This window comes from Poecile atricapillus, chromosome 1 (assembly GCF_030490865.1).
Source record: "Poecile atricapillus isolate bPoeAtr1 chromosome 1, bPoeAtr1.hap1, whole genome shotgun sequence".
In the NCBI taxonomy this organism is placed as follows: Eukaryota; Metazoa; Chordata; class Aves; order Passeriformes; family Paridae; genus Poecile; species Poecile atricapillus.
Genome location: NC_081249.1, coordinates 23,199,728 through 23,271,816, shown reverse-complemented (window position 1 = coordinate 23,271,816; position 72,089 = coordinate 23,199,728).

The following is a 72,089-nucleotide window of genomic DNA, read 5'->3' as shown; positions in this document are numbered from 1 at the left end:
TGACATGTGTTTGTATGTGCACGTGATTTACACAAAATGTGATGCAACATAGAAAAGTAAAAGAACCCCTCATGAGGAGCAACCAGCCCAACAGAAAGGGTTGGTGTGACTTTACAAGAAATACACCTAGTGCAAAATTATATGTTTCAACAGTGAGAACATTTCAAAACCTTTGGCTGTGGTTTGGCATACTTGCTAATGAGATCCAAAAAGTAAACTCTGTGTTTCTATTTTTTGTTTTTTGTGGGTTTTTTTTTTTCCCCAACCCCTAACACTGATCTTAACAGTTGGAAAAGTGATATTGGATATGCAAGATTTTTATGTGAAAAGGTTTAATGTTTTTAAAAAGAAAATGAATAGCTTTTGTTACCCAAGAATAACATCATTTTAAGCAGGTGACTTTTGCCTGGATTCCCTGCAAGGGAAGGAGGTGTAATGATGTAGTGACAAAATTATTTCTGCGTGGGGTGTGCTGTGGAAACATAATGGGCAATGAGCAGTGAGGTGAGAACAGAGCTGCTGCAGGTGTGCAGCTTTGCAAGGTGCTAATTAAAAAGCAGGTGAACACAAGTAAGGAACAGAGCTGGTACTTATGGAGGTGGTGGGGAATGAAGTTACAGTGCAAACTCCATGTCTCATCATGCACAATGATAAAAGGGTCCTGATTCTTCTGTTTTGCCTGATGTAGCCACAGCTGAACAAATCTAGTCCAGAGTAAATATTCAATTATATATCTTAGAAACAACAATCCTACTCTGTTATAAAATGCTGACAAGAAACAGAGAAGACTTCTCTTATTAACTCACACATGTTAAATTTTAAAATCTGTTGTGGGAAAGGGAACATTGACAAAGGGAGACATGTTTTCCCAAAATTTGTGCAATAGGCTGCTGAATTTAAATTGCCATTTGAATGCCAGCTGTCAAATAAATCAAACTTGATATTTCCTGGTGAAAAAAACTATATCAGTTTTAACTGTTATTAGGAAGGGAAAGTAGGAAGAAAATCTCTCCCATACTTCAAGTCTAAAATAAATGTTTCCACCAAGACAATAAATCAAATTTCTAAGCATTTCATGATCCAGTAATCAAACAGAAAATTGTAATTGACCAATAAAATATTTCATTTGATTGTTTGAGAGTCCTGAATTCCAATTCTTCTAGATATTTACATTTTTCCATAAAAATTAAAATTGAAATGTAAAAATCATAGTCTGAATCAGAAAAAGGATGTTTTTACTGAAGATATGAAATATGAATTATAAAGTTCAAAATATGTGGAAACCTGAGGTTATGTCTTCTTTTAAACTTCATGTTTGTCAGCATCTGTAACACCTTTTCCAGAGTCTAATTTTGAAAGAATGTCATTGCTGTGCATTGTGCTGTGCATTGATGAGTAGACAGAATATATTTGTTTTGTGGGTATCCTTTGAAAATAGTATTCTCACATTCAATTTCTGTAACAGGAATTTGTGAAGACAATAAAATAAAGCTGAATCAAATGAATTATTTAGTCCTTATTTTTCCCTTATAAAAATTCTATGGAGTAATACATTCTATTTTATTTTGAAAAAAATTGTATTTGTTGCTATCAACAGAATTTGATTTATTAAAAAAACTCTATTTCGCTTGATTTTAATGTTTCAGATAATTACTTTGTGTGAACCATTTTTAAATTTCCTGAATTTTAGTGCTTAGTATTGATTAGTAATTCACATAAGCTCTTCAAATGTGAAGTACATTGATTTCAGCACCTAAACTTGATTAATAGAAGTTTCTCAGATGGAAATTCTTCAAACTTTGTTCTTCCAACAATTCAGTTAAATTCATCCCATTTTCTAAGTGAATAAATAAAGCATGGAAGATTTTAATTCTGATAAACAGAAATGAGGATTTAAGAATACATTAGTAGTAGAATAATGTTTTGTATGAAAAGAGCTCTGTATTAAAGCAGATCAAGCTGGTGGCAATACCAAGGACACATTTGTAAGCAATGCTATAGATATAAATGGTCTTTTTAAGTGGGATAGGGAATATTCTGAGATATCAAACATTCTTTGTTATTTTCGTAGGCTTATTTTTAGTTCTTTGATTTAGGTGACGAACTGAGATTAAACAAGATTTTAGCGGCAGAGAATAAAATATCTGTCAGAATCTGGGTGTATATGATTCATACACAGTCACAGAGGAGATACCTGGAAAAGCTGGGAGCTGAGCTGCAGTCCCGAGGCCCCATTGAACAGCCTTTCCTCCTTCAGGTAAATTAACAGAACTGGTTGTGTTCCTAATTCTTTGCCTTGTGATTGTGTAACTGTACATTTCATCTTCAATGTCTTGTATATAAAAATGAAATAAAACCCTGCAAACTGTTTTCTATTAAATCTATCTACAGTTAGAGTCTCATTCGGATATACATTGTGACGGATCTCAAAAGATTGTGGTTGAGTGAAACTTGTATTTAAGGGACAATTATTTTGCAATTCATCATGCTGGATAACAGTACATTATGCTAATGTACAGGACCTTGCAGATTTAATAACAGAGTTTAATAGCTTGCAGAGTTTAATAACTGAGAAAATCAAGGCAGAGTTTGGTACTCAGCCTTTAAAATCAGTAAAACTGTTGGAGTCTGGAATACAGAGTGTGTGCCCTTGTTTCTGATACTTAGTTATAAAATCCAGAAAAACACTGACTTTCATATAATATGAAATTCATGAGCATGTTTTCATGGTGATACATGAAAACAAATGTTAAAGTTAGATGAAAAAAAGCTAAAAGTGTGTGTAGATTAGAAAGTTTTTTTAAATCACTGGGTGAAAAAGTTAGTTTAGAGAACAGGAGACAAGATGGAGGATTTAGGATGTTGTCCCTTGTCCTTCTTTCTTCTTCATTTTCTTCTCCTAGCGGTTTTTGGGTAGTAGTAAGTGATTGGACAGAAAATGCCGCAGTGCATCACAGAGGTGATGGGTCATTGGGTCATTAAGAAAAATAATATACGTGTCTATTGTTAATTGGGAAAAAATAGGTATAAAGACAAAAGAACTGCGCATTTCGGGGCCATTTTGTGTATCAGACACGAAGTGTGCCACAAGGCCTTGTTTGTACCATCAGAAGAAAGAAATGTACCAGATTGCAAAGATTAACTTTGTGTAGCCAGCCTGGAGAAACCTGTTAAGTTTTGTGATCATCTGTTAATAAACATGAGAAACAAGATTCTAACGAGCTTGGGAGTTTTCTTCGAATCATAAGAACTGAGATAAGCAGGGCTCCCCATGAGGGAGGATCCCAAAAGAATTCAGTCCAAAGGAGGCTGAGAAATCCAAGAATAAAAAGAAAAATACAGAAGAGATGCAGCAGAAACAGAGAAACAGAAAAAGGATTTTTTAGAGAAAAGTTACAAAAACCACATGTAAGGGGGAACATGAACGAGGCCCACAGAGCAGGAAGCTCTGCTTGAACAGTTATTGCATCTAATGGAAAGACCACTGAAAAATCCCAAGTCCTTCAGTGTATTCCCAGGGAAATTAGTTTGGGGTCATGAAAAACTGATATTGCCTTCCAGCATTGGCTGAATGATAAGGACAATAGTTTGGGGGTGTTTTTGATGTTATTTTTCCTCAGAAGAGTTAGCATAATCACATAGGTAAGCAAGGCAGAGCTTCCCCGAACTGAGACAATGTTCCTGAAGTCAGGCTCCATTGTATGTGTTTCATCAGAGAGGATTCACAATTCTCCCAAGCCAATAAAAAGAAAATTAAAAGATGAGATTTTGAATCAAGACCTATTTTCTAAAACTGGATTATTTATCTCTTTTGAGCACAGATATATTTTTCTTACGTTAGGGATTTAAAACAGAATGATTTTGGCATAAATGTATCAATATATGTGTATCCATAAAGGCTATGAAAATTGGTCATTAAAAGATGACATTTCATCCTGCAGTGATTTAAAGGGAATTAAAATGCAAGAAATAAATAAAAAAAACCAAAAAAACAAAAACAAAGGTAGGACACACAAACCAACAGAACTGCTCTTCTTTTGCTTTTGAAATTTCAGTACTTTTGAGATAATACTTTTGCACAGAAAAATCAAGCCAACCCCACTAATATGTAAGTTTTTTCTATAAAATACATGATAAATGAATCAAACATACAAATGTGTTTTTCCTGCTAAGGTAAATTTCTCATGCTGACACTCATTGGATACTTTAATTTAGTGGAGCCTCAGTTCTGCTTTGTCTGATGACACAGTAGGGATCAATAAAGTTTATTCCACTGCCATTAGTTAAACATATGTTAGCTACCATTTATTTGTAAAACTTGTGAATCTTCAAAAAAGTCACAAGTTTTTAATTCCTATCCATGTAGCCAGTCTAATGTGTTACTTTTTCATCATTGATGGCTAAGAATTCTCTTGAATTTTACTCTAATTTCATGTATGTGTGTTTGCATGTGTCTTTAAGAAGGTCAGAAGGTAAGACTGTAGGGTGTTTCATTTTAATAGATTAACAGTTGCAGAGAAATAAAGGACCACAGTGCCGAGATTTATCTAGGTGGTCCACCAGGTGAATGTAAATTTTATATATTGTGAAGTAAGGATGAATTTACGTGCTGCTCCTAGAGGAGGGTCAGAATTGTGTAGCATTCCTCCTGGCAGTAATGGGAATACATACCTCTATTCTAAATTAATATTTAATTCTCAAAAGTAATGTACCATGTGGTAGTGGAGCCTTTGCTTAGTGTGGTAATAAAAAGAAGCTAAAATGGAAATTCGTTTGAGAACTTGCATGTACTGTACATTATTAGCCTGGGGTAGGTCATTCTCACCTCCATTAGTTTTCTGACTGATAGAACATATACACATTCTCCAATCTCTGTAAATAGAAAATATGGGTTCCCCCCCGCTATTTTCCTCAATAGCCTCCCAATATTTTCTTGCTCCAGTAAAACAGGATGTAACAATTTGGTATGTGCTGCTTAAAGCTACTTCCATTGTCTTTGGACAGGTTGGCTGCCAGTTCAAATGGATTTGTTGAAACAGCCTGCTTTTACCAGGCTACACTAGCTCATTCTCTTAGCAACAAGAGGTTCTGACGTTAGCAAGCTTATTTTGGAAAGCTCTGCTCTGCTTAGTGTGGGATCAGAGCACCCCAAGGGCTTGAAGTCAAACTTTGTAACTTGTAGTTTAATCAACAAGCTGAAGGAACATCTTAGAGACAAAGCCAAAAAAAATATTTGCTTTAAAAAATAAATAAATCTGGCAATATGGTAAATAATTGCTTAGGGTAACAATGAAGATGCCATAACAGCTCAAATATCCAGTTTGCTATTGATTTACATTGACACATTAAAATCAAAATAGTATTAAATCAGCTAATGACATTGAGAAGCCCACAGCTGAAATGAATTAGTTTATATTAAAAAATCAGTCGGGTATTCAGGTAAAAATAGAATATAGCAGTTGTAGAAAATTAATTGATTAAAAAACATAAGGAAAACCTAAAGAAAAAGGTGGAAAACCTTATTTTACCACTTTACTGACCCCCTTTTTCCTCTTGAAAATAAAGTAAACAATGTTTTATTTGTAAAAATGTTAGCAGGACAGATAAGGTTAGAAATGCAGATGAATATTCCTGAGAATTCTCAGCCTGGGAGAGCTCCCAAGGGCTTTCCGAGTTTATTCTGTTGGTCTCAGGCAAGTGGAGGAGAATTTAGCTATGAAATATAGAGGAGAGAATAAACCTTAATAGTACAGTAATACTACCCATTTCAGTGTTGAGTGTGAATATTCACACACCTTACTTTAGGTGCTTGTCTCAAGAGTTTTGCTGAGCTAGAGGCTGAGGACAGCCTTGAGGAGCTGCCAGCTGGCAGAGTGTGTGTGAAGGAAAACACTCCTGTGTCTGAAAGTGTGTGTTGTCTGCACCTCCACATTTCATAGAGATTCCTCCTGTCTCAGTGTTAGCAATGACTCTGACCATCAGGATAGGTGTCCCTCAGGCCAAGCTTTGATCACTCAGAAGAAAAGTGCACTTCAGTTCCCACTGACCCCAGCAGGGCTGGAGAACACGGAGCCTTTTAAAGGTGTCAACCCATGTAGTACTTGTGTAAGAGGTGCTTCCCAAGAATTGGAAAAAAGTCATTTTTCTTTGGGAAAAGGAGTTCAACACAATGAAATGTTGCCTCTGGTGTGCCATCAGATGCATTTCCCTTTCACCTCCTGAGTGTGAATGCGTTTGCATCAGCACTAGAGGGAGAGCAGTCTTGATAAACCCTTGAGGGCTCTGTGCTCAGAGGACTATATTGCTATGGAGGAGGGCAGTCACTGACTGCAAACAAAGCAACCCCTCTGAGACAACCTTTTTAAAGTAATCCTTTCAAGATTTAGTGTTACTTCTGTATTACTCAACTTCTTTTATTAAACATGTAAGGTCATAATTTCAAGAAAGTTGTTTTATAATAAAATACACAGGTATCTCCAGGGCTTTTAATGTATGAACTACTGCACAAACCTATAGCTCCAGCTGCTGGCAGATTTTCCTGGTTTTCCTCAGCCATAAGAGGTAAAAGAGCCTAAGAAAAACCTCTTTTTCCACATAGAAAAAATAATATATAAATAATATTACTAATAATATCGTTATATTATTATAATATCATATCATATCATATCATATCATATCATATCATATAACTAATAATAAATATTCATAATTTTTCTTAAACCCACACATGTTTAGAGACCTCCCAATCTCTTTTTCAAGGCCATTCTTGCATTGTGGAACAAATAGATATTCACGATACATTATTAACATATAATGCTGATATGTATATGTATATGTATATGTATATGTATATGTATATGTATATGTATATGTATATGTATATGTATATGTATATGTATATGTATATGTATATGTATATATGTATGTATATGTGTATGTGTATGTATGTAGAGATGTTATTGTAGGTTTCAAACTAAAAGATAAAATAAATCTTCTAATTTAGATAGAACTCATTGCTTTTATTGTCTCTTGACAAAATGAAAATACAAAGAAATCCTTGTGTATGGGAAGACAACACTCAAGCCATGTGTATAAACGATAAACCAAACCCACAATTAAATTATGGAACTTATTAAAGATAACAAAGGAAGCAACAAGGAGTAAAATGCCTTTCTTGAGGAATAAATTAGCATATAGTGGAGCAGGAACTTGCAATTGTCTTGTTTTTAGGCCAGGGTCTGGAGTATACTACTGAGTACGCAGTGATTACCTAGTGGATCTGATAATATGAAAGATAAGAATTTTTCTCTCTTTTCTAAAGGGATTAGTAGAACTCTTTTTATGAAACTTTACTATAAACATGTAGCAAAGTCATAGGAGAAATGTTGGAAGCAACTCAAAATTTATCTTATCAGCAGAGGTGTAAGTTCAACGTCAAGGGTCATATTTGAGAGACTGAGTAAATCAATGCCTTTCTCTTCAAACTGAACTTATCTGAGCCTCTAATGCTACAAAATCCCCATGAAACCTGCTGATGAAACAGTGTCTCTAGAAACTCACCTACCAAAAAAATCTCAACACACCCACCCCCCCCAAAAAACCAAACAACCGAAACACCCATCCTGCCCCGCACCCCAGATAATGCTACTGCTTCAGGTTGTGGTGTCATATTACCTATCTGCTGTGAGTGCTCACTGATCCAGAAAAGAAACTGCAGCTGTTTTCCTCTCTGATTTCTTTTTAGCTAGCAGCAGATGGGTCTAAACCTCTGGAGAAGCACAGCCTGGGGCAGCCAGGTATTGTAAGACTCTTCTGTGAGGTCAAAGAACTCACACCCTTGTCATGACTCACATTAAAGTCAGAATAATGAGATCTAATGAAATTTCCTTTTTTCTGATTTTGTGGAGTATTAATCCTACAATTTTCAAACATTAGCTGCATTAAAATAGGTAATTAAGGACCATAAACTTAGCTTGAAAGATTAGGAAATATCAGTATTACCCCTGCTTGAGTAAGGCTCTTTTAACCCTATCAGGTACTTGTGGTATGACTTAGTTTTTAATTACATGATCACATGCTATTTTTCAACAGTAACTCTACCTCATTTAGTTAATAGGTCGTCTCTGTTCCAAGAATGGTCCCAGCTTGTGTAGTTAAAGATGCTCATAGCTTACACGTGGAACCACAGTTCCTCATACCTTAGTCCTCCACATGTAAATTAGGTATAATAATAGCATGCTGTCTCACTGGAATGTTGTGAAAATAATTTAATTGGTGTTTGTGCATCTCTTGGTGACTACAGCAGGCTACAGGAAAGCCCAGGAGGAAAATAATAATTTTGTATCTAGAGAAAACCTTGAGTCACATGCATTATACAGGGTGTGGGGCACATTTTGTACAATGACTAACAAACAAGATGTGGAAGCAGAACAGATCAGCAGTGGAATTGGATATCACATGTTGGCTGCACTTGATTTTAGCAGGTTAAGTGCATCCTGGATCATCTGCTTGAAAGGTAAAGGAGGGGAAGGAGCAGGAGTACAAGAACAAACACAGTTCAGTCTGCACACTGAAGAAGATATTTACTGGTGAGAAAAGAAAAGAGTATGTGGCCAGGGAAATAGAAACTGCAGTGTAATCCAAGGGTTGCACAGGATGCATTACCTCGCCATTCTCCAGCTTTTGAGTGCTAGAGTTTATAGTCTAGCCACACTCCTCTGGATACATATGGCTATCTTTTTATGTATCTACTTAGATTCCATCTACTCAAAGAAATATTCTAACTGCTCTAGATTCTTCTCTGGCAGTCCTCAAACAAACAATCATGAAATACAAACCTCATTCCAGAGAAACCACTGATAACCAAAAGCATTCAAGATCTGTATCATGATCCATCCCTGCTAACGGAAACCTATCTGGTCTTGCAGCAGTCCTGGTAGTTTCTCAGCTAAGTCTTTAGTCAATCACGCTGATGAGATGGCTGATGAAAGAAAGCCTCTGCAAAAATGAAAAGCCCTACAAAAGTTTAGGCTGTCAAACTGAGACATCTTCGCGATCATAACTGGCAGGATGGTTTCAGATGAGTTTCATTTTCAAGGAGTTCAGGACTGTAGAAGACAAAACAAATCCCTAAATATACACTTTTTTTTTTTTTTTTCCCAGAAAGTCAGAGGCAAAGCCAAGTTCTGTATCAAAAATAATACCCTACAATTCTCAAAATATGATGAGGAAAGCAGTTAAATTTTTCACCACTTTTAGGTATCAGTTTACGTATCAGTTGGAGAGAAAACCTAGCCCAACAGTCCAAACGCAGTTCTACAGAAAAAAAAATAAAAAAAAAAAATCACAGTTCTCAATCCAGAAATGTAAAGTATATCTAAAATTATACTGGTAAATTCTGTATTGTAAGGAAACTAGCCAAACCTTATTGGTATTTTGGTTAAGCGAACATACTTCTGCATCTGCTATATAATTTGATAGTAGTTGTAACCAGAACAAAGAAAAATCACTGCAAATACCAATAACTTCATAGAAAAAGATACTGTCATTGGCTCAGAACAAACTGAAAGAGAGAGGATAAAGCTTCAATATGTTTAAAAGCATTATCAATTTAATCTTGGTTCTCTCTGTTTTTTTTATGTAACCTTTATTTAACTACATTTAATTCTATTAAAATGCCTAAGATGACTATGTAAAAGGTAGAAACCTTACTTCATCCCTTCACTGTATCCTTATCCAAATTTATAGGGAGTTCCATAGTCTGCATATTTCTTACACAGAATCACAGCTAAAAAATATACTTAGAAATGGAAGTTTTAGATGACCTTTGCTGCCTGCTATTAAAGGTGCTTTGATAATTATTTGTAGCAATTCTCTCATGTCACGAACATCAGATGTGATGCTGCAAGAGGCTGGAGTAGATTTGGTGTACAGTATTTTCTTGCAATCAGTACAACTCCATCAAGCTTCATTGTTGTCAAAGGAGCAAATTCCATATTTCACAACTCTATGTCTGCAAGAATGATCAATTCCCCCTTGACTCTGAACTTGTGCAGGATCTGCTGCTCCAGCTGTATCTCTACAAATCTATAGGGTCTGATGGGATTCATCCAAAAATCCTCAAAGAGCTGGCTGATGTCATCAGAAAATATCTCCTGAAGGTTTTTGAACTGTCTTGGGAATCCAGAGAGGTCTCAGCTACTGGAATGTGGTTGTGCTGATTCGCAAGAAGGATGACCCTGGAAACTACAGGCCTGGCAGTGTCTTTTTAGTGCCTGGTAAAAGCATGGAAAAGATTACTCTGAGAAATATTGAAAAACACAACCATCAGTCACAACCAACATGTATTCATGAGGGGAAACCTGCTTGTCAAACCTGATTTCCTTCTACAACAGGGTAACCCACCTGGCTGATCAAGGGAAGCCAGTAGATGTAACCCTTTTGAACTTCAGCAAAGCTTTGAGAACTCTCTCACAGCCTCCTTCTGGACTCAATGATCCTGGTGGGTCCCTTCCAAGTCAGCATTTTCTATGATTCTATGAACCTGTATGAAAGGAACGACTTAGCAGTAACTGGAAAGCTCACCCAAAGCAGGGAGGTTGGATTGGCTTTCCACGTGGCTGGTTTTGAAGCAGCCTTGACTCGTTATTTCTTCTGGGTATATCAAATGTGTTTCTGTATCTTTCTTGACAATTTGTGAGTGTTTCTTTTTCTCAACAGTAAAAAGCTTAATAGAAGCGAGCATTTGTAATATGATACAGTGATCTTTTACCTCTGATAATGTTTTGCTCCCTGTTGCCAAAAGGACTGTTCTGAAAGTAAACTTTTGCAGTGAATAGAAGTGACATTCTCCAAAAGCACCAGATGCAAAAAATGCTTTTTAAAAATATAATGGGAAAAATATTAAGAAAACAATAAACCCCACATTTAGCAATATAGGCAAAACATTATAATTTTTTTAAGTATGTTTATAGTCTCATAAAATATTTTAAGAAAGTATTCTAGTGAAGATTGCACAGAAGCGAAACATTTAATTGAAAACTATGGAAATGTTTTGCAGATGTATTCATAAAGTTTCTATTTCCACCTGAGTGAAAAAATCATAGGGTTTGTTTGTTTAAAAATAAATTTTCTCATGCAACAATTAACTAATATCATTCATCCATTTCTATCAAAAAGTTAATGAAAGTAATGGGATGGAGTGTTGACACGGAGCTAAGAAACACTGTTTAAAGCCCTACAACCTACTATGAGTCAAACAAACAACACAAAGCTGATGGAACACTGTTTGTTGAAAGAGCAAAACAAAATAAAAAAAAAAATATTTTCAATGAGCCCAGATTTTATTTTTTCCTGAATTATTTAAAAAAAAATAAAACAAATGAAATAACAAAAATAAAATGCAGAAACTACAAATGAAATGCTTCAGTTTCTCACAGTTCCCCACTACTTCTGCTGTATTCCCTAGTCTGTGAATAATCATTTCAATCCATTCAAATCCATCCTTCTGGGTTTTTTTTTTGGGGGGTTTGTTTTTTTCTTTTTTTCCCCTTAATAAATTAAATTAAATATTTGTAACAAGGCACAGACTTTCAAACAGTGCTCCCATGTACAGATGAGTGGTAAATTCTTCCCCAGTTGTGTGGCCAGTGAGGAATCAGGCTGTCCATGTTGGCCCCCTGCACTGATGGCTCCAAAGTAAATGAAGCAGCAAGTCTCTGCTCCAAAATTGTGTTGACAGCACGTGCTGAAAGAGGATCTGTTTTGGTGTGTGAGATCTGAGTGGTTCAAAAGGCCAAACAGCAGTCAGACATGCAGGAAGAGGAAGAAGAGGACCCAGTAAAAAACCTGGTATCAGATGAAAATCACCATAATATATTTTTCAGGGGAATTTTAATCTGCTGACTATGGGAGGGTTTTTTGCTACAGTGGTTTCTCATTTTGAGGAACTTGTCCCACAGGAATGGGGAAATGGCATTGCACTGGCTGCTCAGTACAATAGCAAGGACCCTGCTCCTGTGTAGCTGTGGTAGGATCTGCCGAGCTGGAGAACACTGGGTAACAGTCTGTAAGGATAATGGAGAGCACAGATGGACCCTGTGACCCCATTGCAGCTTACCATTGCTTGCACCAGGGCACTTACCAGCCAGCACACCCCTTTTGCAGAGCCAAGACTGAACTTACTATGCTCTTTCAGCTGGCATGGGCACACTTCCTTGGAAAAATTTAAGCCAATGAATACCAAGTGTATCATCTGGCTGAATATTTCATTATCGCCCCACCCAAATTACACAACTCCGAACATAACCTTTTGTTTTGTAAGGAGAACTACCACCAACTGAATTGCCTGGAGTTTCACAACAAGGACTTTGCATTTGCATAGTTTTCTCCATAATCCATCCTGCATAATCAGGAACTCTAGTCTTGTCACAGTAAATATGGCAATGCTTTTGTCCCATCAAACCCTGTTACAGGATAAACAAATCAATACATGTTTTTTAATAATTTTGGACAGCATGGAAATTTTGACTTGACTTTATGGTCTTGAGATCAATATAACACATATATAGCTGTTTCTTAAAATCATGTTTATTTCTTTTGCAGTCTAATTTCAGGTTTGTCCTGCATCAACTGGAATTTGTGAATGAAAAACCGACTTTTTTCTTCCTTTTGGAGAACCATTGCTACTGTCTCCAGATGAAAATGAGTTTCTCCAGAGAATTAATCATCAAAATAATCTTCAATATCCTTCCTTGATTCACTTGTACTGCACAGCTGTTACAGAGAAGTACCTGCTGATGCGAGTGTATGGTTCAATTGTTTATTCAGCCAAGAGTTTGAGGCAATTCTGAAGTATAGATGATGTCTTTATTTTGGTAACAAAGTACAATAGTGCTTTGTCTGCAAATACAGAAGTAGGAAAAGTGAGGGAGGAGTTTTGGGTGGTGGGTAGTATGGTGGGGGTGATAGGCACTGAAAGGAATAACACCATAAAGGATTGAGACTGGGAAAGTCCTCTGAACTACATGGCATAATGTAAAAATTGTGTAATGGTAGAAAAATACTAAAATATTAATCAAGAGTGTCTGAAAGCCACCAACCTTTTCATGTTAACTGCTTTTTTGGGCATAGTTACTGCTTTTGTTTTGATACCACAATGTAAGTCAAAGAGGTTGCAGAGAGTGACTAATTGAGGCTACAGCATCCTTCTTGCTGTCAGTTAAATATTTTGTCCACAAGGAGTCAAGATTTTAACATGGAGTTTAAGTAAAAAAATAATAATATCAGAGTATGTCAAAGGAAAAGGAGAAACAAAACAAAAAGCCACCTACTTTATTATGATTTATTTCTTTCTCTCAGTAGTTAAGGCTGGATATTTTAGGACAAGACAAAAAAAAAGAGAAAAGCAACTTCTCCCAATACATAAATAGACTAATGACCTCCTCATTTTTATACTATAGGGGTTTTCTCTTACAATCCAATGATTTTTGATCTAGTTGATGTACACAATGGTATGACTAGAATGAAAACAGATTTGAATCTGCTGTTTGGTATTCCAAGTCCACAAATGTGATACTCACTACTTCTGAGTCAGAAGTTGTGTAAGCAAGCAAAATAGTTGAGACATCTTTCTACCAATTGATTATAGGAGAGGTATTTGCTGTTCTGGTAACTAGAGTACAACATTAACATATTGGGCAGCAGATTTAACACAAACAAAGGAAGTAGTTTTTCTTTTGACAGATAATTAACTGATTGAACTTAATGCCACAGGATGTTGTGGTGTCCAGAAACAGCTTAAAAAGAGCTAGACAATTTTGCTGAGAATAGATCATCAGTGACTGTTTAATAACATAGTCCACTCACACACGCAGAAATTCCTTGAACAGCAGCTGGCTGCTGAAAAATAGTGTTGAAAGTGGCAAAGTGTCAGACTGCACTTTCTGTGGTTTAAGATCTTAAATGTTGTGGCATCCGCTTCTGTTCAACTATGGAAAAATTATTTTGGGATAGATGGTCTGACACAGCCTGGTGAATAATTTTTGTGGTCCTGTTAAGAAATGTGAGAATATTGAGCTGAAAAATCCCATCTGACTGGCAATATTGTTTGGCCCAAGCTTGTTGAACTAAAAAGTCTCCGAGTTGTGAGCAGAAGTATTTTGTCAGCCTTCTTGGATTTGGATTTAGGAGGATTTGATGTCTTCCTACCTCTAACAGCAGCTTGATGAGTAATTGGTAGACATTTTTCATCTTTGTATCTCATCTTCTCTGTATCTTCTGAGGAAAGAGAATGCTGACCTGCAATTAGAAATCTTCTTGCTAAAAGCACCTGCAACCCCCACCCCCCAATTTTTGTTATTACATTAGTGTTAACTGTTTGCAGTAAAGTATTTAACTTTTGGTAAAATTCATACTTGTCTAGAAAACTCCAATTTATTTTGAACTTTAAACCCACCATACATTCACAAATAATTTATTTTAGTGCTCACAGTGAATTACTGGGATCACATCTTTAGAAATGTGTACCAGGCAGCCAGGCATCTCTATTTTCTGTAATCTGTTTGAGCTTTGCCTTTTATCTAATATGTGAGCTTTCTTGTCGCTTTTATGGGAGGTGGCTCCATCACGACCTGAGGTCTCTGTCCGGCTGAAATCCCGCTTCTCGCCGGGAAGGTCGGAGCAGCAGCACCCTCTGCTGGGACCCGGGTCTGGGTCCTGGTACACAGCAAGGAAAATCCTTAGGCGGGACTTCCTCACGAAAGGTGGCCGCTTTCACTTCCGTGCATTCCTCTCCTCTGTCTGCTATAGAAATAGGAGATCCCGTGTCCTTTTCTGCCACCTAAAAGAGCTGGAGTACTGTGCCTAGCTGGGCTTCACCTGCTGCTTCTGCACTACATCCCTGCTGCACACTCAAGAGATTTTCTGCTTTTCTGTGGGAAGACTCAGAGGCAACAAACAGCAAAGAAATAAGCAGTGTAAGATTGAATTAGAGTACTGCTATCTTTTTCTAAGAATCTTTTGGAAATTATATGAAAATATTTTCCCACATTAAAAGACAATCAAGCAGCATAGAAATGTGTCTGAAAATTTATTTGTCTCTATAATACCAAACACTTTGGATTTGCATGGAGGTTTCCAGCTGAAGCAGAGATGAAGCTCGTAAGAATCCTAAAGAAATTATTTAATTTAAAATGTGAATTGAAAATACACAGTAAACCTTGCAAGTGCCATGATTTTTAGCAATTATTTAAGGAGTGTTTTGTGAGATGCAGAGGTTAAAACAGTGAAGTGTGGTGCAACTTAGGATACCAGAAACCTAGTTCTATTGCAAGCACACTTTGTTTCTCTTAGTATCAGAGAAAACTCTCCCTGCCATCTCCACGGTAAGAGCCCCAGAAAGGGCTCAAAGATTGTGTCACCTCAGAATGTTTTTTTTTTTACTAACGTGGTAGAGCAGTTGGTTTTGCAAGGAGAGTGTCAACCACAACAGCCAGGAGAAGGGAGGGGAAGAGGGAATCAAAATTAAAGACTTAATAATGAGTTCTCTCAGTCTTGGCAGAGATGCTTCTCCTGTGGTGTCCAGAGGCCAGACCTACAGCTGGAATGAGGATAAATGGTGTGCCTGAAAAAGAAAGTATTAAACGGAAAATGAGCAGAAAACTGCAAAACTGAGACGTGAAAAGTGATGGATCAATGGTTTTAAATGGCTTTTAAGCAGCCTTGCACCAGATCTTATAAGTGATGAACTGAGAGATGTTGCCCAAAAACCTTTTCTCAGGGACTGACAGAGATGCTGAATCCCCACGGCTTCTACTGGCTTTGGTAGGACCTTTGAGTCTTTAGAATCCAAAAATCAGTTAAAAACCATGTTTTTAGTCCTACAATGCCTTAAGAAGATAAAATAAGTTCTGTAAAACTGAAGATTCACAAGAAAAGGGATAAGTATAGCTTTTTAAAATCTGACTCCAAGAAATTATGTTTAGACTAGGCATGAATATAATTTATTAGCACTATGGAAAAGACAAAAAACCCAAAGACATCACGTGCAGAACAGAGAGTCTGACATAAACAGCAGGAGTTGGACAACTGTTAAAGGGAGCAAGTCTGAGCGTTGCAAAAATTATTCAGGGGCCAGACATGGTTTGGTACTAGAACAATGCATACTATTGTGTGAAGGCAAGAAAAACTGCATCAAGAAAAGCCAGGTAAGTAGAAACACGGGTACTAAATAAACTTCACAAAATATCACAAAGAATGTTATGAAAGAATTCACACTTGGGATTATTACAGCCTACTCATAAAAAAAGAGTCAAAATCAAACACAGCAACTTATCAACCAAAAAAAAAACCCAAAACAAAACAACAAATGACACCAACCAAGCAACCAACCAAAAATCCCAATACATTATAAAAAACTGAAAATGTTTGCAGAACTTCAGTTAGTGGGGAAGGAAAAAAGTTAACAGGAATATCTAAATAATGATTTTAACATTTGCATTTTCTGAAATCTATTTTGGAGTACCTTTGTTCTTTCAAACGGTACATCGTTTCTTTCAGTTTTTTCTGGAAAGTAACTTCAGATTTATTAGTCTAATTACTTACTAATTTCAGATACAAGTCTGATTTCTAAAAAGACCCTTTGGACTTCTAGTAACACAGCTGTTGGATTGGAATATTCTATCTAAATGCAGTTTTTAAAAAAAATGCATTGAAAGGAAGGAAAATTTATCCCAATTCTGATAGCTATTTTATTCTAAACCCCTTAAAGAACTTTCTGCAAATTTTGATACGACACTTGAAGGACCTGTATCTGGAATGCTTCATTTACCTTTGGAAGGACGTTCCAAAGCTGGGAAGGAGAGAACATCAACCTGGGACAACTTTTTCATCTTGATTATGTGTTTAATATAAAAGCCCAAAAATGTCACAGTGTTTCATAGAATAGGTGGCTGGTTATTTATCTCCACAAAGCTACAAATCATTTATCATGAGGCATAAATTTTCTTTGTCTCTCTCCTTTTAATAAATATGAGCTTGAAAGATTCAGAATTATGCATCATTTTCAGACTCACTGCACCCAGTTACTTGGCAATAAAAAATTTGCCATTTCTTTCTACAGAGTGCTTTATTTTTTCAGCAGATGATAGCAGAATAGAACATCCTGACACAGCACACAGCTGCACAGCTCTGTAAACTACCCCTGTGACTTGTGACTTGCCAGAGTTTCTGTATGGCTGGGTCACCCAAGAGAGAAATGCTCTGTGTGTTTCAGGCATGAACTCCAAAACCTCTTACCATTCTTGAAGCAATTCTCCAGCTTAGATATCACAGCGCTGTTGTCAATGGGGCTGATGTAAGGGAAAGGTCAATACATTCTGGGTAAAGCAACTTTATTGGGCTACTAGCACAATTCCAAGCTGGAAGCAAACAGAGATGTTAATTTAAACAGATTTGTTTATGCTGAGTGCTCTGAGGGCCCCTGGCCATAATATAAAATATCCAAGTGTCATCCACAGCCTTTCAGCAGTTGCAATAGTAAGGCCAAATGGATTCATCTAAAGCAGTTGTCATATGTCCCGTCCTGACCTCAACTTTATTGCCATTTCAAAGGTTTTGCCACTTGAACTTATTATATCTATTTTTGCCACCATAGATTATTATCTAATATGAAAGCCTAATATTACTGACCCACAATGCCTTCTGCTGAAAGAAGTATCAGGGACATGGAATTTTTCTCCCAGGATAGTCACATAAAAGATGGTAAGTGACAAAATAATTTAATCATTCTTATGCTGAAGGGACATTTTGTATTTGAAAGCATCAGGATTGCTCATTTACAGAACGTAGGAAAGGGCGCAAGGAAGCTTTAAAGGAAATTTTCAGATGTTCTGTACAAAAGATACAGAGGACCAAAGAGTTTGAATCTCTTTAATGTTCCTGTGTCAGGGAATTTTCCCTGGTGGTGAAGAAACTTGTGATTCCTGTATCATTGTCAGGACTCCTCCCAGCCCATACCATGGAGATAAGAGAAGCAGCATATACTGTCATTGCTCAGACAACAAGCACTTCCGTTTATGCAAACTTAAATTCTATCAGAAGGAAACAGAAACTAGTTAAGGTGAGTAACAAGCATGTGGAGCTCATGTAGTGCCCAGATGATACATGGCCAGATTCTACTGAGGCTGAAATAAAAAATCATGGATATCAGTGAGCTCTGTGGCCCAGGTCATAAGAGATTTAGAGCTTGAACCTCTGTCTGTGCTGTCTCTCCATCTTGTGCCTTCATGAATTTTGGTCAGTTGTGAAGAAAGGAGAGTTCACATGCCTTTACTAATCCATCATTTTTTATTTGATCTGGTGAAGGGGGTGAGAAGCCCTATTTTATGCAGAGAAAAGCTCTTATCTGAGGTTATTGCCATTCTGAGCCTATGCCAAGCCTGTAAGAGTAGCACAGACACTTGTCCCCTTTCTTCCCCGATATGTCTTTTGCTGTTTCTTGGCTAGACTCCAAAAAGAAAAAGACAATTAGAGCAAAATGTTTTTCCAAGAGCTGTAACTTGAAGGGAGAAGATGATATTAATTATCTTAAACAGTATGGTGAGTCCCCTAAGGGATGCTGCAGAAACATTAGCAAGGAGTTGATGCTCCTAGAAGAGACTTGTTGTCGTGGTTTTGAACCAGTAATTAACAAAAAGGGGAAAGAAGAATTATTTCTTTCTTGCTGTGAGATATGGATTAAAATGAGAGCAAACCAGGCATAAAACTTAAAAGGAGTAAAGAAAGTTTATTGACAAACTATAAGAATAAGAACACCAGAATAAACCTTTAGAAAAAACCTTTTCATTTCTCACTGCTTACTATTCTTTTGTTCACATGACAACAGAGACAAAAACTTTATAATTTTGATGGTTTAAATAATCTTAATTCTCTTTATAGTCTTTCCATCAGTTTCTGTAAAGAAACAGAAGTTCCTTTCTGTTAATTTATGGAGTTTGTCACAAGAAAACTATTTTTGTTATAGTTTCTCGTTTCTCTGATATCAGCTGCTCAGAGCTACTGTTATCAAAGCCCACCCCTCCCATTCCACATCACTCTGAAATGTGTTATGGGCCATGAGTTTGAGGATAGCATTTTTAAGGATAAGTTAGTCAAAGGCAAAAAAGTATTTTTCATTTGTTTCGGTACGCTTCACTAGAAAACAGTTTTCTCATTGCCTCTCAAGGCTTCAAATCTCCCAGCACTTCACTATACCACAATTACTCCACTTTTTACTCAAATTTACACTTTGAACACCCTATTCCTCCCCATACTCTATTATGAATTAAAGGAGTTCTTTTCAGGACTTCATTGTCCATCTCCATAGTTTTAACAGAAAGATATTTCAGCTTAATTAAAGCATCTTCTTAATTCTCTACCTTTCTTGAAGTCTCTTTTCTTTCTTGCCACTAGTAGTTTATAAAGTCTCTTTTTATGTTGATCACTCTCCTTTTCTCTCTCTGGATGAAAAGATTAATCCGCAAGTCTCATCTGGATAAGAAAGAGTTAAAATCTTGCCCAAGCTTTTGTAGATGGTTCGGTGATCTCTGCTGAACAAGAGCTGGAGCCGTCTGCGATGGAAAGTTCCTCATAGCTGCTTTAGAGCGTGGTCTCCGTCTCTGCTTGCAGCAGGCTCAGAGCTCTTTTCTTTCTTCACTCGGCAGTTTTCTAGTGAATGTAGTTACAGCAAAACCCTGCAGCCGAGCCAGAGATCGGGCCGGGCCCGGCCCAGCCCGACCTGGCCCGGGGCAAGCCTCATCTCCCGGCTGGGAGATGAAAGACGCGGCGGGCCTGGCCCAGCCCCCGCCCGGCCGCATGGCCTGGGCAGAGAACCGGAGGCCAGCCGGAGCTCCGCCACCCTTCACAGTCAGGAAACAAAGAACACCACAGACTTCTGGTTGTACACTTTAAGGTGAGGTTCACAAGTTGATTTTACTTTTCAATGGCTAAAACTGCTGTCAATTCTCAGCAATGACCGATAATTGGTCAGGAGAAAAGACTCCCAGGAGTCCCCAGCAACTTTAACTTCCTTAAAGGTAAACTAACCCCATGACACTTGTACAGTGTAGCTTGTTTAGTGTGAGAAAGTGAGAACAGGCTCCAGTTACTGGCTACAGGTTAAAATCACATGTTGCCCTGGGCCAAGTGCACCCCTGCCAGAAATAAAATATAATCAGTAATTCCTTGACTGTTTTAAAAACTTTTAGACCGAGCGGTGGCCTGTTTTCACTCCTCTATTGTGAACAATGTGAACTGATGAAAATGATGGTGATGATGCCAAGGTCTCTTTAAACAAAAAGTACTGTTTAACAGGTCATCCAGGAGACCTGAGTTCAAATTCCTCCCTTTTTCAGGCTGTTGTTTTCACATTGAAAATATTTATGGCTATTTTGTCTGCAGGATTCATTATTACATTGTGCCTCAAAGAGCTGTGTTGTTGGTGAAAGCAAAAGGCAAATCTATGCTGAAAAAAACTGAAACCATTTCTTCAGGAAAATTGCTGGTATCAAGGAATATCCTGATGCATACAGAATCACATAGTTGATTTCTCTTTCAGATTATTTCTTTCTACTGACCAGAATTCACAGAATTCTCTCTCTGACCACTATGAAGATGTCTCCATTTCATAGTTTTAGTAAGGTTTATTTACAAAAATTTAGTTACTTTTGGGAGGGCTTAGTTTGCTAGGCATGTAGGCATTAGTCTCCTGCACAGTCCTTTATCTGTGCTGTTTTATCTAACCAATCTTCCCTCTCCTTCTTTTGTTGTTCATGTTAGACACAGACTTTGTTCACCCTGTTACTGCTTGCACCATGTTGAGCAATATCTTCCCAAATCAATTCTTGCTGTGATTCATAAGTATCAATTCTGATTTCTTACAATCCTACAAACAAATTAGAACAAATTGCATGTTCTAATAGTTCTGACTTTAGCTTTGCTTATCTATGGACACAAGGAATTTGCTTTTATTTATGAAGGCTTTGGATTTAGTTCCATTATTGCCTGAAACCCATCAGCTACCTCATAAAAGAGATCACAAAAAAGCTTTGCATTTGTGCTGTTTTGTATTTCTAGACCTGCTTGCTAGTTAGACCCACACTTGCTCATCTATGTATAGCCTCTGATACTTCCTTTTTTTCTCTCAGTTAGAGGAAGCTGCTTACTCTGGGTTATTTTAAGTACTTCTCAGTCTTGCCTTTTGCTGCTCTGCTGCTCTGATTTGCCTGGGTGGCAGACACTAACCCTTCAGTCAGCTCAGTGCTATGCTACTGCTGGCCCTGGGACGATACAACAGAGCAGCTGAACATCACCAGTGATGCAATGTTTCATTTTACCAACCATCTTTTGTCTATTTATAAAGGTTACACTGTGCTCCTGGAAGAGAAGCAAAGGAAGGTTGTCACTAAAAGAACTATATCTTATTTACAGTACAGTAACATTAGCATGTTGCTTATTTATTTTGGTTCTATTGCAGCACTGGTAGATATCCTGTTACCTGAGCAGAGTGTATTATAATAGTATATTTTTGAAAATTTGTCTTTTGTTTCCATCTGTCACCTAACTGTCCTTCAGAAAACCTGCCTAATGCCCAAGTATTACAAGCAGTGTATTGAAAAGTGCTAATTTACTGTCATCATACAGTTCCTCTCCTTATAAATTTTCCAGTGTTTAGTTCTTACTTCAGAGTTTAAGAAACCAGAACAATGAATCTGTTAGGTTTTGTTGGTTTGTTTGGGCTTTTTGTTTGTTTGTTTTGTGTGGTTTTGGGGTTTGTTTGTTTGTTTTCGTTCGGTTTGGTTTTTCATTTTGTTTGTTTGTTTTTAAATTGCACATGGCTTGGCTGTCTTGGCTTGATTTAGAAAAGCCTTTTTCTCAAAGTCCAGTCTCATGGGGTGGAACTTAGTCAGATGCAGATATCTTGCATGTAGACTTGTGTGTCTGAGAAACTTACACAGGATTCCTTTAATATCTCTTTAAGAAAAATGCACTTTCAGGGTGTTCTTTGTCTCATCTCACCTCAGCATGCATTTAAAACAGCTTAGAAAAATGGTACACTTAAAGTGATATTTCTCCCATGCTGACATCTGAGATTAGGTAGAATAAAATTTGCTCATGATGTCATGCCTTCAATCTATTATAGTTACTTCTGCCTTTCCTTTAAGCAAAATCTTGTCTTTCACAGACTGCTATGGTAGTGAATAGCCTCTTGTACCATGTGCTTCTTGTGATTAGGTTAACCAGGGAACATTTATTATTTTAAACCTGCACTGTCCAACACTTCATAAGATTTTGTGAGGTCTTCCACAGGCAGTGCAAAGTTAATCTTGTCAGACAGCATCAGTAATTCCAAAGATCTGTATCGTGTACTTGAGTGGCTGCTCTTAAGTGTATTTAAGAGCAATGGCTCCTACCAGTTGTGTATGATCAGACATCACAGCCAAAGGTGGCCTGGTTGCACTGTGCAACTCCAAAAGCAGTCCCTAGGAATTCCTTTTGAATGCATAAACACAATCCATGTCTCATGCTTGTCATCAGAAGTGCTGTCACATTTTGGGTTTACGTTATTGCTGCTCTGAAGCTGCTTTTACTCATTTCCAGTTCAGCACCTCTGTAAAGTTGCAGTACTTCAGAACTAATGTGTTGCTTATGGTTTTCTTGTTCCTTTCAAAACCGGGTCCTTGGATGTCTCTACATTGACCACCATTATTCTACAGGTATTATGTATAATAATAATATATATCATATAAATAAATATTCTTGTAAAAAAACTTTACTTTTACTTTTGCATGTGTATGTGTATTAGAGGTATGTCTATGGGTTTTTTGGTTAGTTGGGGGTTTTTTAAAGACCTCCTTCAACATTCTAATTATTCATATTTTCTTCTTAGTTTAAATTTTATGCAAGGGGCATGTGGCAGAAAATGCAACTTCTGGACCCTCTGCCTGGATGGAGTCACATCATTTTGTGTGACAGGATATCTTTATCCTTTGGCAAAGACAATTAATTAACTCTTTGATGTACTAGTGCAGCCTTTCACTGTGGCTACTGCATGCACATCTTATGGAAAGCCTGCCTGCTCTGTAATAGCTGGAAGGTCATACAGTAATTGCTATCAATTTATACTTTAATCACATAGAAAACCTAGCTTTTTCTACCCCTTTTCTCTAGAAAAGATACAGATGCTTTTCAGAAAAGGTAGATATTATGCCTTTTTTAGGAACAGAGAAAGTGAGAGAAAAGTGGTGGACATTTTCTAAAACTAGTAAGAGAGGAATGAGGGGTAGAGCTGAATTCTAAGTCTTGGTCCATCTGTTGCACCTCAATGCCTCCACAGTATTTATTTAAAATTTATAAGGGTGTTAGTGCTCAGTCATGACACAGGCAAGTATCACAGCTAAAAGTCCATTGTGTTCAATATAACCACCAAAGTAATTCTGAACTGTTCATAGAAAGGCAGATAGGGTGGTTTAAGCTTGTTTCCCTTATCATAAAAAGAATGTATGAATTTATTTATTTATTAATTTATTTATTACTAGAATAAAATTATTGTGTCAAAAGAAATGGTCTCTCACTTTCATTCTTACTTCCTACTTTTTTTAAAGGATGTGTTTGTTTCAGTAGCTGTTTCACTTCAGCAGTGATAGGTAGATTATATTGCCTGTCAGTTTTTGTGTGGTTACACAGACTGCCCTGTTTTGCTCAGCTATCCTAACCTCACAGCTGGTAACAGACCATACATTAGATGCATTATTGCAAACACTCAGTTTCGCTAAGTCTTCCCAAGAGCAGGTAATGACCTTGTCTTTGTTAACAATCCAGCCCAGCAAGATGAGTTATGCCCCTATTGTTCTCTCATGTGAGACAGGGAATAAAGTTATCTGGCATGCATCCAGTGATTTTCTCTGTGGCTGGCCATGTGTGGCAGGATGGCTCCCCCTGTCTCCTCTCTACCACAGATGCTTGGTGCATAAAGAGATAACCTGGACTGAAAGGCTCAGCACGGGGGCATCTCTGGCACCAGAGGGGCTCAGGCCTCAGCTAAGAATCAACATCTTTGTCCAGAGAGCAGGTGCAAGAAGAGATAAAGGAAATATTCTTGACTGAGACACACTGTTTTACAAATTATGAAGGACACACAAGCTATCTCAGAGGTAGAAGCCTTCTAGACACACACCCTGGAAGTGTGGGAGACCTCTCCCCAGAGCCTGGACATGGGTTCCATAATTACTTCTCTGGGGATTGAGGGAAAGGGTCTGGATATGTGCTGCACATATCAACTGGATGGTAGGATATGTTGTATGGTAAGATGGTAAGAATCCCGTTGTATTATTTCTTCACTAGCTGTAACACTAACAGGTACCTTTAACCTCGCTGTATATAACTACTAGTAGTTTCTCTTTTCTTTTTGTCTTTATTCCTGGGTAGTATGAGTTTGTTTTGAGTCTTATGTCTGTTAGTTTTCTGTCTATTAAATAAATAATTCATTCTATAATAGACCAAATCAGCCATTATTAAAGAACTTATGAATGAGAGAGAGTTTTGGGGTGCTGGCTGCTGGCTGCCTCAATAAAGATACTGCCTGCTGCCAGAGGCCTGGGCAAAAGGCAAGGGCTTATCTAACACCCACATCCATTTGTAACACCAGGGCACATATTTTCTTAGGCATGATTTTACCATATTGAATTGAGCAGATTTTGGTAGTGATTCATGCTATCTTTTTCATGCTATCACAAGCAGGAGGACAACCAGGTTGACAAGGAAGCCCGACTCAGCATGTGCAAAGCCATCATTCATTGTGGCAAAGAGAAAGGAGAGAAATACCAAAGAATATGGTATACAGAAATACAGAATAATGATGAAATCAACAAAAAATAACTACTATGGTCTGAAAAGTGACCACTGAATGAGCTACCTGCACCAGATGGTAGAACGACCTCCTTACACAGAAGGGTAAGTCCTAGGCAGTGATGAAAGCAATATATATATATATATATATATATATATATATATATATATATAATGACTACTAAATTCTTGCCTTAGGTTTGTAAAAATATGAGATATAAAAGATGAGGAAGACATCAGTTCTATGCATCAAGTTTATTTCTGTAACTATGGAGATAATAAATGGAAAGACGAAATATTAGTTAGACTTTAATATGTTCACACTACTGCTAATGAAATAAATTTGAATATTATGCTGCTGTGCTTCATCTCCACTTGAGATTGCCACTAGAGTAAATTAAATTTACTGTGTGATACTAGTTCTAGGGAATTTGAAACATGAAATATTCTCTTAAGAATGTTTGGATAAATTGGGTGCATATGAAGACATTTTCCTCAATGGCAGGACAGAGTGAGTTAATGTCGGTGGAAAAAAAAAAATAGAGACTGTTACAGGGTTCAGTGTCACAGGAGATTTCTGTGTTGGCAAGGGTACTGCTTGCATTAGTGTTACATCCAAAGTGAAAAACCTCTCAACTTTGAAACAGCTTAGCAGAAGCCAGGGTGAGGGCAGTACAAAGCACTGAGTGCATGGGAGAGACACAAGCATTTGTTTCACATAAAGCACCTGCTTATGTACCCAGAGGGCAGATGGAGGTTGTAACAACTCTTCTTTCCAACTTCCAGAAGCAGCAAGAGCAGTTATGTGACTCAGTGCATTGCAAGGTTCACCTTTTAAGTTTGTACTCCTTTTGTGCAATGTGCTGATGTCTTAATGAAGGAATTAAAGACAATGAGACATCCCTGCATGGCTCACTGGAAATCTGGATCAAAACATCTTTCTCATTCTTCTTATAGTAGCTTGGATTCTTGCCTGTCAGGGGTGCTTATGTTCTGAATGCTCCTTCAGAGCATGATAGAAAATGCTGCAGTGAAACAGTGGATCAGAGATTATTACTTTCATTATTTTGTTATTTTTAGCAGAAAAAGCCAGAAGACTGGAGACATCTGAGAGGGAGATAACCATGGCTGAATGAGATGGAAGAGCTCAGGAGTGTGCTGATTTAATTAATTGCATGATGAGTAGGCCAGTAAGGGTCAGACTTCATCAACTATGAAGTCCTTACCATTTATTGCTTGCTGTACACTGACCATTGCCTCCACAATGATGATATCGCTTCTGTAAAGAATGTACAGCCATTTCTGATCTGCTCTTCTGTCCCGTCCCATTTTTCTTTCTTAAGGGAATACAGAGATAATTTGAGGGAATTAGGCATACTGATTATTTTACTACTACTGATGATTTTACTGTCAAAAGAGAAGGGTATTCTCCTTTTTCACAGTTAAAACTCCTGGTTAAATTTAAAGCAAATAATTACCATCACTCTTTGCCAACTACCACAGGCTGTTATAATAAAGACACAAATTAAACATGCAGTCAGAAAAGTGACCTTCTTATATAAGCCATGGGAACTTAATAATTCTTTTCACCCTGAATGATCAAACAATAAAATAATTATTATGGCAAAATAATGAAGTAAGAGAAGATAATTTTCTGATACTCAACCCAAGGTCCTCAGGAAGAATCAGCACTGAAGCACAGATGAAGGAAAAATACTTTCTGCCTCTGGAAAGTGATAGGGAAAGAGACTCTCCAGAAAGCGTAGAGTAGGAAGGAAAAGGAGTCGAAGGTAGTACAGAAGAGGAGAAGAAGTCATCACAGACAGAATATGTAAGGAAAGATCTGTAATTTCTAATCAAAGAATTTGAAGGAGACTGTATAATTTATACCCCTGTTATGTGGACATGAATGTTTGCAGTGCAGCTAGTGCTAAAATAGGAGAAAAATGCACATGGTACTATGACAGTGTATTTGATAGCTATGTTTCTTAAGGTGAACTTCCTTAGAAAATAGCATAGTTTGCCCTGGTAAAGAAAAATCCATTTTGAAAACTTGAATTTGAATGGTGTTTTGCAACTTTACAATTTTGAAAAACCGGGGACCAGCAGATTTTTTTCATTCTTTTAATGTGTTTAAACTGGTTTTGTTATTACATATGCTAATAATTCTGCCCTAGGAATTTTTCTTGTTATCTTGCAACGTTTTCATATAGAATAATTTGTGCTCACTTTTCAATTTAAGCAGGTACACAATTAGAACATGACATGAATTTTGGAGTTGAGGATTGGCTTGTGAAGTAATGAGGCGAAGGGTCGTAATTTGGTAACGTTGCACTGCAGTCTTTCCTGAAAATAGGTGCAGAATACAAATTTTCATTCGGAAGACCTGCGAATATAACCCTGTCCACCAGAGGTCATCAAATACTAAGAAATTTCTTTTAAAAGAGCATCTGCTTCAACCTGAAATAGCCCTCAGAATTTTTTCAGTATCTTTTGTCCCTCAGTTTCTGCAGGTTTATTGTTACAAACACCAAATAGTGCCTGATCATATCTCAAGGCTAGAATTAAGGTGGGGAAAGCTGCTCCTTTTCTTGACTTTATCCTGTGATCAAATGTCTCAGCTCCACACGCTGAAAGCTGCAGCTCGGTCTCTTAGATCTTTCTTGAGTGTGCGATAATATAAGGAGATTTGATTCTCATAGGAGTTCCTTGCTCTGTCTGATCAGATTATTTTCAGGAAATATTGTTCTCTGCAGGAGGCACACAATGTGTCTGATTTAAGCCCAGCCTGTGAGCTGCACACAGGTGTGCACTCCCGTGGGCTCAGCTCTCACACAGAGCACAGCTGGCGCTGGCAGGGAACCCTGCGAGCCCCTTCCCACCCGCACTAACTCTCATCACACCGATAAGAGCTGCCAGCCAGAAGGGCTTTATTGAACTTCATTTTTACAACAGCTACCTTCTGTTTCCAAAGCAATAAAACAGGGGCTGTGAGGAGACCTGTCAAACTGTTCTCTCTCTGTCTTTTATGGTTGCCTTTCCTCTATAGGAGAGAAAATTGCAATAAGCAGCAATGAGAAACAAGAATTTAGGTGACTAGTTTTTGTGGTTTCAATGGTGTTCAAACGAAAACGTGTGTGACTGTCATTTTCATAACCTCTTTATGAACAGAGGTTACAATAGCATTATCAGGGCAACATTTTGGTACATTTTATTTAAATATCTCACTTTCTAAAGTGTTCTAACACATTTTTCTCATAACAATCACATTTGTATTTGTGAAAGATCTTACACAGGACAAAAATATTGATTATTCAGGCTAGAGACTAGGAAAACTCAAACAAACTTGTTAGATTTCTTTTCTTTTTCGTACATATACATTTTAAAATTTGAGAATTTAGGCTCTGGAGTATCTACCTAGGCCATATTTAAGAGTATATGACAAAGAGACAATGCATATATTTCAGTAAGAACTTCAGGGCCTCGGAAATAAGAAAATAACAAATTCAAAATATTTCTTATTTTCATTTTTTGTTGTTGTAAAATTGATTCGAATAATGAAAAGAGAATATGAGCCAATTACTATAGCACTTGGAAATCAATAGGAGGTGGGTCGTAAAAGTACCCCTCTATCCAAGTAAGGTGCCAAGAAAATCAAAATGCATAAATTTTTTCACGGATCCAGTAGAGAAAAGGAAGGAAATCCTCCTGAGAAGCAAGAGAATAAGAACCTAAATGAACTGAATCCAAACTACCTTTGGATCTCACTTTAACTGAAACATATGGCAAAACTTTGGATGTGGAAATGGTCCAGTTCATTCATTTGCCCTATTAGATAATTTTAAAAAGAGAGTAGAATTCTATGTTTTATACAACTAAATACATACAGAGACAAATCTTAAATTTAAAATTAAAATATTAAATAGGAGTGTTTCAATTAATATATAGTGCAAAGGACTACAACAATCACTTCCTAATTTCTGCACTATCAAGAGGGCAACAGTAAGGAGTTTTGTCAAATATTATTCCTTTTTGCAGTGACAGATAGAACTATAAGGAATGTCTAAATGGCATAGCACAAACCTATATGAATAACAGAGTCAAATTTCAAAGCTTCATTGGTCTCCTCTGATCTGATAAAGCTTGGCACACATAGAGGAAAGCTGACCTTTTTATGTCTGATCAGCCGTCTCCCAGGGATACCAAACATTAGTTGTCTTCTAGATGTTTACCTAAGTCTCAAAAATCTGGTATAAACCATAATTGCTGAAGACTTTTGAAGATATGAAAGAAACTGCAGAAGTCCCTTGGTTTGGGGTGAGGGATGAAGGGATGAGGAAAAAAAAAAACCCAAAATTAGGAAATTTTAAATTCCATTTTGTCATCTTCACTTTTAAAGAAATAGAATCAAAGTCCTGAAGGAGATGAAAAGAAATTGAATGTTTGAAATGTACCTGTGGGTACCATCTGAGGGGCATGAGAACAATTATACCTCAGGATCATTCTGCTGACCTGGTTGATTAATGAAACTGTAAAAACATCATGGAGAGAGAGCTCCACCAGCCACTCCAAAAGACAAAGCCATTTTGTAGCTGGAAAGGATATGCAAGTACAAGTACTTTAATGTTTAATTTATAAGTCAATAGCTTTGTTTTCTTTCTGAAACAGACTTTTTGCTCTCATCTGCAGTGATAAATCATCCAAACCCCCTGGATGATTTAGTTGTTCCACCTTATTTGTTGTTATATTGAGTCAGATATAATTTTCCAACAGTCGCCAAATCAACTCTTACCTCTTGTCCTTCCACTACACACCTCAAGGAATAAATTAATATTAAGGCCACTAGAATATTTAGGTTGCAAAGCTGTGATTCAGAGTAAGAATCAAAGTGGACAACAGGCCTGGTACAGTGATACTTAGTCTTGAATGTCTTTGGGTCAATTAAATTTTACATGGGAATCTTAAAAACTCATTATTCTCTCTTTTTTTTCCTTTTTTATTTTTGGCAATTTCTTGTAATTTTTTGTTTGTTTGTTTGTTTGTTTTGTTTTATCTGCAAGTGTTTAAAAACCATTTATAGATAATCCTAAAAAATTGCAAAAGCACAGCAGTATACATTTTTTATTATTATTCAATTATTTTATCTACTAATTTTCTGCTGTTACCTGTATATTTGTTATTTATTTTTAAAGTATATGATTGAATTTCATTTAAAATATGTCACTTTTTAAACAGGGATAATTCTCTCTTTTGAAGTATGCAAGCACTATTTTTATTATTTTTGGTGAATTATCCTGCACATTAAAGAAAAGATGATTTCATTTTTAATTATTTCTGCTGGATCATGACTTGATTATTGGTAACTTAAGGGGTGTCTGGGGCTGGAGGCACTCCTGAAGGTCCCCACTCCCTGCTCAGAGCAGGGTCTGCTGGAACAGGTTGCTCAGAGCTGTGTCCCGATGGGGTTTGACTTCAGTCACAAAATTGGAGACTCCACAAACTCCCAGCTCAGCCTGTGTTTGACCACTCTTTACAGTCTTTCTTCTCTCATAGAATATTTCTGCTGCTTAAAAGGCATTTCTCTGAACTTCTGTTTGTGCCCACTGTCTCTAATAAATACATGCCTTTATTATTTACTGTTATATATATATAACATGAAATAATAAGTTCTTTAAATATATATATTTAGATTATTTTTCTTTTATTTAATAAAGCTGTTAAGAAGCTGATACTTATTGGAAAGCCACATAACATGGCTGGATTTCTGTAAATCAGCCCCCAAGTTACTTTCATTGTTAATTATTCAATTTTAATTCCATGAAGAGCTTTAAAAATTTTCCTGAGTAGTATTCTGCACTAGACTGCCTACAGTTACAAATGAAAAGAAGTTGCAGCAACCTTTTGAGCAAGACTGAAAGGCTGCAGTTCGGTCCAGAGTCCTGAGCCATAGGGGATTAACAGTGCCTATTTTAGATAGCTGTATATAAATGATAAAAAAATTAAAAATAAAATCTATTTTATTTATATAGATTATATATTTATAATTAATAAAATTAAATCTACATGACCAATTTTAAGGAAGGTCGACTGTACAGAAACATATATGTCCAATGTGTTTATTTTTCCTAGGGAGAAGTCAGGTTTTCACTAAAATCTCCTTCAATTTAAAACAACAAAAGATGCATTTACCTGATTATCAAAGCTGAAGTCCTTTGATGTATCAGCTTTTACTGCACTGCCAAAAGGAAACTTAGCTAGCATATTGGAGGGCTCAGACATGGAGCTTTTTCTCACTTTTTATAGGTATTTTCTTACAACAACAACAAAAAAAAGACTTCCAAGAAAAGTACAGAGAAAGAAAAAACTTCATTATGCAAATTCAGTATACTTCTTTTCAGAAGACTTTTGCATCTGTACAAACGAAACTGATTTTTTGATGTTCAGTATTCAGCTAAATTTGGAGGAAGAGCTATAAACCAGTGCAGATTATGAAAATCCTTAAGCATTCTGAATCTAAAAAACATTAGTTTTTATTATTTAAGATATATTTCAAATGTATAATTTCTTATTTTAGACAAGATCCACTGATTACTCAGCTTCCTCTCTTGCAAATTAACTGTCATATTGCAAAAATCATTGATGTCAGTGAAATTAGCTTTCTGAGCAAAACCTAACTTCTGCAGTTTTTTGGAAAGGTTGAGCTGATAGAAATTATTTTGCTGGGACTAGCCAGCAATGCTCAGAGTTATCCCAGTTGTAGTCCCTTCTTTCATGTTAACATATGGCCTTGTTCCACACCATGAGCCAAAATATGTGTTTGCCAGGTCTGTACAAATTTTATGTATAATTTATTCCAAAGGCAGACAAAGCCCATAGTCAAAGTTTTGTTTAGAGTGAATGTCTCCTCTTTTATCCAGAACCTAAAAATCATGTTTAATTTTAATTTCATTATTTCCTTTATTCTGGATGTATTCCTAACTTGTATGTTTAGAGGAGGAAGTGGTGTAAAGAGAGGCGGAGGTAAAGCCCCATGGCTCCCTGTTATTGTTTTGAGAAACACTGAACACAGACCTTGGGGCAAGCAATAAAAATTGAAGCTAACTTTGTTTATACACTGCATTATATTTAGAAAGTAATTCTCTCATGTGGTGCCAGAACAGACTTGGGAAAATGTCTTTAATGCACAGCAAGGGTTAGCTGTCTAATGAGGTATGAGACAATTATATTAATCAACTATGTCTTTTCTTACTGTTTTTCTGACTCTCTCAGGGTAAAGAGATGCACATTGGCTGTACCTCATTTTTATTTGCTCTGCCAAACTTAACTGCAAGTTAGAGTTCAGGAAGCTCTTAGAGACATCTGTCTGATATTTGTATTGCTACAACTGCTGATTAATTTATCTATGTGGAGCAAAACATTTATCTCTTGTACTAGCCTGCTTCCTTTCCTTTTTCTTAATTCCTAGGTTAAGACAGTTACAGTTATTTTTCTTCTTCAGACGTTTACAATTTGAAACCATCTGGACATTGTGTTTTTCCTGTATATATATCTATATATTCTTACACTGTTAATAGGCATCCAGAAACAACCCATAATACACCCCAAAACAATTGGCTTGTATTGGGTTTGTGTGCCAGGTTTTGGTAGCAGGGAGGACAGCTTCTGAGAGAGACTGCTTTCCCCATGTTCAGCAGAGTCAAAGCCAGCTGGCTCTGAGATGGACCCACTGCTGGCCAAGGCAGAGCCCATCAGTGACAGGGAAGACCGTGGTGAGTCAGGCTGTCCACCTGAAGCCCATGAAGGTCCACCTGGAGCCCTGGAGGGCCCCCATGCCGGAGCAAGTGGATGCCCAAAAGAAGCTGTGGCCCAGTGGGAGGCCCATGCTGGAGCAGGATCCTGGCAGGACCTGTGGTCACGGAAAACAAGGAATCCATGCTGGAGCAGGTTTGCTGGCAGGACCTGGGACCCCACTGGAGCAGTGTGCTCCTGAAGGAACACACCCTAGGGAAAAAGCCTGCATTTGAGCAGTTCATGAAGGACCTGTGGCCTATGGGAAGGCCTCACTTTGGAGATGTTCTTGGCAAACTGACTGCCATGGGAAGGACCCCATTCTGGTTGGGAAGAATGTGAGGAGTCATCCCCCTGAGTAGGGAGGACCAGCAGACACAGCTGTGATTAGCTGACCACAGACCCCATTCTTTAGCTTCCCATGGTGATGCAGACAAGGATGTAGAGAAAATCAGGAGAAAACTTGAGCTCAGGGAGAATGAAGGAGTGAGGGGAAGGTGCTCTAAGATTTTAGTTTATTTTTCATTCCTCTACTCTTGACTTGATGGCTAACAATTTAAACAAATTTGCCCAAGTCTGTTTTGCCCACGACAGTGACTGGTGCATGACATCTCCCTGTCCTTATCTCACCCCACAAGCCTTTTACTATATTTTCTCTCCCCTTGTCCAGCTGAGGAGAGGAGTGACAGAGTGGCTTGGGTGAGCATCTGACATGCTGTCAGGGTGAGGCCACTGCATGGTTATACAAAGTTTAATGTTAATGCTGTATATTCTGGTCTTATTTCCACTGGACTGTTTTTAGATACCTGTTCATATCCTGATGTCTGCATTTGCTCATAATTTTGTAGCTACCACTTCTGCTTATTTGTTGGGAGTCCAGTAGTTGCACAGCATGCTCGCCTACTGTGAGATGGAGAGAGAAACCTGCACCTGTGTGAAACATGCAGGAGTGCCTCAATATCCCTTACTCTATTTTTCAGTGTGCCCTGCTTTATCTTGCTCCTTTGCTTGTAGTAGTCCATTTCTCATGGGTGGTACCCAGAGTCCCACCTTCAGAAAATATTCAAGGTAGCTTATCAGCAGAAAGCTTCTTATTTAAATGCATCAGTAATTGCTGCTTTTCTTATAATGTATACAATGCAATGAGGGAACTTGGAATTGCACAATACAGATGTTTTCTTGCTGCCTTTCATCCCACTCAGCTGCCTGAAGAAATGATGTATTGAAAACCAGAAATGAGAGCTTTTTGCTCCTTTGACCTCCACATGAACATGCACAATAAAACTCAAACTCAAACTTTACTCAAAGTAAAGGAGCTGCACTGCAGAAAGCCCTATCAGACAATAATAGCACCTTTATTTCAGCAGTAGCATTAGCATCAGTAGGAGCCAGCTGTCTAAAGCTTCAGTCTGTAAGCTCATCCTGGATATTGTCTGAAGTGGGATTTGGAGAATACTACATTCAGAGAAAAGCAAGTTTAGAGGGATTTTGCTGATATCAGATTTGAAGAAAATCTAACATGATGTGCTTTTCTGAAGATGAAAAAGCTTCCAGCTGACAGCTAATGCAGGTGTCCATAGTCAGATAACAGAGCGTTAATGTATCTACAGTGTAAAGAGAGAGAAAATCTTGTTTGTTTTAGTCTCATTTATATATGTGACAAGTATTATCCAGAAGTTGCAGGTTATGATGGTAACAAGTAAATCAGTAAGTCAGGAAAAAAGGAGACAGGAGTAAATATGAAGTGTTTTCATCCTGATTGAAAAGAAGGTCCTTCAGAGAGCTCAGGAAGGATACTCACAGCATTAATTTTAAACATCTGGTTAAAGTTCATAAATTAGGACAGTCAGCCTACAGTTTACTCCAATGGGAGAAAGAGGCAGAATAATTTTTTTTTTTTATATATCTTTCCTATTCATATCTCTAAGCAGGTCATTTCATCTGGTTTGGATTAGCACTGTAGTTTGAGTCAGAACAATTATTTTGAAATAAATTTTCCTTTCATTCCTGCTTGCCATGATTTTGCAGAAAGGAAAGGACTTGGGATTTCAATTGAGACCATCTCAAAATGTGGGATTCAGGAGTCTTCAGGTATTCAGCCTACAGCAGCACACTAGAAAGGATCTGAAGTTAAACCTCTGCACTGCAGGTGGTTTGGAAACTTCTGCTCTCCAGATCAGTTCTTGCTATGTTGCCCTGTTTGCTGATGCAGACACAGTCTATCTGCTAATTCCTGCTAATGCCCTCACCAGTATTTACTGATGGTGACACAGAAACCTGCACTATTGCCAGAACTGAACACGTGTTACTAAAACTCAATTTACAGAGGTCAAAATTATCTTGAAATCAGATTTTAGTAAAGCTATTTTTATGATTACTGTTTCCCCGAGAGTCTGAGGGAAAATTAATCAATTTATGCTTAAATTTCTCTCAATCTATCACACTCTAAAAAAGGCCAGGCTCTTGAATTTTGGAATTGTCCACAACCTGCCTTACAAATCCTTCTTGTAATACTTTGCTCAGTGATATGTATAGCTAGAACAATGTTCTAAATTTGGAGTTGCAATCAATGCTGGAGTGTTGGATTGTCTTTGGTGGTCTGAGACTCAGTTCCATCAGGTGTCAGCATTAGCATTTGTGGTGGCTGCAGGTGGTTGTAAATTCAGCAAACATTTTTCCCATTGCAGGAAATTCTGATTGATAAAAAGATCATGCGATCAAAAGATCGCTTCAAGTCAAGAAAACAGTGTAATTCTTTATAAAAAGGAGAACCTGTTCCTTGTTGAACTGCAACAAAGGCAACTACTTTACTGTAAGATTGTTACCAACTAGTAGATTAAGCACTGAATGAAGAAATGAATAGTCTTATCTATTGTTAATTTGCTCAGACATCTTGGAATGTTGGATCTTATTTTGCCTGTGTCTCATTTTCACATCCTGATGGAACAATGGTTTTTTTTCTATCATAATATGTGACACAAGAAAAGAAGATATAGATCTCTACAAAGGAAGTGCAAAGTTAGAAAGTTTTTACTTCATTCTTCCAGATGAGCTTAGTATTAAAGTGCATATTGGAAAAGTGAGGCAACTCCATGAAAGGAACACAAAATCTGCTTGGGAAAGGAGAGCTGGTGAATCTTCAAAGGCTCATGCCATAAAATAGAAGTTCACCCCACTAAACAGGAATGTGATTCCTCTGGTGAAGCTTTGAGGATGCAAACTGTGAAATGCTGACATGGAGCTGCTGAAGCCAGTAGCATGGCAGAGGAGGTGTGGCAGCCCTGTGCCCCCAGGTTCAGCTTGCATCAAGACCAAGCATGTATTTCCAAGAGGAAAATGCACACACACACACACACACACACACACACACACACACACACACACATGTGATTCCTATACACAAACACACACACATGTATATAGGTATATACATCAAATATAAACAGGTATACACATCTGGCCACACAGAGTGCACACAGGGGGCCCTGCCTGCCCCAGAGTCTCCCAGCCTGGTCATGCCATGCAAGACTCTTACAGCAAAGCCTGATGGGTGCAATGTGAGGCTCTGAGAGAACTGGCTTCCTGTGCAATTGAAATGTGTGAGCTGATGTATAGTGTGCAGCTAAGCAGGTGAGAAAACCAAAGATGCAAACAGGAACTGAGAAGTGTGCTTTTCCCCAGGTGAAAGCTGAGACCTGGCTGACACAGAGATATCACCCAGGAAACCCTCTGTAGCTCAGAGTGTAGGTGTACAGAGTTTTGGGGTTTTTTTCTGTTCACTGTTATAATATAACTAACAATATTTATCTTTTTTCCCCATAGGTTTGTAACCACCTCACTAATATGGTTACAAATATCTGTATCCTTTTTATCGCTTTGAGCTCTAAGTTTCAACTCTCACTTTGCAGTACATTCCTCACTTGGAGCTTGGAGATGTGCAGGAGACAATCCAACCTGTTGTTAAGGCATCTGCCCTCCTGCCCTCCCAACAGTGCACAGTGCTGTTTCTATACCACACTGCTCATGGACCAGCAGATCTGCTAATGCTGTAGTTCTGAGCCAGCCTGGAAAACTTCAGCTACGTGCCATTTATTGCAGGCACATACTTTCTCACAGAAATGTGAATTGCCCCTCCCCTCATTAGACCTGATGTGCCTTTGAATATGGTTGCCTTCCCTTTTTCTGTCCTTTCAAAGCACAGAAAGACTATCAAGTTGCTCACCAAAGACTTTGTGTTCCAGCAGGATGCTACCAAATGCTGTAAACCTAGTTGTGCCCACAATCAAGAACATTTCTCTTGAAATTCATGTCCTCTAAGCAAAAAATTTCCTCTGCATTTCAAGTCTTTTGTTGTTCTCGTTTTTATTTTTTAATTTATTATTGTTCTTACCCTATAATGACTGAGATGTGTGTGTGTGTGTGTGTGTGTATGTATTTAAATGCAAATTTTTTGAGACTGCATTTTCAGATGCATGTTGGTCAGAAATTTAGCTTCAGAGGCTCTCGTGTACCTGTCTGAACACTCCCATGGATTTTTTTGTTCACTTTAATGTTAAAATGTCATACTGACATCACAAGATCTGACAACATTGACATAATGAAAATGTCAGCATATATGATGGCAGTAGTTTGCAAAAAATGTAGTTGCTTTGACTGGCAATTGAGGAACTTATAGAGCCCTTGATCTAATATAGGTTTTATTTTCCACAATGGAACAAAGTTATTTTAATAAAAATGCTGTAGTCATTAGGCTTCTGTTTACCTAGCAGTTAAAATGTTCCCAAACTGAAGTTACTTAAAGTAGCTACAAAAATATCCAGGAATAAATTTTGGCCATAATTCATAAACCCTGACATCCAGTGAAGATAATATGCTTTTCACATATCTTTCAAAGATTGCCTTAAATTTGAAACACTTCTCCTAAGACCTTTTTTTTTACTGATAACACACTTGAAGAGTAAATGCAAAAAAGATTAAATCTTAATTGAAACAAATTAATGTAAAATGAGGTCCTTTAGGTCCAACAAGCTTTAGAGATCTGTACTGAGGTTTATTTTAACAAGAATGCTAATTAATTGCTAAGTGCTGTGGTTGTTTTAAACTTTGACCGTTAACATGCTATAAGTATTTGCTATTGTTCAGTGGTCCTTGAAACAGACTTCACACTGAAAGGCCAAATGTTAGCTGGATTTTGTGACATTCCAGGGGTGAAAAGTCTTCTTACCCTGAAATAGGAGGTTGGATGTCATTACACTGAGCTTTCACAAATAAAGGTTTTCAAAGACCAGTGCTTGTTTGAAGACAACTACAACCACAGTATTTGGGAGTTCTGTATCTGAGGAGAAGAAATCCGTCTCCTTCTCATCTAGGGAGTGCACTGTGCAGGAGGCTGACCTGGGAAGTGGCAGTGATCTACTTGTTTTTAAAGTCTATTGATCCAAATGATCATTTATTTCCTTCTCATACTCACTGTTTTGTCTCTCTTCCTCTTTGAAAAGTTTTCCTTAATCCATATTCCATACCTGTATGGCCTGTCTTGTTTTTTTTTACTCTCCAATGCCATCACCAATACTCAAAAGACCTCAGGAATTGATATGTTTTTTCCTGGGGTTTGGATTGATATTGTTGGGGTTTTTGATGCAGCCCTTTTCCACTCAAGGGCTTCTAGAAGAGATGTCAGAACAGCACAGCTGCTGACATCTCCTTACCTACTCAGAGATGGAACAAAACAATAAATAAATAAAATACCTGCAAGTCAGTCTCTGCTATCAAGCCATATATAGATCTTTGAAACCCTGAAAAGCATCAAAGATGTCTGCTCACGGGAAGCCACCTTTGGTTATATTTTTAGCCTTTTTAATCATATTGTAATTGTTTGATGTCCTTGAAAAAACCTGTTAATCAGATAGATACAAAGTGTCTAGGAGAAATTCTTGTCAGTTTGAGCCTTTGTATTTGTGTATTCACAACACAGAAGAACGGCCAAAGAAACACCGTTCATTGAATTTTAAGTAAAATTTAAACTTTTTTCCTCTCCATCAGGAAATGAAGGAAAAAAGAGCAAACAGTAGAGGGAGCTGTTGTATTGTTGGGAAAAAAACCCAGCAGTATTTCAGAAACCTTTCATTTCTTGTAGGCAAAATAATAATAATAATAAATACAACGCAGAAGAAAAAGAGAGGGGAGTGAGCATGTAAGAAAGAGGCCATGGCAGTTAAAAAAGGAAATATGATCATGTTTAGTGATTTAATGAACACGTCCCATCACGCTGATCTTTGGGATGGCGCAACTGCGAGGATTTCTGTGAAACAGACCGGCTGCTTAAAAATGTCAGTATGACAGTCACCCTGCAGCCACCCGAGTCCTTGACCTAATTAATTTTGCATGGCTTGACAGAGCATCCTTCAGGTTCATTCATTACTTCAAAGCATAAAGCTTGCACTCTGTGCTGGGGAGAAAGCGGGAGAGGGAAAGAGCGTGGAAGTCAGTGTGGTCTGGGGAGCTCCTGCAGAGGAATCGTCCTTTTTAAACCAGAATGGTGTCAACTGGAAGATGTTTAGTGACCTCATCTCTGCTGAGGCTTGTGTTGTCTTTCTCCTGTACTACCCTGGATACTTGGTCTGATTTAAAAGGGTTCACTGGTGGGGTCAAGGTTACGCCTATGGTTAGGGTACAGAAAACCACAAAGCCCAGAGCTCCAGGGACTGTGCAGCTGGAATAGACCTGCCAAACTGAAAAGAGAACCACCACAAAATAGCTCTCTCCATATCTTTTTGCTTGGCACCTGACACATCCCAAAGCTTTTTTCACAGCTCCACCAATTGTTAGGGCAACTCCCAGGGTTAGGGTTCAGAAAGCCACAAAGCCTAAAGCTCCAGGGCCTATGCAGCTAGAATAGACCTGCCAAACTGAAATGGAAACCACCATGAAATTGCTCTCATTCTGAATTTTTCTTTGCCACCTGACTCAGCCAAGGCTCTTTTCACAGCTCCACCTAGGGTTAGGGTTATGCCTAGGGTTAGGGTTCACAAAATCACAAAGCCCAGATCTCCAAGAACACTGCAGCTACAAATTGTATGCCAAGGGGAACAAAAATCTGTCATAACATGGCTCCTTCCATACCTTTCTACTTGGCACCACGCTCAGCCCAAGGTGCCTTTCAGTGCTCCACCTAGGGTTAGGGTTATGCCTAGGGTTAGGTTTTCGCCTAGGGTTAGGGTTCAAAAAAATCACAAAGCCCAGGGCTCCAGGGACTGTGCATCTATAATAGACCTGCGAAACTGAAAACTACAACTGAATAGCTCTGTCTCTTTTTTCTTGGCATGCCATTTTTAGCTGCACAGTCCTTGGAGCTCTGGGCTTTGTAGTTTTTTGAACCCTATGCCTAAGCATGACCTTAACCCTGGGCATAACCCTTACCCCAGGTGGAGCAGTGGAAAGAGCCTTGGCCTGAGGCAGGTGCCGAGCATACAGTTAAAGACACTGATTTTGTGGCAGTTTCTTTTCAGTTTGGCAGGTCAATTGTAGCTGCACAGTCCCTGGAGGTCTGGGCTTTGTGGTTTTCTGAACCCTAACCCTATGCGTGATTGTGAGGAAGGTGTGCGTCCCACTTTTTTGGAGGAATTGGGCTTTATTATAATTTACTAAAACTCCATGAAACTGCTTGTTACTTTTCCTGTCATGCATGTAAAATCAAGATTTTGGTGACTTTGGTCCCTAAAATAACCTCTTTTTTTATATTCTCTTTCCCACGTGAAGACTTCACAGTATAAAAATGGGACAATTTGGGGGCAGGTATTGATAATTTATGACTGTTTTCCTGATCTTGTAGGTTGTTACAAACAGGACTGAGTGAACAATTAAGTAACAAGATCCTTAGCAGACACCATAATTAGGATTTAAATTAGCAAGTGTGCCATTTTTATTTAACATGAGATTCTGTGAAATTAAATCTCAGCAGAACCAGTAACTGAAGTCAATTCTGTGTTCCAAGTACTTGTGGTTTTAGCTTTTCCTTCCTTTTAATATAATGATTTATAAAGCACAGTTGGGACTTGCAGTCATTTTTCGTTTTCTGTTTTAGGATATTATTTCCTGGAAAACCAAGAGAACACATTTGCTAGATTGACATGCATTCAATCTCACTTTTTTGGTGAATGGTCCAGTATCCAATTTTTTTCTACATTTTCCTTAAATTGTTCAGACAACCAGGCAGTGGTTAATTTTTGAATTTTTTTTGTTTTTGTGCATTGTAAATATTTTCACATATACAAAAGACAGCATTGCATTTTGGAATTTCCTTAAATTGTGAAATGTGCTTTTAGTCATCAATCACCTCTTGGCGTTAATTTTTCAGTAATCTTGGAGACATTTCTTCAGTGTCACACAGTGATTTTGTAACAGGAGAATCTCTGGAATTGGGTTTCCTTAGTAGTAGCACTACAATCCTGACAAACTTCACTCCTAGGAACTGTAATAAATAAGGAAGTACAGAAAATTCTGTTCACTTACAATTGCAGCTTGAAGAGCTGCACACAGACCTTTTAAGGACGCAAAATAAGACAGAGAACAGTTTCCATTGCTGCATTACAGCGACTAACCATCCCATTCTGTGCATTCTGGGCATGCTTATTTGATATATAGGCTTTCAAAATGAATTTCAGTTAAGGATTGGCCTCACTTTATTTTATTTTTTTTCAAGAAAATAAAAACAGAAGGAAAAACATGAAAATAAAACCATTTGGAGGAGGAACAAAAAGTCTCCTTCCATCTGTAAATCCCTCTATTTTGAATTCTCTCACAGCTTTATTCTTCCTGCACGTGGTGAGCAGATGACTTAATTTTACATTCTCTCTGTAAAAGTGTATCAGTAGCTACATTTGCCATACTGCTGAATACATTAAAGAAACTTATTCAAACAAAGTTTAAAATTATTTCAAAACTAGAATGTTAATGTATGCCATTTTGGAACTCAAAGAAGTGACCCATATCAGTGCCTCTGATAAAGATGTGACATTGATATTTCTGATTTATTGATGATGTTGAATTTTGATGGAATCACAATTGATATTGAATGCAGTGAATTTAAGATTTTTATTTTTTGGTATTTGAATACAGGCAAATTTATTAGAACTTGGGTCTTAATATTAAGGATACTAGCTTTCTTGAAACACAGTGGCATTCTATACTATTCAATTCCAGAATCTGAATTCTTCTGCATCTTGAGAAACAAAAGGAATAATACAAAACTATAAGGACAGGTAAGTTTCTTTTGAATATGTGTGTGTGTGTTCAGTGGAGTTAAAATATTTTGAGCTTTGTATTCAAATTATGAACTCTCTGGCAAGATAACTAAGCCAATTTGGAATTTGATTTGAAAATATTCATGATGAACTGGAATGTCTTTGTGCTTTTATGTAAGGGCCTCATCTAAACAATACCATCTTTATATTCTAATATTTAATTAAATGCCAGAGATACATGTAAGAACATCATTATGTGTCTGGAGGAAACGTCCTTTATTTAACTGTGTATTTCTTGCATCTTGGTTGGAGACTCAATTGGCAGACATAGTTTGTTAAAATGGCAATTAGGAGACATGAGATTAATACAGTCTTGCTGACTTAATTAGCCTTATCATGCCATTTCAGTCAGAAATATTCAATAGATAGATACAGAAGAATGGAAACACCTCATCCTCACTGACATTGGCAGGAGGAAGCATCTCTGTCCTCATGCCTGGGCAAAGGCTCACTGAAATTTCCTTTACTGAATTCGGAACTCCTGGAAACAAATTGTGCTAATGTCTGGGGCTGTAGTGAGCAGCTTCAGATTCTGTGAAGTAGGAACGCTGTCTTGGTCTTTTTTGTTTTATCCCTTTGGAATTACCTTTTAACAACTGATGACAGACAAAGCCCTTGGAACCAAATGTGAGTTTTAGATGCAATTTTGGAAGCATGGGATAAATTAGTTTTGGAATAAGATTACTTGAGGTAACTGAAAATTTTTCCTCTTTTTTTTTTTTTTTTTTTTTTTTTTCTCATATGTTCTATTAGGTGAAGAAGACAGATTCAGTGGAAAAGTTTTCTGAAGATGCTGAATTTCAAAATGTAAGAAAAAAGGATTACATGATGTGCACAGCATCTTTCCCTCTCAACTGATCTAGTCCCACTTTCCTTACAGCGCTGTGGACATGACCCCTTTCAGACAGCTCTGCCTGGGACATGCAAATCACTATTACCTGATACCTTAGAGCGTATGTCAGAAAACTGCTTATGACACAAGTCTAAATGCAGGACAAACACAGACCCATTTTGTAATCACCTTGTTACTGAAGTGCTTTTAGAAAAATTTTATTGGACAGCTGTAATCAGATAAGATACACCATTTGCAGGGTTTCATAAATAACTTTGACTAGGTAGATGGAGATAATTACACTTTGTCTTTATTAAGACTAGAGTTATAAGATATGCATTGCTGAATACAAAACAGCTGAAATACTTTACAATTATGAAATATTAATCAGAAATATGGATATCTCTAAATCCCACAGCTGTCAGTCTGGCATCTTTTTTTTAGCAGAAGGAAAGGTAAGTAGCATCTGAAGATTACTTCAACCTCTTTATTCTATCTACAGGAGTTCTTCTACAGTAATATACCAACAGGCTCCCTGAAACAGGTCATCTCATCTTTTCATAAGCAGTTGTACCTGATTTTATTTTTTAAATAACACTCTGTTACCCCATTATGTATCACTGTTGAACTCTCCTGTTTGTAAATACTACTCTTGTAGAGGCTTCTCCTTTCTCCCTTTATCACAGCTTCTTTTAAATGACTTGAACATTCTTCCTCTATGGACTGGAGAGTCCATTGAGATCCACGTGTGAGGCTGCAGGGAGAAAGAGGTAGGCAGTACAGAAACAGTCCTTACAGAAAAAGCTTTCCTTGTGGAATCCAGTTAGGAGTAGGTATGACATGAGGCTTCATTTTGACTGCAGTAAAGATGAAAACTTGACTCCAGTGTGTAGAAAACAAGTAGAATAATAATTATTTGATTTGTGAGGGTCCTGAACTGTCCTGCAGAACAAGGTCAAAAGGGGGATACTAAACTCAGAGCATGTGCAGTTCTTTCTGTCATTCCTCTGAGGGAAATAAGCTCTTTTCAAGGTAAATGAGGAGTACATCAACTAAACTAAGGTATATATGCTTAAAAAAAAAAATAAAAAAATCTTTCTTCAGGAAAAGAATCTTCAAAAAAAGGTCATCCAACGAAAGCAGGAAGAAATAAAGCTGACAACAGACTTCTAACTGTGTTGCTGGAAAGACAGTCACCATGCCAACAGTACTAAAGTCAGGCACTCACCACTAGCTCTGTGGACTGTGCTTCACTGAATAACTCTGGGTATTCAAGCTGCTCTTGCTGAAATAAAAGTTACCTGGTAGTAGGATGCTTCATCCTGTGTTTTGCCAGCCAATTATTTTTTGTGTGAGAGCATGACCAACGCCTAATTTTCCTTTATGGTCTCGTCTGTTTCTCACTTGGAAGAATTGTAATCTTTATTTTCAATGCTTTGTCTTTTCAATTCTTCATAACTTGTTCACTCTAGGTAAATCTAGATGATCAAGGTGGACAGCGGGTGAAATCCTTAATACATTAGAATATTTTGAAATTACATTATAGATAAATGGGTTCTTTGAACTAGAACTATGTAAGAATGTGTATGAAACACTGAAAAAAAGGTAATTTTAAATGTTTCTGGAGTAAGAATTACCCTAGTACTCTATGGGCTACATTTGTAGTATTTTTCACTCAGTATTCACTGTCACTACTAGTATAAACAGGAATGGGATTGCTATTTCTCAATACTCAAAATCAGTTAAGTATTGGTTACTCTTGTTGCTGACTACCATGGAATTTTAGATGGTAGTTATTTAGAAATAAATACAAATTTTTTAGAGATAAATAGTAAAAATGAGTATCACATACTAAAGTAACAGAACAACAGAAAGAAATGAGGGTATAATTCAAGAATTTAGAGAAGCAAATTAAATGTGGCACACTGACTGGCAGGTAAAAACTTCTATAATAGTATTATTACACACACATATCTGCAAGCATGTCAAATAATGCTACATCTCAAAATAAACTCAGCAGTAAATCTCATGATCCCAAACTTCTGTTCCTGTGATTTACCAGAAAAGAGATATTTGAGGCAGTGAAGCCAGACCTTTTCCTTGTGCCTCCACCATAGGAGCTCCCAATGTGAAATTCTGTGTCCCAGTAGGTACCTGATTTGCACCTTGGATTATTTTTTTACTTTTCAGTGAAGAGTACTTACATGTCTGACTAACCCTCTGGAAACTAGTTCAATGAGGTTCATTTGCCCAAATAAAAATTCATAAATTTGAAACGCTGAAACTGAACTAGTCACTTTTGTACGCTCTGTAGTTGTGAGGAGAAATCTTTGCAGAGAAATCCTTGCAGATGGCATTCCTCTGGTGGATGATACTTACATATGGAGCAGCCAGGCATCTTTTGCAAGTGCTGCTAACATTTGAGTCATCTGATCTGCTAAAAACATCTGTATCAGTATAAAAGTGCTCATTTCAGAAAATTCTATTGCTTTTCTCTGTTGTCTAAAATGTAACTGTGACTATTATCCAAGGCAATGCATTGTCCTTTAAATAACACCTACATTGATTCCAGCTAAAAACTGATTTTTTTAAGGTTTTATTCTCTAAGCCCAGTGTAATGCTTGAAAAAAAATCACCCAGTATTTGACTGTGGATATCATGGGGATTCGCAAAGGCCAAAATAGGTTGGGAAAGAGTGATTGAGCTGGGGTTAATGAGCTGCCATGCACTCAGCCTGTGAAATGTACTTGTGAGTCATGTTAGACTTTGAGGGAAAAGTAATAAAGGAAATTCACAGACCAGCTGAGGTTGGACTAAAGAACAAGTGCAGACCTTTGGTCCCTAGTGAGGTCTTGCCTGAAAACAGAAGCTTATTGGATTGTTTCTAGCAGTTGATTCACCCCTTTGTGTGAGGATCTCTCTCTGAAGTGGAATTTTGAGATTCCTGATGCCAACAGTTTCTACACTCCTATCCCTGCAAAAAGGTAATTCCATCCTACCTGTCAATTTATGTTTGTTTGTGGACTCCTAAACCTCCATAAGCTTCCTCAACTTCACAAATGTAACTGTCCTTGTGGCACTGTAGAAGGGATATCACTGATAGGATGCCTTGGGACAAGAAATGGCTTTTTATTACACATTCCCACAGAGTTTTAATCATGCTAATGTATTTCTTTTCATGGAAAAGAAAGGTTATTCCCTTCATTCAGAAGCTCATGGCTTTAGCTTTTAGGGTTCCTTATGTAACAGAACTTTATTGATAGAATTTTTATTCTCAGCACCAGTTTCAGTTCTCCAGAGCTCCAGCTGCCACCCCAAAATGGAACTTCAAGCAGCAAATTTTTGGCCAAACACCATGGCAGGTGCAGTGCTTCAGTGCTATTTTTTTGCTGTGAGAAAAAGAAAAGAAAAGAGAAGAGGAGAGGAGACTCGAGGAGAGGAGACTCGAGGAGACGAGACAGAAAGGAAAGGAAAGGAAAGGAAAGGAAAGGAAAGGAAAGGAAAGGAAAGGAAAGGAAAGGAAAGGAAAGGAAAGGAAAGGAAAGGAAAGGAAAGGAAAGGAAAGGAAAGGAAAGGAAAGGAAAGGAAAGGAAAGGAAAGGAAAGGAAAGGAAAGGAAAGGAAAGGAAAGGAAAGGAAAGGAAAGGAAAGGAAAGGAAAGGAAAGGAAAGGAAAGGAAAAAGACAAAAAAAATAAAGGACACTTTCAATATTTTTCTTTTTTTCATGATGCCTCTCATAGCATACAATGCTGTTCTGGTAATATCTCTATTAAAATGCCTCAGTTCAATTTCACAGAAAAAATTCAAAGCCTATTTTTGCATAGTTTTCCTTTCTCAGTCATTATCTATTGCAAATAATTATTTTGTTTCCTTAAATTGAAGCTATAATGTGTAACCTTTTCCCCAAAATATTCTCTAGTTATTCAATGCAAGAAAGCAATGATATTGTATCCAAGCCAAATATTTACCCCTAAATTAGTTTATTACAAAACACATTCATTAAATAAATGATAAAAGGAAGACCAGCTTAAAAGCTAACTTAGTAGGAAGAAGTAACTTTCAAAAAGGAAATGAATAGGGATAAGCATGTTTCACAGGAAAAAAAAAAATCCCAAAGCAAAAGACTCATTATTATTCAAAATAAAGTCTAACAAATTACTTGCATCTAAGATGCTACTCCAGCATTGGACATTACAGCCTAGTAATGATCATGGTGATACAGCCAACTGTGAAAATTCCATATCTTTACTATTATTTAATTCCTGGCTTATACACATAATTATTAAATATCTCAAGTGCTAAGAAACATGGAGAAAACATGTTAAAGTGGCTATTTACTGAGCCCTGTGACTTCTCTGAAGTCCAAAATATTTACCTCATGGTGTCAATTGACAGTTAAAGAACCTAGCTAAAGAAATAATATCAGGAAATCATTCATATTGGTATGATTGGTCACAGTGATCCAGTGCTGATTATACTTCACACGGGAGGCCCTGGAATAAGCCAAACTATGGCTCAAAGGTCAGCAGTCTACCTAGACAAAATGATACTGAACTCAGTGTCAGGAAACTGAATTTCCTGAGTAAGGTTCTTCTGTGGTGACAATGTAAAGCTTGTCTATCCAATGCAAAGTTTCATAGGTTGCCTCATAAAATACTCAGGCAATGAACCCCCCAATTTCAACAGGAAGATTCACCCAGAGTAAAGCCCCACCATCTGCTACCACATTTGAATGGAATAATGTGATGGTTCTGCACTGACATCCTGTGTGACATATGTGAGCTAAAGAAACACATACATGAAAATTCCCTTTGTATGGCAAACACAGAATTCAATAGTGGTTTAATTGAAATATTTTAGAATATAATTAATGTACAACAAACAGTTATTATTAGTTCAGCAACAATGACATTGAAATCATAGTGTAAATTATCTATGAAACTCCAAAAATTCTAATAACAATATAAAATATATATGAAATTTTTATCTCATAGTCTTACCCTTTCTCTGATTTTTTTGTTGATAGCTTTGGTCTGGAAGAGAGGGTTAAACATCATCAGTGTCCCAGGTCCCTCAGGTGAAGAAGTATGATTTTAGAAGTGAGAGATTTCTTCCTTCTCCTTGCTGAGAGGATGGTCATAGTTGCCTCCTCTTCACACTGGCATCCACTCATGGATATTTTTATTATTTGCTTTAGCACAGTTTTTACCTTGATTTTTTCTTTATTGGTCTCTGATTCCATGTTGGATCCAAATGTATTATAGATGCTAGACCTTACATATAAAGTAAAAGTACTTGTTCTTTGTTTTCTTTGTCACACCTAAAACTGGCTTTAGGTGCCTACCTAGCTCCCAAGGATACATTATTTAAAATTCAGTAATTGTTCATTGTTGATTTGATTATACCTCTTATGCTTGTGTTCAAACTTTCTGGGCCTTTGCTTGCATTGCACCCTTGTACTCTGCCACGTCTGTATTCCAGGGCCATCAGCAGTATTTTTTGTACAGAGCAGCTACATGTTAACACTTTCTATTACTTTCAGAAATGTATCAAAATTATTGCAATAATAGGCTTTGCATGTTCCAATTGCACTAAGCTAAGTCTAAAAATAATTGGGTGGCAAACACCTTGTCATTGCAAAACTGATGTTAGAGATAAAACAAGCAACCTCCAGGCAAGCCTAAGATAGGCTTGCTGCTCTAAGCAAGCCTGACAAGAACCAGTCCTGAGGCCTCACAGAGCCAGAAAAATGCCATCAGCCTTTTATTAGAAAAAGCAATACCATATTTACTGGGCTACATGAAACTACCCTTTTCTGGTTTAGTCTTCTCTAGTTTGTAGTAATGATCTCAACAAATGCTCAGGATCTCAGCACTGATGCAGGGTTTGAAAGTACCTTTTATTGAATATTTCACAAAGAAACAAATCCCAGGAGAATCAAAGTCCCTCCTTCCTGGATTTGTGTTTTTTCTATAATGTACTCTTCAATTTTTTAAGCCAACTAATATGCTCAGAAGTATACTTTCAACATGCTCGTGAATTATCCATTTCTCCACTCTGGCAGTGTTTCAGAATACATGATAGGGCAGAATTATATTGCAGTAGTTATGAAAGTGAAAAAAAAATAAATCAGTTATTCAGATGTGTTCTAGTTTTACGTAAAATAATAATGCTGTTTAAGTTTCTAGCAGTGGTTGAAAGCAAATTCCTCTCTGTTGGTATATATAGATGAAACGTTAGTTGTAAGATGCTCTAGATCATCCTCCTCAGACCTATTTTTAGAATTCAATTAAATTCAAACAAACAATAAAATCTCTGCTTGGATATAAACCCAGGGCAAGACTCAATTGCACTGAGATGTTACATTCAGGTTAGGGAATTTAGTGTTATTAAGTCAGATGTAAAAGTCTAAAATTAAGGATGAGATTCATTTTACCTGCTTCCCCTAGGAAGTAATGATGAAATGAGCAAATCTTTGAAATTCCTGTTTGTCTTCTCTGACTCTAAAAGGGGGCTAAATAATTTCCTTGATGTATGCACCTATATCTGATCTAATAAATCCAGTTGTAGGTGATGAAATATCTGTACCCTAAGCATCTAAATGTAAGAAAAGATAGATGAAGAGAGTGCCACAGCCTAGTAATAACACACAGGTTATTGAAACAAATCTAAACACACTGATTAAGCATGACACTCAGAATATGATTATGTAGACAACACAGTTTTTCACCAGGATATCAAGAAAAGAATATATGTCATAACAAAGGATAACCTAGGTGTGATTGTTGTAACCTACACTCTTAAGAGAACTTTCTGTGTTTAACTCTTCTATAATGAGCACTCCTTTGCTTATAAATATTAGCGTATATTAACGACACATTTTGTCACAAGTCTCCTTGTGTAGTCCAGTTGTGCTGCAGACTTACAAAGGAATGTATGATCATGGGAAAAATTACTCAAATGGAAGTCAAACTTTGAAAGACCAGTAATGATCAAAAAAATTTTACCAGAGCGAAGAAGATCTCACAGTCTTAAACAAGTCCAGTAAGTAAAGTATGCAAATCAAATTCTAAGAGATAAAAGTAAGTATGTGTACTAGAAGTATGCTTGTCTTATCAAAGTAAAATTGTATTGTATAGATGGTGAAACTTTAATTTAGGTTTTTAAGAAAGGCAAGTAATCCAAATGTCACAAGATAGGACAGTGGAATATATCTTAGGTTAGAAGAAAAATGGATCTGAAAGACTCCAAGCAAATCATGAGTTTTCTCACATGCAGACACAGTGCCTGGAAATTCCTTCTCTCCAGTCAGCACAGTTATGTTATGCTGTCAGATTTTTGAGGTGTATTCACTTTGCTTCTTATTACATTGAGTAAGTGTTCACATCAATCAATATTATAAGTTTCTAATTGTAATTTATTTTAGCTTTCTTTTTTTTTTTTTTTGTTAGTTTTTGTTTGTGTTTGGCTTAGTCTTTTAAGATTTCTACAAACCGACACATTTGGCTACATTCATTTTGTGTCTTGCAGAATTATGTTTAAAATGGTTGCTTCACTATCTTAAAAGCTATTTGTGTTTTTAGGAGCATATTAATCCAGAACCATTACCTGCCTAAATTGATCTAATATACAACAAAATTTGCAAGCAGCATGTACAGAGTTTGTTGACCATAAAACAAACAAAAAAAGACCTTTATTGGGTCTCTGATAAATTTTGTCTCTGAAAATGGCTCTATAAGAGTTAAGGAGCAGAGTTACATCATTCAAGAAATAAGAAAATCATAATATTTAGCTTTTGTCCAGATGGTTCTTGAACTTAATGGAAATCCATATTTATAATACAAATTTTTTATAGGCTGTAAGTTTCCCATGCTTCACTGTTATGTGTATTGGGTTTATGAGGCAAGGTTTTGCTAGTGCGGGGATCTTCCAGCAACTTCACCCGTGTCTGACAGAGGCAATGTCAGCCAGCTCCAAGAGGGATCTGCCACTGGCCAAGGCCGAGTCTGGCAGCAATGGTGGTGGTGCCTCTGGGAAAACAAATTTCAGAAGGGGGAAAAGAAACTGGGCAACAGCAGCTGCAGCCAGAAAGAGGACTGAGAATATGTGAGACACACAGCCCTGCAGAGGCCGTGGCCAGTGAAGGAGGGGAAGGGGGTCTTCCAGATGCTGGGACTGATTTCCCTGAAGCCTGTGGTGCAGACAGACCATGGGGAAGGAGCTGTGCCTCTGAAGGTCATGGAGATCAACACTGGAGCTGAGGAGACCCCATGGCAGAGCAGGTGGATTCCCAAAGGACACTGAGCACAGGGAAGCCTGTGCTGGAGCAGGCTCCTGGCAGGCCCTGTGACCCTGTGAGGACCCATGCTGGAGCAGTCCACTCCTGAAGGACCCACTCTGGAGCAGTTCATGGAGAACTTCACCTGCAGCCTGTGTGAAAGACTCACATCAGAAAAGTTCATGGAGAGACTCTAGGCTGAAGCAGAGTGGGATGAATCCTCCCTGGGGAGGAAGGAGTGGCAGAGACATTGTGTGATGAACTGAATGCAGCCCCCATTCCCCATGCCCCTGAGCTGCTGGAGGGGAACAGGTAGAGAAAATCAGGAGTTAAGTTGCACCCAGGAAGAAGGGTGGGTTTGGAAGGAAGTTGTCATTGAGATTTGGTTTTATTTCTTGTTTTCCTTATCTGATTTGATTGGTAATAAATTAAATTTCCCCAAGTGGAGTCCGTTTTGCCTATGACTGTAATTTTTCCATGCTCTTATCTCAACCTGACAGGTTTTTATTATATTTTTTGTCCCCTATCCAGCTGTGGAGGACAGTGACAGAGTGGCTTGGGTGGGTACTTGACAAGATCCACCACCACATTATGCTAGGATATGGATCAGTAAATTAATAGGATATGACACAAAATTTTCTAGGTGTTTCCTAATATCCTCTTTCAGTGCCAATTGCTTCAGATTTCAAAAAAACCTTGAGAATTCCCAGTTCTAACTCTATTGCCTGCAAAATATTTAACTGACTTTAGGAAAATGAGCTCTTTTTGGATGGCAAAATCTATTGTATTATATTTAATTTTGGTTTATTTTGTTTTATGTATTTACTTTTATGACTTATTGATAATTTCCTTTAAAGATCTGGGTTTGTAGTACTATGCTTTACATAGCAGAAAAGTAGATTATTTGCCCAAGATATGTACTGTGCCTAAAATATATGGTCTGATTAAATAAGAGAGTTTAGGATGTATGATGTTTTGGTTTCAAAACATAGATATGAAGATATTCATTATATCAGGTCGTTAGGAATAGGATGAAGATTCCAAAATTGCTAGTATATTTAGATAACTTATTTCTAAACCTACTTTGTTGTGACACTGTTTCATTTTGTAGTGTATTTATCAACACTGAATTTCTTTAAAAGCAGAGGAAAAATGAAGGGGTATGGCAAAACCTGTGTTCAGAGATCATGCTACACTTCTGCAGGGACCAGGAACTAAATTACTAATTTCAAAGCAGCCAGGATGGCTTTAACTCCTTTCTAGAAGCCTCTGAATTTCAAATTACAAACAGCACTCAAAGGCAGCAGAGCAATAGTGCTGAAAAGAGCACTTAGTGAGAAGATCTGGCCCTTTTTGCTCACCTTTTTTTGCAATGTTATTTCTATCTCTGTGAATTTTCTTGTAAGGTGAAAACATTCATCTTCATAAAAACTCTGATGACAGATTCAAAATGTGTTGACCTTGGAGAAAGGCATTTTTAATGCTGCACTTCAGTTGAAATGAAAATACTGTGCTTCATAACATTTAGGTAGCAAACATCAAGGTACAAATTTATATACATCACCCTAATTTTCCTTGATGATGTCATAAGTATTAATGGCATTCCTGAATTTTTCTTTTATGTTTTATTTTCATGGAACACTTTGGATGTGAGAGATCGTATTGCCTTTTTTTTCACCTTTCTGGACAGAAGAAGCAGTCTTTTCATTAGTTGCAGTGAACAATGTGGAAACAGGAAGCCTGATACTTTATAGTAAATACAAAATCCCCTGAAAACTTAAAGCTGAAAATATCTAAATGCCTTTGTCACGACTTTTCTTCTGTTTACTGCCAAGAGGTTACTACAGCATCCTCTGTTGATTCTCTTTACACCACTTTTCTGCAAAAATTCTGTGAAATTTTCTGTTGGGAAAATTTGGTGAATATATTCTCCAGTTACAGCAGAAAGATGAAGCTCAAACTTTATATTTTGTTTTCTAAACAAGGAATGCATGACTCTAAACCCAGTGACAAGTGATGCAGTGTTTTTGCCTTTTCCTAACCAATCCCACAGCATTATTCAGCTGTTCCTCTGGGAACAGTATTTTGCTTTGCTAGCAGAAGATAGACTATCACGAAATTACAGCTTATATCACTTTTTGGTCTGTTGGCCTGTTTTGACTGCATTTCATTTCCAGCTCGTAACACTTGATGTTTGTAAATGGCAAGCCCATCATTTCTTATCAGAATATGTCCAGCATAACTGATACTAATTATAAAACTCTCCATCATCCCAGGTTGCTGTATTGAAATATCATGAGAAGAAATTGCTGCTGAGACTTCTGTCATCAACTGGACATATATTTTCAACTTGTTTGTCAAAAAATAATGTAGTTTTTGCCTCTGGTTATATAGAGTTATATATGTTATATATATATATATATATATATATATATATATATATATATATATATATATATATATAACATAGTGAATGTTATTTTAATAATGGATAATGGTTATTCCTGATTCCCTGAATAATATGAAAAGATAATAATATAAAATTTTAGCACAAAGGAATGATGGTTTACATGTCTGCAGCATTTTGTTCTGACTTATATTTGGAAATTGCTACTTCCTTTGGATTTAAACAAACAAACCTTTTACTTTAATAAATTATACTCACATATACATAAGTTGTGAAAATTCTGAAATGACCAAGGGTAGCCCCCCCACCTTGTCACATGCACACACACAGACACACACATATGCACACACACTACAGGGAATGTAGACCTCTTGGTCTAACCTCAGTTCCTGGAAAAATTACGGAGATCATACTTGGTATTATTGAAAAATATTTAAAGAACAGTGTAATCATTAGGCATACTCACCCTTGGGTCACAAAAGGAAAGTCCTGCTTAAATAATTTGATATCCTTCTATGACATGGTCAGTATTCTTGTGAATAAAATATAGCAGTAGATACAATTTTCTGGATTTTAGTAAGGCTTTTATACTGTCCCACAGAGCATCCTTCTGGATAAGTTGTCCAGCTGTGAGATGAACGGAGTGCCCTGGGGGAAGACTGGTGGACAGCCAGGCTCAAGGGGTTGTAGTGAACAGGGCCACATCTGGCTGGTGTCTGGTCATCACTTGTGCTCCTCAGGGTTCAGTTCTGGAGCCAGCTTTAAAACACATTTATCTGTGCTCTGGATGCAGAAGGTGAATACACCATTAGGAAATTTGCTCAGGATACCACATGGGGAGGTGCTGTCTGTTGACTCCTTTGAGGGACAAGAGGTTTTGCAAAGGGATCTAGATAGACCAGAGCAACGATTAGTGGGATTAAATTTAACAAGAAAAGAGTGGCCTTCTGCAGCTAGGACAGAGTAAATCCAGACTAAGTATAAATGAGGACAGGAATGACTGGACAGCAGCCCCGCAGAAAGGGAGCTGTGGGTGCTGGTCACAGAAGGCTCAGTAGGAGCAGGGAGCAGGGAGCCCTGGTAGCCACAAAGGCAAGCCCCATCCTGGAGTGCATAAACACACCACCAGCTGCTCAAAAAAGGTGATTATTCTGTTGTATTGGTGTTGATGCTGCCTCACCCAGAGTATGGAGTTCTGGGACTCCCTATTTAAGGTGCTTGAGAACACCCAGAGGAAGGTAACAAAACTGGTGAAAGAGCTGTAAGGAATGTCCCATGAGCAGCAGCTGGGGTGACTGTCTAATTTAGAGAGGAGGTTGAGGATGGCCTCATTGCTCTGTACATCTTCCTGGGGAAGGAGGTGCTCATCTCTTCTCCCTGGGATCCAGTGATAGCACACATGGGAATGGTGCAAAATTGTGCCAGGGGAGGTTTAGAATGGACATTGGGAGTAATCTCTTTGCCTAGAGCATGACAAAATCTTGGAACAAGCTCCTAGAGAAGTGTTTGATACCTCAAACCTGTCAGTGTTTAGGAGGCACTTGGACATTCCCCTCAGTAACAGGCTTTAACTTTTGGTCACCCCTGAAGTGGTCAGGCTGTTGGACAGGATGATTATTGTAGGTCCCTTCCAACTGACATTACCCCATTCCATTCCATTCCATTCCATTCCATTCCATTCCATTCCATTCCATTCCATTCCATTCCATTCCATTCCATTCCATACACTGCTTCAACATTTTCTCCCTTTAATTTGCATTAATGGTCTCTTTTTCAGTTCAGCAGAGCATATACACAATAAAACATTTTTGCCAAACTTCCTTTGTTTGAAAAAAACCCTTATTTGCAGGAGAAATCTCATCTTTTATATAATTTACAGACACATACCTTAGAAATACTGAAGATCTTATGTTTTTGTGCTCTGACTTGGGTTAGTTAGCCTAAAAATAATCCGTCTGCTGACTAGGAAGACTGCAAGAAAAAAGGACTAAAAATGAATAGATGGCTAGTGGCAAATTGTTCCTTTTTAAACATGAGAACAAAATTTTTGGTGCAAGCATTTGGTGAATATTCAAATTCTCAGTCAATACTCAGTCTTGCTCCTATGTCTGGAGGCATGAAACTTTTGGAAAAAAATAATTTAAATGAGGCAAAATTATGGTAAGGAGAAAGAATTATTGTTCTAACTTTGTGATCTGTCCACTCTTAGCAGAAAAGGGAGATGGTGATGAGCTTTCAATGTTTTGGCTTTGCCTTCCTAGCACCGTTTATAGGAACAGAACAGTGTTTCTATTAGTTTAAAAGACAACAGAAATTCTCCCTTTGTGGTTGGCTGACCCCAGACAGCAATGAGGCACCCACTCAAACACTTCTTATCACCCATCCCAATAGGTTGGAGTAGAAATTCAGAAAAGCAGCAGCAGGGAAACTCCTGGTTTCAGTCAAACCCTAAAAAATGAAGGAAAGAGAAAAACAAAAAAACCCAGCCTACCAGCCAACAAGTAGACAAAACCCAAAACAAATGATGCAAAACCTTTTACAAGCAGATCAACTGGTTCCCAATGGCTTCAGAGGAAAGACTGCACCACTATTTTGTATGGCTGAATATCATGCTATATGTTGTGAATATTCCTTTGATCAGTTTGGGTGATCTGGCCTGGATGTGTTCCTCTCTATCTTGTTATCTCCTCCAGTCTACTCCCTGGTGTGGCAGAATAAGTACCAGAGAAAGTTTTGATGCTGTGCAAAGGACTACTTGACAAAAGCTGACACTGGTGTGTTATTAACATTGTTTTAGCTGCATATCCAAAAAGCAGCACTATATAAAGGTAGTTAACTCCATCCCAGACACACCCAGTTCACCCTTGATTTTATTCACAGCATTTTAGGGTACACTATTATAATATCACGTCTCCATCAAGCCATAAAGATAACTCCTATTTTCAGGATGCCAGTACATCTTATGTCCTCTGCTTCTGAGTGAGCACAGCAAAAGAGAAAGCTCTGGAGAGCTTTATTTCTAGAAAGAGTAAAAAAGGGAAGCAGTCTATCTTTTCTTTCAAGAAAGAGGTCTGCATATTATTAGATAATAGTGGAGTAGGTGTTTTGAGGATCAAAATATTTATGAAGACTGAAGGCACAGTGGGAAATTACTAGATGACATGTTACTGCAGGCTGGTAGCTATAAACATACAATCAGAAAATAAGCTGAAGTGGCTTACCCCTTAATGAGAAAATAACAAGCTACCTCAATTTTTTATTGAAAGCAGAAGTTTACAAACAGGCAGTTTCCAGAGAATTGCTAGTGTACAGGATTACATTGCCCCTTAGCAATTGCTTGTTTGTGAGTACATTCAAGTCCATATTTTCAGTACTAAAAATTAATCTCCACAGTGACACAGAGAGTGGGTTGGACTGAAGCAAATCATGATTAAATAAAAACTTACGCAACATGCTTCACTCAGTAATCTCATTTATACCCTACTTTGTGAAACCCCAAACAATTACTGTTGAAAAGCACTGAGATAATGCTAATGTTTGCTAGACAATACATATTTAATATATGTAATAATACATATTTTGTAATATATTGTAATAATATATATTTTTCTTCTGCATAAATTTCAAAGGTGACTCTGAGGGTGCACTGCACTTGTTTTTGTATCCTTAAGGCAGGTTGGCGACTCAGTGGACACACCAGGCACAGAGCATGACCAGCTCAGCAGGGCAAGGGGCAGCCCCTCCAATCTCTAGAGAGTTGCAGCTATCCCATATTCCCACCTGTGGATCTAGGAGAGGGAAATAAGAGTCTTCTCACACAGACACAATAAGCTACTAGCAGCCTCAAGCTCAGTTTCTTCTGGCTATGTCTCAATTGTAAAAGCAGATTGAAGAGTGTTGGGCTTGGCTTCATCCTATTCATACTGGGTCAGGATCAGGATTAGCATGATGTAGTCTGGACAGGGCCATATCAGCAACATCACATAGCCAAGGATGAAAGAAAACAGCCTGAGCTCAAATCAGCTCTGCAGCTAAAGCCTCTGAGCTTTGGGGCCTTGAGAGCTAGCACGATAGAATAGAAACAAGAGAGGGAGTCACACATTTTCTCCCTCAGTCCTAGCTGAGATGACTGGAGACCAGAGCAGCATGAGATTCAAAGAGTGACTGCAGAGGGCACTCTCCTTGCAGGAGTCTCCACTGTCACGGAGAGAAAAACACAGTTTAGAACCCAGCTGTTTGAACTGCTAAGAGCCATGAAAAACGAAGCTAATACAAAACGCTATTTAAGGTAAGGATAACGAAAAAGGATGCCCAGCAGTTGGAACCTGGAGATATGGGTCTGACACAATAGTAGCTGGAGAAGGATGTTTTGTGCTTGTAGTTGCCATGTGAGCATATGGACGATGACTGCAGAGGATGAGAAGGGAGGACAGGATTATGGCACACAACAGAGACCTGCAGTTAATGAGAGACTACTTTATACTGCATCAGACTTCCAAAACAGCTGAATGAAAATGCAGTTTGTTGAATGTAAGCACTTCCTTCTTTAAATGACCAGCAGACCCAGGAGGCAAATAAGAAATTAAAGCACATTCCTACTTGCAAGCAGAGTAAAATAGGGACCACATGGGTACTTTCATTAATTCAGGCTAAAGTCACTTTCTAGGCCTTTTTTGGTCATTATTTGTCACCTTGTATTTGTATGCCTGACAGTTCTCCTTAGTACAGAGCAGAAGCCATCCCCGAGTATGTTTGAAATAAACAGTGAAAGATTTTCATCCAATAACCTCTAATTCAGCTGTCTTCACAGAAGCAATTACCAGAAATGAAGAGGAAATTTGTTTAGTCATTCATTCATTCAGACATTTCCTGAAAACATTTTCTTTGACTGTCAGTGTATTAGATTTTCAAACATCCCAAAAAACCCCCAAAACACAACAACCAGAAAAACCAAGCACTTTTTTTTTGGGTAATCTAATAAAAAAGATTTTTTATTTGATGTTTTCTCTTTTTGCCATGACATTAAGGCATCCCAGAGCAGACTAATATAAAGTTTATGCAAATATACTGGGAAAAATGAGCAAAATGAGAAAATTCTGGCCCAGAATTTTTTTCAGAAAGGGATGTTCTGGGTATACTTGATGAGCTGCACTCAGCTTTTCTGATTAGCAAGATCATATGAATGGGTGATTCCTTCCTAATCTGATGGCAACCAGAGAAATAGTTTCTTTGTTCAAAAACTCATGATTATGAATACAGATAAATTATCTGTGATGTTTTATACTGTCCATTAATGGTGCCTTATTTACGGCAGGTTTAATTGAAAGTAAGGAAAATTTAAAAGTGTGATTTTATTTTAAAGATAACATTCTGAATTTAGAAGCTTCATGTCTTCAGGCCATTTGATAGTATAGATAAAAAACAAGTAATATCAACACGCTGAATCTTGCAGAGGGAAAAATATCTCTCTCCTAGATAAATACAGCTATATCAAAAGTATCTATCACAAATCAAGTGAGAAACTGAACTGAGCAAATATGTTGTGAGAAGCTGCTCTTGAAAAAAGTAATTTATGAAGCATTGCCAACCATAAATATGCCTTGAGGTTTGGTGTTAATACATATTTCAGTTATCACTATGGAAACTCAGAGTAACGACTTAGCTAAAGATCTATAAATACGTGAGTAAAAACAGAAACAGATTTCCAAGCAGCAGCTGAAGGCAGAAACAAATGTATTTGTCTTTTCTTATGGCAGTAATTGCCAGAGTAGAAGTACCAAAAGGTTTCCACTGGCATTTCTAGGTTTCAGGTCCTTTTGAAAACAATAAATTTGCAGTAACAATTCAGAAGACTTCAGCATATCTTTCAATTAAATGTTTCAATGTGCAAACAAATGTCTAGCTTAGCTGGAGAGGCATATAGCCTGAAAACTAAAAAATGCTTAAAATGTTCATTTCCTACAATACAATTCAACTTACGATTGAGAAAAACAGGTAAGCATAAACTATGTTAATGCTTGAAGGAAACTCAATGTTTCTCTCTAAGACTTTGTCATATACTTGTGTATGAACTGGGAAGCTTGGTTATTAAGCTGACTGAATAGTTTACAATCAATATGGTAACCTTCCTTCCCTCTGCCCAGCATTGCTTCAGAGCCCATTACAGTTTGGGACATCAAAATATAACATACACAACTGCTGATAAAACATTGAGCTAAAGAGCTGTACTTTGTTATGCCCTCTGAAAATTGCTGATATTTCTTGATTGAAAAAAAAAAAAAGCATCCTAAGTAAATCAGGAATTAAGTTATTATAGACCTCAAATAATATTAGTCCTCAGGAAAAAAAAAAGATATTTTGAAGACCTGTAGCTCAATTATGTCTTCTTTTAAAAAACATCTTTGGGCATATTCCTTATAACAGACATATTGATATATTGCTGTTTAAGATGTGTTGTGTAGAACTGATGTTTTTACAAGAAAATTCTCAAACATACATATTCAAGGATGTTCAGGCAAGAACACTAAAGAGATAAAGTTTGTAGGGAAAGGTAGCATCTTTTATTAAGACAGCTGATATAGAGGCGAAAAGAAGATATTTTTTGGACTTGCAGACCTTTTATGAAACCCCCTGTGTGTCAAATCTTTTATCTGATTTTTTTTTACAGTTGGTTGAGCAGGAGAGATTACATCTTTATTTAAAAATTGCCTCTTTTACTGCTATACTGTTTTATCACCACTACTTCTAAAGTAGTACACAAATGTGTTTCAGTAACACACATTAAAAATATATAAAATTTATTTTCTTTTTTATGTTGGTCCTATAATATACAGAGAGCACCAGTCTCACTCTAGATGCTTCTAGCAGCAGCAGCAGCTACCCCACTTCTTTCTCATCTGATTAATGCTTCATACTAGTGCTTTTAGCTCCCAACCCCTTCTGTTTACCTGAATTAATTTATTTTCAGTCCCCAGCTTTTTGTCCCACAGTATCAGTGTGAGAGCAGATATCCTGACTGTCCTGACTCCTGTTCTCATTTCAAAGCTTGCCTCATAGTGAGGCTGACTTCTCTGCTGGTCATTTTATTATGTTTAGATAGATGTCTTTTTTATAAACAGAATAAATTATTGTAAGTTTAGTGCATATTCAAGAAAGGTCTGATTTGAAAGTATAGAAATATGAAATACATAGTGCTGTAGTATCATAGGGGATTTTAGAATAGTCTTAGCTTTTGTTTCTCCTTGACATTCTTAAAATATCTGACTCACTCAGGTCAGCCCAGAAATAAGTGAATTGAAAAATTTACTTATTCAGATCTGGCAGAGCTTCAGGAGGTTTCTATTTTAGGAGCATGATGGCCTTAAATTAGAAATCACGTGTCTGCCTTGAATGCTCCTAAGAAATACACATATTGACATCCTGATTTTCTCATAATTTAGCTACCAGCTATTCTAAGAACAGAAACTAAGAGCAGCTGAGGGTTAAGCTATTCATAGATACAAAATGAAAGATGAATTTATGAATTCAGAAGGGGAATCTTGCCCCTGACGGTGTCTTCTGGAGAGGGCAAATTTAAGATACGCAAACACGTATATAGATATGTACACACAAGTTTCTTCTGAGCACTATATAATGTGTTTTTTTTCTACAATACTTCTTTACGACAGCTTCTTCACTGAGACAGAAAAAAACTGAAGTGCTTTGAAATTAAAATACAGACTCAGGCTACAGAAAAGTAACAGGGCTGAATCTAAAGGATGTCCAAATGACTAAAAGGACAATTTTTTGGTAGATATTTAAGTCTAAACCTGAAATCCAGCCACCATGGCAATGCTTAGCAAAGACTCTTGGGTCATTAGATGATCTTTCTGATCTTGAATGGTATCATCAGTTCTGTTTCCTGTCTGGCTGTAAGTGGTTTCAGTGCTGCAGACAGCAGCATTCCAGAGAATGGAATTGAGCCCTCACTATCCCTTTCTGTGACCTGAAGATTGTACTGATAATTTCGCATTTTCCTTGTAGGCTCTTGTAGGTATCTATCTTGTACTTATATTCCAGAAAGCCTAACGACTAGCCAGTACCACTGTTGTGATGTGGCCCTTGTATTTCTTCCCTCACCTGTTTCTCTAAGGAATGATTCAGCCTGTGACAGAATGCAGTTATCACTGGTAATTACAAAGCAGTAGTTCCATGTTTTTTTCCTGAATTTCAATGTAATGAAAATATTTTAAAGCTTTTTTTTTCTTTCTTCTACTTTTTCGTGTTTTATTAATGGTAACAGATAATAGCAGCATGAAAGGATATCTACAAGTAAATGCCATACACATTCTGTCTGTTTTTCTGCTTCATTTGTTCTTTAAAGCACTTTTCATCCAGATTAATGTATTCAAAACCTCATTTTAATTATTTTTATTATGCCTGGTTTCAGCTTTCTGCATTAAAAATGCGAGTGTACAGTTCATTTAAGGATTCAATACCCTTGTTAGACTGTAATTCATGTCATCTTCCCCATTTACATTTCAGCAATTCATGGAATTTTGTTGATTTATAGAAGCATTTGGACCTAGAAACCTGCCTCTGCCACTGAATATGGTTTTGTGTAGGGATTATTTTACACACTAAAGCATAACAGTTAGTAAGTAATAAGCCATTTCTGTTTTGGGCAGCTGCTTCTGATACTGTGTTTTGTGATTATCTAAAGGACACTTTCCTATTCCCTCCACTTTTAAAATATTGGTTTCAATACTAATCTGTCCACTCCTCAGTGCTGGAGAGGACTGCTTGGACAGTCTTGGCATGAGTTCCAAATACTAGAAGTGAAAGAAATGAGACAGATACAGAGGTGGAAGTAACATTTTCAGTGTATATGTAAAAAATTATTTTGCCATTCTGGTGAAATATGTTGTTAGTTCTTACTGTGAGAGTTTGATGAAGTGAAACTCTTTCTGGGGCAGGGCACAACAAAATTCTCATATGCCTCAACTGGAAACTTTTACTCTAGATTGTGTTAACACATATATTGTATTTTTTAAGAGCTGAATTGGGATTTAGATTTAAAAAGTGCAAACAATACACAAATGTGTTTAGACGTCTGTTCTGGGAACGGTTTCATCTCATGACCACTTGTGACTGAATGAAATGGATTAGTCAGTGCAAATGCAGGGCCAGAAGGCATTGGCTGGCTGAATAGTCATGCAGTTCCATTGGACTCCTGCTGAATAATTTAAAATGTACTTTCTCAGAGGAGGAAGAGGATCTTTATGACTAGGCACGCGCATGCGCATCGGTAAGCCATATTTAGAGCTCAGAAGATATCTTTTCCCTAAGACATCTGTCACCATTTTAATTCCACTGCTCCAAATAACCTCTTTTTCTGAAGAGTGAAGATTCCAAGGATGTGTTCTATTACCTCTAACAAGCTTTCCTGAACCAAAACATGAAAACATGGAGGTGATTTCTGGCAAGCACATCAGTCAGACACTATTTATAAAAACTGTAGCATAACAAATCAGAACCTACCTGTACTTGTTCTTGCCACTCTTTAAGTGTCTTATCTCTGTCAATCTGCAGCAATCTGGAGAGTAGTATCTTGACATGACAGAGATAAAGCAATGGTAAAGTGCAAATGCAATAAGCTGAAACTTTTTAAACTTCAGGATGTGGCTATTTATGTACAATGGAGCACAATGTTTTGAGATCAGCTCCCTCAAAAACAATTGAAGCTTGAGTTTCTCTGAAAGAAAAACAAGTAATCAGATTTATGAAGATAGATGAAAGTTCAATTTTATATATATTGTTTTCCTTAAAGGAAAGCTGATGACATAAGCTGTTTGTAGCATGAGTTTGCTCTGGCACATTGTGATTGCCTAACACTTTCATGTTGAGATGAGACAATATGCCTGACCACCAGATGTTAGCATGCTTGCTAACTGTGGGTCTGACATTTGCTGACACACTAATTTTGAATAATCATTGGTTTGTTTCAATCTGTATATGCTCAAGATGAGAAGACACACCTACAACTTCAGGAAATTTCTGTGATGGTATTCCCAGTGCGTGAGAACCTTGTTAAGGAAGATAAGCCTTGAGCCTGGCAGCCTAAAGCATGCTTTATCATTTTGGTGTATTAATCACATTTCAGTCTGGGTATAGTGATGAAGCCACTATATCTTGCATGCGCATATTTCGGTCTTTAGTCATATTTTTAGCCGCATTTTAGGTATCATGCCAGTACATCTGCTGTGAGGTGGATCTTGTAAAGGACATGAAATGTCCTCTGCCAAATAACACCTAACACAAATTTAAACTTGCGACAATAACTGTGAAACCACATTGAAGATAAACTGCCATCAGTGCTTGTAGATTCCTTTGTTTAGTCCTGCAAAGCTTAGGCTGAAATTTTGAGCTTCATGCTTTTTGAGTTTTCTCAGATGAGAAACAATTTTGGAAATTATTTATTTTCATACCTGAGCTCTCCATGTGTCTCAGCCTCAGAATGAGGCAAGACTTTGCTTGTCTTGCATCTTCAGAGTGAGTGCTGAAATGTTTGTCAATACAGTGCTTTCCCCTATAAATATCCTCGGCAGAAAGCAGCCAAATAGTATTACCAGGTTATTTTCTTCTTGGTGAGAATTTTTTCTACATGTGAAGTTTTTTATTAGATGGTAGATCCTGACACAGGGCAAGGCAAACCTTTACAGCTTCTAACAATGGTGGAGATACCAGATAACGTCAGTATTGGTGCACCTCGCAGTGGTTAAGAGCATAATATCAGTACTACAAGGGTCTGCTTGACTATGAGAAATAAAACCCTACTGCTGGGAAGTTTCCTCATCATTATGGACCTCGTCTATGCTTCCTGTGGGACATAGGCAACCTGGATAGATTTTAAGCACCATTTTAAGCATACTTACACTTTCTGCTATACATCTTAGTGAAAATTAGTTGTGTGAATGCCTAATGTTGTTCACATGTACTTCATGCACTGACTCTGCATTGAACTCATCATCAGCATTATTCTCCATCTCATATATATTGTCAAGGTCTTGTGGACTAGGAAAAATGGCTGTTCTTTCCTTAAAGGTAGTATCATACCATAACTTAATGTTGTGTGGGACCTGAATCACAACTTGTATTGTTATCCTTGACATTCTTGGCTTATCTACCTATTGCTTTCTTGAGTGCCAAATCACAGTGGAGCCTCAGTCTGAGTGTCATTCAGCAGGCTCCCTTACCCTAATCAATAGCCTTCTATCACTAAATATGTTTATGGAGTTATTGAGTTGTGTTAGTTCACGGAGGGATGTGCCAGTATTTTCTGTGGACTCCTTCCTCATGAAATGATGATAAATGCCTCTCTCATAAATGAAACTTCAGAGGAAACTAAAGAGCTATCAGATTTAGTGATGATGGCATTATCTGATTTCTGAGGTCTTGGTGGGTTTTTTTAAGTTGCATAGCTGTCATTGTGGTTCCCTTCAGCCTACAGGATTTTCAAATACTGATCATTTTTTTGCCTCTTCTGGATTCCATTTTAGGTTAGATAATGTGGAGTAGATCTGACAAGCTAAAACATATCTTCTTATCCACTCACCACCCCACCAAAAGAAATATTTGTGTGTTAGAAATGACAGTGGAGTAAGAAGACAAACTTTGCTTACTGCAGAAGCAGTGGGGGAGGCCACAGAGCTGAGCAGTGATGAACAGTCAGATGACACTTGTACATGAAACAGTTGGGGAACACAAAAAGCAGATCATCTGTTAGAATGAGAAAGAGTCATGCTAAATCATTTATTCAGACTTCTACTCTTCTACTGCTTGCAAAATGCAGGCAGTAAGAAGCAAAAACGGCAAAAAGAAATTCCCATTTATCTTATCAGGAGAATTCTTTGGAAATATCTCAATAATGTGAGTTAACATAATATTAAAAAAAAGTTTTCACAAATTGTATAAGTAAATGCTTAACTTTCATACACATGATTTCAGTTTGGAATTTGATTCTCTTTTCTACTGCTCCTATGTTAACCTAGGAGGATTTTGCATAAAGCTAGGCAAATCACAAGGGTGAAAACTGAAGTAAATGAGAGAAGAACTAGGTCTTATATTCATAAACTTGGACTACATAAGATTAACTGTTCATGGAAAGTGATCCCAAAAGAAATTCAAACAAGTTCTACTTGAAATTAGTTTCAGACTTAAATGAATTCTGAGAATTTAGTATTGCTTCAGCTCTCCTTCTAGCAACTAAATGATAGTGACATTTGTATTAAAGTCACCTAATGTTTCTCATTAAAATCTCTCAAATCTTAGCTATCAGTGGCTTATATTTTTTTGGTAAAACTTGGCAATCATGTTAATATAGGCTGCCTTTTATCAAGCTTTTCTTTCTCCTTCCTGACACTCCAAAAAGTTTTGTTAATAATAAATAAGTCAGTTTCAAGTGTGAAATACAGAATACATTAAAAGACAAAACATCTTTGAATATAATTTTTTTTGTTCTGTTAGGTACGACTTTGGATACAGATGGTGGATTATTGGAGAAGCAATCAGTACCCTGTGAGAAAATAAAATAGAATCTCATTTTCTTTTGTGGTTCAGTTTGCTCAAAAATCAAAACAATAGGTTAATGGAACAGTCCCCTGGGTAAAAGAAATACTCAAAGTTAACACAGTAAAAGAAACATTCCTTCAGTGTAAGAAGAGGTTTTTGATTTATAATATTTCCTAAGGTGAACTGCAGTCAACATGTTATTAAAGATCTGCCTATCTATAGCTCTCGTTTTTATTCTGTGCATTAGGCAAATGGTATTTCCAGTATTCAAGAAGTGAGTTTTATGTAACCACTTTTGTACACAAACTATTTAGAAATGCAAATACTTCCCTCATGTCAACTGACATGCGAGATCAATGTAATTAATAATCCATTATCGCAAAATTGTTTAAAGCAGCTGGAACAGTAGCATAGAAAGAAACAACTATTTATTTTTCAAATTAGTATGAAGTCATTCTTCTCAGCAATTCTAATTATATGTGCTGCTAAAAGTGCTATATTCCTGTTCTTTCTAAGAGGCTTTTCTGAAATGCCAGTGAAAGTGGTATAATTTTTCTTCTATTTTGTGTAGAAAATGTTGGGGGTTTTTTCCTAATTGCATTGTGCAAGGTAAGAAAATAATTTGGAGGTAGGCAGAGAGTAAAATATACTATAGTATATTTTAGTGATTTTACTGATTTATATATCCCTATATAATGAAAGTAAGCCTATTCCTTTTCGTCATCCAGTTCTTAAACTTTGTGTGGTGATCCATCAGATCCATTCATCTTTATGTGCCATGGCTGAATGAAAATAAAAGCTTACAGTAACAAGGTTACTTAATAATTATAGTTGAGCTACTGGGTATTGACTTCTGAGGGTAAGAGGGCAAGAGGGTTGGACTATCTGATCTCCAAAAGTCCCTTTCAACCCCAACCATTCTGTGATTTTGTGATACAAGTAATAGTTTGTTATACTCATCCACGCTGCACCACAGCCATCTTTCAAGAATCAAGATTTTTTCATTTTTTTGTCCATTCTCTGCTTCACAGAATTACTAGATAATTAATAATGTATGCCAGATATGGTCCTGGGACACTGAGGTGTTGCAGATACACAAAGCAGGCTATTTTGATTTATTATAGCAGAAAAAATAAACTGCACAACTCTGTATGTTAAATCAGCGCTACAAAGAAAACATTTGGGAGGAACAACTGCATGACGCCTATGAAAGAGTTCTCAAATCTTATGCTCCTGTTTCAACCACAATAACATCTTCTTGGTAAATACAATTTCAATAAATAAAGAATATGCTTCCTTACTCTATCCACATTTACCATTTTAATTCACCAAACAGTAAGAATTATAAGATGATTTATGAATTATATGTGTATATTTTACCTTTATTAGTGTCTGCATGTAAAATGCAAATATATACTGGGAAACAGCCTTGCAGACTTGTTCAAAGTCTTCAACAAATTTGAATGCAGTAAGATGCTATATATATAAAATATTAATAAGATATATTTTTCAAACTGAAAACAGAGGTGTGTGAATTTTGTAAGAAAGCAAATAACAGTTTGTTTATTATTTTCTGTACAGTCCAAGTCTGCTTCAATCAGAAAAGTGGGTTATATGGCTAAACGTGAAAACCCCAGCAGTGAAGTCCTCTACCATTATGATTTCCAATGAGAGAAAATACACTGGAAGCCAAAGTATCATATTTTGATCAAATGGTTGTTCCTTCATTTTAAGACCTAAAAAGGACAATGCAATAATTAAAATTATCAGATGATATCTCCATCCTTCCTTTTTATTCTCAAACAATGTACTGGTTTTCACATTGGATCATGAGAAATTATGCAGCATAGAAATATTGCTTCCTACCTAAGTTTCTTTCATATTATTTTATCACCTCTACTTCCTCTTCAAAAGAAGCCAAATTCACAGAATTTCATGATGGCTGAGTTTGGAAGGCAGCCCTGGAAGTCATCTTATCTAACCTTCCAAGTAACCTATAACCAAAACCTATCAGTTTGCCTGGACTGTGTCCACCATCTTCAAGATGGGAGTTTTTACCCCTTCTCTGGGTAGCCTGTGCCCATACTCAGATGCCCTCACAGTAAAAAAAGTGTTTCCTGTTGTTCAGAGGGAATCTCCTGTGTTTCAGCATGTGCTTATTGTCTCTGGTCCTGCCACCACATATCACTGAAAATAGCCTGTCTCTGTTCTTTTGGCACCCTCCTTCAGGTATTGATGAGATTTCCCCTGAGCCCTCTTTTCTCCAGGTTTCTCCAGCTCTCTCAGCCCTTCCTCACAGGAGAGACACTCAGTCCCTTCAACATTTCTGTGGCTTTTTTGCTGGAATTTCTCCTGTATGTTCACATCCCAGCACTGGACACAGCACTGCAGGTGTGGCTGCGCCAGTGCTTGGGAGAGGGAAGGGATCACCTCCCCTGACCTGCTGGCAGTACTTTGTCTCCTGCAGCCCAAGGTCCATTAGCCTCCTTTGTAGCAAGAGCACATTGCTGGTGCAAGTTAAACTCAGGATCCACCAGGATCCAGAATTTCCAGCTGGAAGTCCCCAGCATGTTCTGGTGCCTGTGATTGTTCCTCCCCAGGTGCAGGACTCTGCATTTCTCCCTTTGTGTGGTTTGTTTTGGCCCCTTTCTCCTGCCTGTCAAGGTCCCTTGGGATGGCTGCATGACCCTCTGGGGCATCTGTCACTCCTCACAGTTTGGTGTGAAATCAAACTTGCTGCAGGTTCACTCTGCCTTATCCTTGACACCTGCCCTGGGTACATCAGTGGTTACTGCCTCCTACGAGACCCCGTGCCACTGGTCAACACCCTCTGGGCCTGGCCATTCAACCAGTTTTCAATCACCTCAGAATATAACTCTGGTATGGATAAAATATTATGATCAAAGCACTTGCAATTTATAATTTCTGAAATAATTAATCAGTTGTGCAAATTCAAAATTATTAGTAGCCATATCCATGTAATTAATTGTGTATTTGCATAAGTATTTTTCTGATTATTTGTCTGAAAATGGATATTAAAGTTTCAATTCCTCTCTTGTTTTTATTGATTTTACTGATCTATAACTCCTTATAAGTAGTGACACCTATTGAGGCACATATATTAAAGGAGGATTAGGTCCTCATTATAGATATATTTTTATTATGTAGAAACAAAGTATAAGAAACTTATTTAATTTAAATTCCCCAATCTTCACATAATTATTTTGTATTGCAAAAAGTCAACTTGTATGTGGTGATTTTTAATGTGATACTAATTTATATTCATAGCTGTATGCCATTTAAACTTACAGTGAAAAAAAGAATAACTTCATGAAATTTTCCTTAAAATGTTGAATCCCATAATTTTATAAGTTCAATTTCCAACATGCAGATTGTCAATGACATGACATTTTGCATGTCTTCTGAAATTTCTGAAGGAATTTATAAATGTTAAACAGAGATCATAAGGATAAGTAAAACATCACATTGGGCACAGCAGCCACAGCAGTGGTGCTCTTGCCCATGGGTTGGAGCACACAATTCGTTTTGTTGCTAACAGATGTCTTGTATAGTAGTACCCAATCTTGAGTTTGACAACAAATTATAGCCTACATACTGCTTCCTGCAATATTGCACCTCGAATCTGTTCATCATAATTTCTTATTTGAATTTTTAACTCCCCTCATCTCCTTCCTACCTCTGGCTAGTTTTCAGTCTCCTCACTTCTGTTTACCTACACACTTTTCCCTACTTCTCCCCTTCTGGAACTCATCTACCTTGCTTTCCTTCCATGCTACACTGTTACAAATCTTCACATTGAATTCTTCATGATTTTTTTTTTTTTTTCTCATTATTCTCTTAGGCCATCTTGCTGTGACTTTTAATATTTAAGAACAGTGTTTCTTGTTCTTGGATCTGAGGCAGTTAGGGAAGGCAGCCTTTCTTTTTTTTTTTTCTTGGGAAAAGCAGAATTTAACATGGTTACTCAACAGGGCACACAAAAAAATACCGTACTAAGAAAAGCGTTGATTTTGTTTTCTGTTTTTCACAACATGTTTTTCAAAATCTGTGTCTTCAGTCACTGAAAGAGTTAAATTCTGGATTGACAGAAGCATCCTGCAAGGATGAATAAGAGGTGTGAATAGAACAGCTACTTTTATGATAGACAAAAATGTTTTCCCCAGGAATAATAAAATATGACAATATAATCTGATACTGTATTACATTGCATTCATCTAGAGAGTTTACTCATGTGGCTGCCGCTCAGACAAAATATCATAGCAGTGGAACTGAAGGAAAGCTGAATGCTGCAAAATGACCCGTCCAAGCAATCTTTATAGCCTTGGACATCTTCAAATATAAAAAACAAATGCAATGGAGGTTTCAAGATACCTGTTCACCTCAATAATCTTAATTAATCAATAGCTAAAAATGAATATCCATTCCTTATATGTATTTACAATACATACAATATTTACAATATTTTACCTGAAATACAGAAACCAAGTATAAATAATCATAGTTGGAGTGATGTAAACATCATAAGTGCAGTATTCAATTTAAACCCAACTCTATCCAATATTGCCTATAAGACACACTCTTAGCCACTTGAACAACTTGTTCAGGCCAGGCTATTGCTGTCATAGAATACAGAATGCCAAAAAAAAAGACTGAAATTTTAAATATAGATTAATGATGTGACCTATAAAATTTCAAATATTTTAATTAGGAGGAAGATCTCTGAGGTTGATTCTTGTTGTCCAAAGAGCAATTTCTTACCATATTTCCTGCCTGAACTGATAATATTCTATAAATTAATTTTGAAATTAAATAAATAAATTTACTTGAAAGTAAATAATCAATCAACACAGTAAGTGGCCCATTACAAATAACATTTTCTGTGATAAAATTCTGAGAAAATAGAGCATTTAGTAATTATTTTTCTGTAATGTTTCAAAACTGCATTTCTATGACATTTTTCTCAGATATTGAGTAATCTGTGGAGTTTTAATCCTTTCAGCTCTGATACCTCTTCAGATTTTAAAGACTATTATCTTTGCATTTTCTATTATGCTAGATGTGTTTCTTGGCCCGTAAATGCCTTCTCTTGTTCAGCATGTAATTTTTCTTCCCACTTCATTTTTATATTACTTTTTTTCCTTCCCATTTGAAATATCTGTCCATAGTCCTACCAGAATTTCACGTAATTTTTCTATTATATTCCTAATAATACTCCAAAATGTCAATATCAGAAATCAAGGACTATTTTTTTTAGTATCAATCTTGCTCATCTTAATAATATGCATTGCTGCCAAGATGTCATTTCAGGATGAGAAAGTTCAAGTGCCAACAGATAATGGATTATGATTTAAGTGACCCCTCAGTTTCACAAGAATTTTATCAGATTGGAACAGTCTTTTTCATGCTTGATTTCTCCTGTAATCAAAGTACCCTGAAAGAAACACCACATTTTGTTCTGAACTTAAAAAAAGATGATAAAACCAAGTCAGAGAAAAGGAAGTAGCACAAAGAAAACTTTGATGCATTATTTTAGAGATTTCCGTGTCAGGTTTCAGATAATTTCCATTCATCTTTCTCAACTGTTTTGGAAAACGGAAATCCATAATTTGCACACTTTTGCTCCAGAATATTGTAGTTTGACATGCTACCAATACCAAGTTCACGGGAAAAGGCTGGTTCTGCACAGGTGTAAGGTTAAGGGATTCATGTTTGCAAGGATATCATGTACTGCTGTAAGCGTAAAAAATGATAAAAATTTAAATTTGAAGGAGGAAAATAGTGCCACACATCACTGTGTTTCTCATGGGAAGCCTGCACAAAGCTATCAGCGTTTAAAAAGTATTTATCCTTAATGGATCATTGCTTGATATGCTGGACAAATTTCTGCTATGAATACCCCTTGTGCCATCCCATTATGAGTAATGGGGTTCCAATACTTTATTTAACCTAAACCTAAATCTGAGGCAATGAAAAGGAAGACTTCACTCTTTTTTTCATTTAACAAGATATCATAGCAGTCTAATCTAGCTT